General features: G+C 35.9%; 2 pseudogenes; one reads left to right on the plus strand and one right to left on the minus strand.

Annotated features, from left to right (window-relative positions):
• Nucleotides 1-16,177: 16,177 nt before the first annotated feature.
• Nucleotides 16,178-31,430, plus strand: LOC143671914 (maternal embryonic leucine zipper kinase pseudogene; annotated as a pseudogene).
• Nucleotides 31,431-60,333: 28,903 nt separating this feature from the next.
• Nucleotides 60,334-62,797, minus strand: LOC143671915 (serine/threonine-protein kinase tousled-like 1; annotated as a pseudogene).
• Between the last annotated feature and the right edge of the window lie 9,292 nt (nucleotides 62,798-72,089).

A 72,089-nucleotide genomic window follows, 5' to 3' on the forward strand; every position in this document is an offset into this window, starting at 1 on the left:
TCCTGTAGGTTCATACAGATAGATGTGATACCCTGAATCATCCCAGAATAATCTTGGCAGATGAATAAAACACATTTGCAAAATCTACTTGAAGGACTGTGGGGAAAGGTGGAAATATTAAACTTCCCCACCTGGAGAAGACCTGATAGTCTCACAAACATTGGGGACTGCAAAATGGATGGGCCAGGCCCTGGATCTTACAGCTTGCCTTTATGAAACATTCCTGCAAAGAAGAAGGTAAGCCTACTTGTGATTATACATGAATCAGCCCCAGAGAACCCCTTTGTTGCTCAGCTGTGGCCTCTCTCTCAAAGTCAACTCCACAGGTGAGCTAACTGCCCACCACTTTACCTAGGATATGACTCTGGAGGAGTGTAAATTTCCTGCACAATTTGAGACATGACTCTTGGGGATGAGCCTAGACATGACCTCATGGGAGTGAGAATAAAGGTCTTAAAAAATGTATATATATACACACACACACATGTATATATATGAATGTTAATTGATCCTAAATAGCCAATGTCATCTTGAAAAAAACAAATTTGGATGAGCCACACTTCTAATTTTAAAAATTATTGCAAAGTTATAGTAATGAAAAGAGCATGGTACTGACATAAGAACAGTCAGATAAACCAACCTCAAAAGACATCATGTTGAGTGAAATAAGTGAAACACAAAAAGACAAATATTTTATGATGTCACTGATAAGAAATAATTAGAATACAAAATTTCCAGAGTCAGAGAAACAATGCACATTACCAGAGTCCAATGTTAGGGTATAGAATGGGGTGTTGTAGCTTAATAAATACAGTTCCTGTTTTGGGAGATGGAAAATTTTGGTAATGGGTGGTTGTGATAGTAGGATAGCATTGTGAATATATTTAATATTGCTGAGTTATACATTTGAATTTGGTTAAAAAGAGGATCTTTTAGATTGTATATATTTTGCTAGAACAAATGTTAAACAAACATACTACAATATTACAATACTAACAGTGAAATTTAATGTAAACTATGAACTATATATATAGTCATGGGTAGGCACCAGGAATTGAACCCTGGTCTCAAGCATGGCAGGTGAAAATTCTACCACTGAGTCACCATTGCACCATCCTGGACTATCTTTAATAGTATAATTATAATAATGTTTCATCAATTGTAACAAAATATCACACTGATACAAAGAGTTTATAAAATGAAAACTTGCCAGTGTTAGTGGGGTGTATGGGAGCTGTGTACTTCCTGCATGATTTTCTTTTTATAAATTGACAAGTTCTTTAATAAAAATAAAGAAATTTAAAACATGTAAGTGGTCTAAACTCAAAAAATTGAAGAAAGTGATTCTACGAATGGTATAAAAAATGACAATAATAGAAGTAAATTATGCCCTCCAAAAGTGGCCCACTTTAAATATAGTAATATAATAATATAAATACTTAAAATAAAATAAATATAACAAATAAATTGTAATTTTATAAATAAATATAATAAATAAATATGATATAATAAATATAATAAATAAATTAATAAAAATAAAATTAATGTAATAATATGGGTCACTTAAAAGTAATTTGACTGAAAAAGTTATATGATGAAAATAATAATCAAAATAATTCTGGAAAAGTGTATATATATCAAGGAAAATTACCAGGGTTTAAATGGGGACATTAAATGATGATTAAAGGTCAGTTCATAAAGAAGACATAATGGCTATATATATATATATAAAACTGCATAACAACAGAACCTTTAAATATATAAAGCAAAACTTTCAGAACCAAAAGGGAAATGGGAAAATCCAAAGTTATACATCTGCATCTCCACACTTCCTTAGTAACCAATAAGGATGCAGAAAAAACTAAACAAAACCATTAATGAACTAGATCTTATTGATTTTTACAGAACATTCCACCCAAGTGTACTATTGTTTCAGTTTGAAGGTGTGGTAGTTAGATTCAGTTGTCAACTTGGCCAGGTGAAGGTACCAAGTTCTGTTGCTGTGGACATGAGCCAGCGGTACATGAACATCTGTTGCTCATTACATCTGCAGTTGACTAGGAGGTGTGCCTGCTGCAATGAATGATGTTTGATTTAATTGGCTGGTGCTTAAATGAGAGAGCTCAACATAGTACAGCCCAAGCAGCTCAGCATACCTCATGTCAGCACTCGCAACTCAGCCCAGGCCTTTGGAGATGCAGAAAGAAATCACCCCAGGGAAAGTTGTTGGAACCCAGAGGTCTGGAAAGAAGGCCAGCAGAGACCATCTTGTGCCTTCCCACATAAAAAAGAACCTCAGATGAAAGTTAGCTGCCTTTCCTTTGAAGAACTAGTGAAACAAATCCCCTTTTATTAAAAGCCAATCCATCTCTGATGTGTTGCATTGTGGCAGCTAGCAAACTAGAACAGAAGGTATTATGCACCACAGAAAATCCATGTTTTATTCCTGATCTAATCTTGTGTGACAGCCATTTCTTTTAGTCTTGGTTCAATACTGTAGGGCAGAAAATTTGATTAAGTTATCTCCACAGTGATGTGACACACCCAAATGTGGGTGTGACATTTTGATTAGGTGGGGATGTGACTCCACCCATTCCAGCTGGGTCTCGATTAGTTTACTGGAGTCTTTTAAAAGAGGAAATATTTTGGAGAAAGTGAAGAGTTGATGCAGATGCTTGGAGAACAGTTGATTCTGAGCTGACAGAGCTGATGTTGATGTTTGGAGATTGAGACAGAAACAGCCTGGGTGCTAAACAGGACTCAGTGAAATAGATAGAAACTGAACACTAGAAATTTCCAGGTCTGGCAGACGCTAAGCTAAGAGATGAAACCTGGAGTTTTGTCCCAGAGCAGCTAAGTGAATGGCCATAGATGCTTTAGTGAGGAACCACAGGAAACAGAGGCTGAGGGCAATGAAACTGGGAACAAAGACAAGCAGACATCAGCCACATGTCTTCCCAGATCATCCTTCCTTGAGCCATGGTATTTTTATCTGGATGCCTTAGTTTGGACATTTTTATAGGCTTAGAACTGTAAACTTGCAATTTATTACATTCACCTTTTAAAAACCTTTCCATTTCTGTAATATTGAATTCTGGAAGATTAATATACTAATGCAGATTTTGTACCAGAGAAGTGGGCTGCTGCTGTGGTTTTCAAATATCAAACATGTTGGAACAGTTTTTTAAATGGATAAGGGGAAGATACTGCAAGAGTTGTGAGGAGCTTAAAAATAAGTCTTTGAAGAGACTATTGTTAGAAATGTGGACTCTAAGGATACTTCTGATAAGACTTTATACAGAAATGACATTTGGATCATTACAAACTGGAAGGAAGGCATTCTATGTGGATGCAAGGCAAAATTTGAGAGTAATGAACTTGGATATTTAGCAGAAGAATTTTCCAAAGTAAATGTGGAAAATGCAGTCTAGCTGCCCCTTGCAGTTTATAGTAAAATATGAGAGGAAAGAGATAAATTGAGAACTGAACCCTGGGGTACAAAGAAAAAAGAAATTGATGGGCTTCCAGAGAGTGAGACTCCAGTGAATAGGGACCCACATGAAGATTTAACTAAACATGGAACGAGTCGGCTATTTCAGGAAATGCAAGGATTGGGAAATGGAGTTACCCAGAAAAGATTTGTAGAAAACCCTATAGTCTGATGGTTTTGATCCTTGTGTAGTACTTGGAAAATCAACAAGTCTGTTGTATGTTTATATTTGTACATAAAACAAATGTCTTGTTTTTCCCTTATCAAATGACATAGGTTGCATTATTTATGCTATAGTATTTAAGGTATAGGATATCAAGTTTGAGTGAATGGTATCTAAGACTTTCATGTTATTCTGGATTTAGTGCACTTCTGGTTGTATGCAAGACACTTGAGTATTATTAGGCAAAACATATTCCTATTATTGTGTTCTATTTAATAATTAAGCATATTTCAAGGTGATGTGTGTAGCTGCCAAGTTTACAAGTGGTAAACTGTGATGGTTAGGTTCTGGTGTCACTTGGCCAGGTGATGATCCCCAGTTGTCTGGTCAAGCAAGCACTGGCATAAACATTGCTGCAATGATATTTAATGGTTGGTTAATAAGCCATAAAGCTGGTTTAAGTCATCAGCCAGTTGATTGCAGCTGTGGCTAATTACATCTCTGATCAACAAAGGGCATGTCTCCCCAAAGCAAGGTAATCGAATCAATCAGGTTCTATTCAATCAGTTGGACACTTTTAAGGAAGAAGAAAAGTTTCATTGCTTCTTCAGCTAGTGAGCCTCTCTTGTGAATTTCAAGATACTTCATCAGACTTGCCAGCTTCACAGCCTGTACTATGGAATTTGAGCTCTTTTATTCCCATGGTTGTGTGAGACACCTTTATAAATCCCATATATACAGATATTTCCTGTTGATTCTGTTTCTCTAGAGAGCAATGACTACCACGTTTATACACAAGAAAATTATAAATCAATAACAGAAATAAAAATAGAAAATCTCAAAATAAATATGGTTAAGCAAAATATTTCTAAATAAGCATTGAGTCAATGAGAATTCCTGTAGTAAATTAGAAAATATATAGAAGAGCAGAGAATGAAAATACAACATACTAAAATTTGTGGAAGGCAGGTAAACAGTGCTGTGAGGGAAGTTTTAGCATTAAATGGATATGTTAGGAAAGAAGAAAGGTCTCAAAATAACAATCTAAGTTTCCACCTCAGAAAGCTAGAAAAATAAAATTAAAATAAGCCCAAGCAAGGAACAGTATATGATAAAATGTATAATAAAGACAAAAGCTGAAAGCACTGAAATTAGAAATAGGTAAACAATACAAATAATCAATGAAACTAGAGGTGGTCAACAAAACTCACAGATTTCTGGAAAGACTTATGAAAAACAGAGAGCTGGCACAACTTAACAATATTAGAAATGTGAGAGTACATATCATTATTGAACCACCAGAAAATAATGGAATAATATGAATGACATTTCACACATAAATACTACAACTTAAATGAGACCCATAAACTACAAAATGATATAGAGGGTAGGCCATGATGGCTCAGCAAGTAGAGTTCTCACCTGCCATGCTGGAGATCTGGGTTGGATTCCCAGTGCCTGCTCATGCAAAAAAAAGAAAAAAGAAAAAATGATATAAATAGCTGAATATTTCCTTATCTATTAAAGAAATTGATTCTTTATTTGGAAACATCCAAAAAGGAGCGCTCTAGGTCTGTATGTATTCACTGGCACTTTAAAGAAGAAATAACTGTATTTCTACACAATCTTTTCAAGAAAATTGGAGATCAGGGAACTAGTTCCAACTCACTTATGAGGTCAATGTTACTCTGACATCAAAATCAAAGACAATCTAAAACCCCCAACAAACTACTGATAAAATCTCTCATGATTGCTATTGAAAAAAAGAAAAAATTTGGAGAGGAGATGAAGAAATAGGAACCATCAAACATTATTGGTGAGAATGAGAAATGGTGTAACTGCTGTGAAAAACATTTAAGCATTTCCTCAAAAAGTTAAGAATAATATTAGAACATATGACCCAGCAATCTCACCTCTAGGTATATATACAGAATAATTGAAGCAGGGACTCAAACAGGTGTTTGCACACTGATGTTTGTAGTAGGATTATTCACATTTGCCAAAAGGTGGAAACAACTCGAGTGCTCACAAACAGATGAATAGATAAAGAAAGTGTGGTATATACATATAATGGAATGCTATTTGACCATAAGAAGAAGTGAATTTGTGATACATGATACAGTATGAATGAATCTTCACAACATTATGCCAATTTAAATAAGACAGACACACAAGAACAAATACTGTATGATCTGACTGATATAAAATAATTAGAATATGCACATTTGTAGAGCTAGAATCTTGAATACAGTTACCAGGGGCCAAGTGAGTGTGGAAATAGTAAGTTACTGGTGGTGCAACATTGTGAATATAATTAACACCACTGCATTGTACAACTGAAAATGGATAAAATGGACAAATTTTAGTTGTATATATGTCACCCCACTTAAAGCAGCTCCCTCATAAATGAAAGACTTGGAAAGAGATTTAACAGAACATGCAGGATTCATACACTGAAATCTTCAAAACACTGATGAAAGATATTGAAAAAGACACGACTAAGATACCATGTTCATGGAAGTATTGTGAGAATCAATACAGTTAAGATTTTCAATATTTCTGAATTGATCTATACATTTTAGACCATTTCAATCAAAATCTCTGTTGAGTTTCACATAGGTAAGTCAAATACTTTCTAAAATTTATATGTAAGTTATATTATTATAATACACAAAATAATTTTGTAAATTAATGATGTTGAATGATGCCCATGACCCAGTTTTTTATTTTATTTATTTATTTTTATTAGTCATTGCATTCAAATATTTTTCCAATTTAAAATTTGTGTTTTTAATTAATTAATTAATTATTTTTTGCTATGCAGGAAAACATGTAGTTTTTTTAACCGTTAAATCTATTCAGCCCTCCTTTTTTTTTCTTTTGTTAATGAGTTCTAGGTTTTGTGACCATTTACTTTCCCACTATGAGATTTATTTACTTTCTTTCAGAACACTTACAGTTTTATTTTGTATACTTAAATTTTCTATCACCTTTGTTTACTCTATTTGCAAAAAATATAATGTCAAGTTTTTCCAACCTCTGGTATGCAATCAGGTGCTTTTACAAGTGTTTCCAGAGTCCTCCTTTTTAGGGTTTTCATTCTCTTCTTCTAATCTGGTCTCACCCCTCTAAGCTTACTTTTTTTTATTAATTAAAAAAATTAACTAACACTACATTTAGAAATCATTCCATTCTACATATGCAATCAGTAATTCTTAACATCATCACATAGATGTATGATCATCATTTCTTAGTACATTTGCATCGATTTAGAAAAAGAAATAGCAAGACAACAGAAAAAGAAATAAAATGATAATATAGAGAAAAAATAAAAATAAAAAATACAAAAAATATATATTAAAAAACAAACAAACAAAAAAAACTATAGCTCAGATGCAGCTTCATTCAGTGTTTCAACATAATTACATTACAATTAGGTAGTATTGTGCTGTCCATTTTTGAGATTTTGTATCTAGTCCTGTTGCACAGTCTGTATCCCTTCAGCTCCAATTACCCATTATCTTACCCTGATTTTAACTCCTGATGGTCTCTGTTACCAATGACCTTGTACATTGTACCATGACCCAGTTTTAATGCTTAACGTATGGTAACAATCGTCACAACAGTGTGGTGTTTTTGAAGAAATAAACCCATCAATCCATAGAACTGAATATAGACTCCAGAACTAGACATAAACTAATGAGGCTGATTTATTATTGATGAAAGAACAAATGCAATTCAATGAACAAAGGCTAGTCTTTCTAAATAAATAGAAATGTCATGATTTTTGTTTAAACTCATTGTTTGGTATTTGTCAAAACAGCTCTGGAATATTATGACATTTCTTTGGTAGTAGCAAGTGGAGTGCTGCTGTTACAAACACCTACAAATATGAAAATGGCTTTGGAATTGGGGGTAAAGGCTGAAAGAATGGTGACAAGTCTAGATTGCTGTGAAGTGAGCTGCAGAGAGGCTCTAATCTCTGGAACCTGTGAGTGTTGTCTTATTTGGAAAAAATATTCATTGTGGATGTTGTTAAGTAAAGGTTCTTGAGAAGACAGGATCATCTTGAATTAACCAGGTGGGTTCCAAGTCTGATGATAAGTGACTGTATAAGAGACACACAAATGAGAAGGCACAGAGACAGTACAAAAAGAAGAGGTGATGTAAAGATGGAGGCAGAGATAAGAGAGATGCAGACACAAGCCAGGCACACAGTGTAGAAGGTGATATGAAGATGGAGGCAGATATTGGAGTGATATGATTATAAACCATGGAATGCCAAAGATTTCTGGAAGCATCATAAGCTAGGAAAGAGGCAAGTGAAAGCCAGGAAAGAAGCAGGTCCTTTCCAAAGCCCCTGGAGGGTTCATAACCCCACCGTATTTTTGACTTCTACTCTCTAGAACTATGAGAGAATATAGATCTGTTATTTTAAGCCACCATTTCATGGTCATTTGTTATGGCAACCACAGGAAACTAATGCAGGAGAGATCACCACATTACAGATTCACATAATAGAGATTTCAGCATTGCTTAGAGATATGGAAATAATTGGAATGGATTTTCCCTTGGTTTCCAGAGAATGTTCCTAAAAACTTAAAGATTCTGATGAGTGAAATATGGAAGTGCCTTAAAGAATAGCAACAATGATAGTATTATTTATTCTCTCACACAGAAATCAAGAGATAGGATAGCTCTGGGGGTTTTTGTTGTTGTTATTGTCAACATCAATTACTCAATGATGTCATCAGGGACTTAGTGGCTTCATCATTTCACTCTTTCATCAACTGCAGGTTAGCTTAGCTCACCTCATAATCATAAGATGGAAGTCACAAGTCTATCTGTCTTCACATACAGATCACAGCCAACAAAAGGATATGAACTTTTTAAAAATTTCCATGTAGCTGTCTTTTTAAGAGCAAAGAAACCTTTTTTCAGAAGCCCACCAACAGACTTCCCATCAGATTTCATTGTTTAAAACTGATTAATATAATAACTATGCAACCAATTTCTTTCAAAAAGATGAATCTAATAGGGTTGTTTCAAGCTAATTGGTATTTATTTGGTAGAATTGGCTCAAAATTAAGACTCCACCAACACAAAAGAAGGAGTAATTGAATATTCAAAAGGCAGCCAACTGAATCGGCTACTCTGTGTGAATGGATTATAAGAAGGAAGGGGGGGCGAGAGAGAGAGAGAGAGAGAAAGGAGACAGATAAAATACAGACAAATATACAAAAAAGGCAAAGAGAAAGAAAGTTAGGTACTAATAGTTAATGACAGAAATCAAGAGTGATCCTAAATAAGGGGTAAATACTATTTTTATTTTAAATTATTAAAAATTGCATAGTCTCACAATGTATATGCATCATAACAGACCTTAAACTTGGTCTATAAAACTGGTTCCAAAACTAGACTGGTTAGTAGTATCCCACATGGAGTGTGTTAAAGATTTCAGAGCCTGGCTGTAGATATTTTGGATTGAAATCTCCAGGAGTGCATCTCAGAGAACTGTATTTTGAGTTTCCCAAACTCTTGATCTAAGTTTGAGAATCGGTGGTATTGTCCATAATTCTAGCTCTTTTCAGGGTGAAAATGCCTGATTGGATGAGTATGCTGTTTCCCATCAGCATATTGAAACAAAACGTATGAAGAAAATTGAAAGGAAGAGAACAGATTACAATATAATCTTATTTGTAATTAAAAATAAACATTTACATGAATCTGCAATATTACATAGATATTTTAATCTTACTTGTATTCAAATATCCTTCTTAACAAGCTAGGATATGTTATTATTTAGTTGAAGTACTTGAAATATGAATTTTATCAATTGGTATGCGTTCTTGCTTTGTTTGGTTGCCCCACATGGGGGCAAAGAAAGGTTAACTAGCCACAGAAGGTCAACCTGGTCCATCATTAGGTGTTACAATCTGAAGATGACCTGGCCCCAAATACCTAGATATTTTTTATTTAATAAAAAATAAAATATAAAATGTTTTGATCTGTATTTTGAATTTCTGCAAATATTTTTATGCTTCAGCATCAAAAGCAAGTAAAACCCATATGTTTCAAAAGCTCATAAAGTCATCAATGTCACCATTAATACCACTGTTTCCAGGCTTCACAGGTTGAAGACATCATGATTATTCCTAATGTTTGCATTTTTCCAAACATCCTTTCTTGGAACTATTGTGCTCTAGATAACAGACAGTTACAGTTGAAGCAAGATGGAACTGAATCTTTCCTGTAGTTTACCAATATTGTCCATACCATGAAGAAATATTTTGGTATATGCTGTATTTCAAGAGCTATTAAAAACAACCTCTCTTAAAAGAAGACCTTACTCTGCTTGTATTTATAAAATTATTTTCAACTTTTAACTTGCTTTGAAATCACATCTTTGAGAAAGAGAAGGCTTTCCTCACATTTCACATATATCTTATTTAGAAAGCTGTGTTGGGTCTGGAGGTACTTGGACAAAGGAATTCCTTCCAAAAGGAAATTTGAAGAAGCAGGATTGAGGAAACATTTAGAAAATTTTATCATTTTAACTGGCCTGAAACTGGTATTTGAACAATCCTACATTATCAGTCTCGACCAAACATCAAATTAATATACACGACACACTACTATGGAAACTATGGACTACAATATTCAAAAAAAGTATATTATGTATTTGCAAATGTATTTATATGAAGCAAATATTCAATGAACACAAATTTGGCAATTTCATTCAGTTAGATAATGTTATAATATTGGCCAGGGCTCTTGATTACAAATAAATGAAACCCACCTCAAACTAGCTCCATTTTGAAAATGACAAGGGAACCAATCTGATTAACACAGAAAAGTTCATATGCCCTTTTGGACAAGAGATTATAGCTACAAAAATAAAATCAATAAGAAAAGGATATCACCCATTTTAGCCACAAGTTTAAAAAGTACAAATCCAAGTAAGATTTGTGTTGGAATGTTCTCAGTTCTTAGCAGTTAGAGATGGTGGATTAGCAAACACATGTCCACTATTCTCTCTGCCATATATTCCTTGAGTAGTTTTTGGCAGTTATTTTGGTAGGTATTTTATAATGTACAGAAGATATAAAGAACCCATTGTGTACCTTTCCCTCCAGAAATTCAATCTAGTAATGGAAAATTTATATAATTTGAATACTTCAATTTCATGCAGATGATTCAGGTATTCTGTCACATTTATTAATACAAAACAGTTCAAAAACATATTTTTATATATAGTCGAGAGGTATCTTTTCTTTAGTTGTTCATGTAGCTATAGAACACTGCCCATGACTACTGTTCTCAGACAATTGCACATGTGGGAGAAAGTGTGAAATTGTCACATTAGAACAGCACTGTAGGCTGAGCAATATAAGATTTCTCTCTGTTGAATGGTCTCAGAGACCCAGAACTCTATCATGTTTTAGGTTATTGCACTATGGAAAGTGAGACAAATTGTAGTAATGAAGTCTAGTTTAAACTGTAAACTTTCTATTGAGTGACATTTTTTCCCTTTTATGTACTTTTGTAGAGATATCATCACATACCATACAATATATTCAAAGTATACAAACAACAGTTCACAACATCATCACATACTTGTGTAATCATCACCATGTTCATTTTTAGAATATTTGCATTACTTCAGAAAATGAAATTAATAGAAAAAACATCTCATACTCTTACCTCACCCTATTATTGACCATTAGTATTTCATTGTGCACAATTTTAAGACTAATAGTGGTGACAGAGGGCATCTTGTTTCATTCCCAATCTTAGGGGGAGAGCTTTTACCTCTCACCATTGAGTACAAGTCTGGCTATGGGTTTTTCCTATATGCCTTTTATCATGTTGAGAAAGTTACATTTGACTCTTACCTTTTGAAGTGTTTTTATCAGAAAAGGATGTTGAATTTTGTTGAGTGCTTTTTCATTTTCCTTTCTTGTAGCATCTTTATCTGATTTTGGTATTAAAATGATGTTAACTTCATAAAATGAGTTAGGTAGTGCTCCTTTTCCCTCAATTTCTTGGAAAAGTTTGAGCAGGATTGGTGTTAGTTCTTTTTGGAATGTTTGATAAAATTCCCCTGTGAAACCATCTGGCCCTGGGCATTTCTTTGTAGGAAGATTTTTGATGACTGTTTGAATCTCTTTACTTGTGATTGGTTTGTTGAGATATTCAATTTCTCCTCAAGTCAGTGTAACTTGTTTGTGTATTTCCATGAATTTGTCCATTTCATCTAAGTTGTCTAGTTTGTTCGCATATAGTTGTTCATAGTACTTTTATGATTTCTTATATTTCTTCAGGATTGTAGTAATTAACCTCCTTCTCATTTCTGATTTTGTTTATTTGCATCCTCTCTCTCTTTTTTTGTCAGCCTTGCTAGTGACCCATGAATTTTATTGATTTTCTCTAAGAACCAACTTTTGTTTGATGCCTTTTATTGTTCTTTTGTTCTCCCATTCATTTAACTCTGCATTAATCTTTGTTATTTCTCTTCTTCTACTTGTTTGTGGTTATTTTGCTGTTCTTTCTCAAGTTTGCTCTTTTTTTTTTTAATGTGGGCATTTAGACTAATACATTTCCCTCTCAGCACAGCCCTTGCCACATCCCATAAGTGCCAATATGTTGTATTCTCATTTTCATTCATCACCAGATGGCCACTGATTTCTCCAGCAATTTTGCCTAAGAGTGTGATATTTATTCTCCATTTATTTGTGGAAATTATTGTTCTTTGGTGGTTACTGATTTCCAGCTTCACTCCATTGTGATTAAAGGAGGTGTTTTGAATAATTTCAAAGTTTTTAAATTTATAAAGACATGCTTTGTGCCTCAGCATATGACCTATCTTGGGGGCTGTTCCATGAGCATTAGAGAAGAATGCATATCCCGGTGTTATGAGCTGTAACAACCTATATACGTCTAATTCTTTTATCAAATTGTTTAAGTTCTCTATTTCCTTGTTGTTCCTCTGGTTGTTCTGTTTATAGAGCAGAGTGGTATACTGAAGTCTACTACTGCTTTTTTTTAAACATCTGTTAGTCCCTTCAGTTTTCCCAATGTCTGTTTCAGGTACTTTGCAACTCTTAGATTGGCACATAGACATTTATGACTTATTTCTTATTGGTTAATTGTTCCTTTTACTGATATATAGTGTCCTTCTTTGTCTCTTATTATGTCTTTACATTTAAAGTCTATTTTGTCTGATATTAGTATAGCCACTCTTGCTTTCTATTGATTACAGCTTGCATTTGACATCTTTTCCATCCTTTCACTTTCAATCTATTTGTATCCTTGTGTCTAAAATGAGACTCTCATAAGCAGCATATAGCTTGATGATATTTCTTGATCCATTCTGCAAATCTGTATCTTTTAATTAGTAAGTTTAGTCCATTGACAATCAAAGTTATTACCATAAGCACATTTCTTGAATCCACCATTTTATCCTTTGGATTTTATTTGTCATATCTGTACGTTCTTTTCCTTCTTTCTCTTTTTATTCTTAGGTTAGCCTTACTGGTGCTCTTCAATTCTGTGCCCTTGTCCAGACTGCCATCTCCTGTCTTTTTTTTTCAACTGTCAGAGCTGGTCTCTTGTTGACATATTCTCTGTCTTTGTTTTTCTGTGAAAATTTTAATCTCTGCCTCAGTTTTGAAGGACAATTCAGCTAGATACTGAATTCTTGGCTGTAAGTCTTTCTCTATCAGGATCTTAAACGTATCGTACCACTGCTTTCTCACCTCTATAGTGCCAAATGAGCAGGTCAAACTCAGTCTTATGTGCTTTGCCTTTTATGTAGTAGATTGTTTTGCTCTTGCCACCTTCAGGATTTTCTGCTTCTCTTCAACATTTGACAGACTGATTAGTATGTTTCTTGGGGTAGGCCTACTTGGATTTATTCTATTTGGAGTTCATTGGGCTTCTTTGATTTGCATATTCATGTCCTTTATAAAGGTTGGGAACTTTCCCCCTATTATATCATCCACTAGTCTTTCTACCCCTTTGCTCTTCTCTTTTCCTTTTGGGACACAGATGATTATTATATTTCCATGCTTTGTTTTATCCATCGTTTCCCTGAGATTCAATACAAAGTTTTCCATCTTTTTTTTGTCATTTGCTCTCTTGTATGTTCAAAATCGATTGTCCCACAATAAATAAAATAAAAATACTAAAAAAAATTCAGTTGTCCTTTCCATGTCCCTACTGCATATTATTGACAGCCCCTTCCAACATGAAAAAAAAAATGTTGGAACGACCATAGCCCAAATGTCCTCAAAGTGTGGGATAGAAAGATCAAAAGTCATGATGGAGTTATACAGAGAAGGTAGGGATTAACAAACAAATTTGATTACTGAATCCTTAAATTGATATTTATTTTAGTCTCCAGTATCTTAGAGTAGCTAGAGGTAAAAACTTAAAATTGTGATATTGTAAACGATACCAAACTCTGGAATCTGTTCTACAACTAGTTGTGCTGTGCTTCGAGAGTTATTGCTTTTTTGTATATATGTTATTTTTTCCACAACAAGAAATAAAAGTTAGACTGTGATGATAAAAAAATATTTATTTCTTCTAGCTTCCTATATTCTGGTGCAGTTAGAAGGAAAAATCTGAGATGATGTATGGTAGCTTATGACAAACTCTGGGCTCTCTCCTGTAACTACTTGTTGAAGAGTGCTTTGAAAACCATTGCTTTTTTCCTTCTTTGCTTTGTATATTTGCTATATTATACAACAAAAAAGTAAAAAATATCAGTTGTCCTGTCCTTTAGTTCTCTTATTCTTTCCTCTTCCTCTTTAAATCTATTGTCGTGTGTCTCTAGAATATGTATGTTTTGTTTTTTCTTTTTTAGCATGTGCTGGTTCTTGGACATGAACCCAGGTCTCCCACATCGTAGGTGAGAATCCTACCACTCAGTTACCCTTGCACTGCCTCTAACATATTTTTTATTTGGTCTACACTATCTCTAATTTCTGTGCTTTCTATTATTTTTCTATTTATTTTTTCAAATTTTTCCTTATGTTCTTCTAGTGTCTTCTTGACCACCTTTATGTCATTAACCATTCCACTGATTTTATTCAGTAATGTTATGTGAATATCTTTGATTAGTTCTTCCAAAGTCTATGTCTCCTCTGATGTTTTAATTTGGTCGTTAGCCTGGACTGGGTCTGTCTGCATCTTCATATGGTTAGTGGTCTTCAGTTGTCTTTATGGCATGTACATATCTTGATAGGGTTACTTTGGATATCGATTTCTTCACGTAGTCTAAAGCTTTGTATTTATAGGACAGATGTGGAGGGAAGATGTGTGGCATGGTGAGGGGCAATACAGTGCAGTGACAGATTGCAGTTCAGGTGTTTGTATGAGTCTGGGACCCTATGCTGATGCCTGTGAGCATGGGGTGTAGGTCACGGGGCTGTGGACATGTGGCATTAGTTCCATGGGGACAAAGTATAACTCAGGCAGGCCTTGGAGCACAGGAGCAGGGTGCAGCATGGGGGTCACAGAGGTAGGGCATGGCAGGAGGAGAGTGGGGGACTGAGTGGATGTTCTGGGGCTGGTATGTGGGCAGAATGCAGGTGGGTGCATGAAGTATATGGGTCATGGCTGTCAGAGTGTGGGGTACAGGACACAGAAGTTGGGGCACAGGGGTTTGGGGCACATGTGTGTCCTTGCACAAGGGGAGGGACCAGAGGTGCTTGGATGTGGATGTGTGAGAGTGTAGGGGCATGGCACAGGTCACAGAGTTTATGGAACAATTGCCAGAGGTTTGTGATGATGAGTGCGCAGGGCCCTGGCAGAAGTGTGTGGATGGGGTTGATGCAGGAAAGCCCACTTGTCCAGGATGGAGGCTTTGTGACATAGATGTGACTGAGAGCATCTGCTAGCTGTGAGAGAAGGGTGATTGTGCCATGGGTTGGTGAAAGGGTGTGCAGGTGTGTGGGGCAGTGGTTGGGGTGCAGGGGTCAAGAAGTCCATGCACAGATATGCAGGTTCCCAGCAGGGAGGATGTACCTTTGCTGGTGTGTTGGAACTTGGGGGCAGGGCCCTGGTGTGTGCGAGTCTTGGGAGCAGAACCCTGGTGTGCAAGTGCACAGAGCTCAGGGGCAACAGGGTGGGATTGTGCCTGCATGGGTTGTGAGCTGGTGTGGCCCGGATGAACAGGACAGCACTTACCAAGATCTGAGGGGGGTTGGAATGAGTGGGCACATGTGCATGTATGTGTCTGAGGGGCCTGATTCTTATGTGCATGTGTGGAGAGCTCAGGGTTTCTGGGTGAGGTTTAGCAACTGTATGGGTTGGGTGCCAGTGTGGCCCAGGTATGAAGTTGAATGCCTGCAGCCTTGATTCACAGATGACTACTTTCCAAGGGCAGGGAGCAGGAGGTGGTGGTCGAGGGGCTGACTGTGTGTACATGGGTCTCCAGAGGGGCAAGGCGAGACTGTGCATTTATGTAGGAGAGGTGAGTTGGGCTGGGACAAGCTTGTTGGCATTTATGGGGCAGGATGTGGGGCAAGAATGTGCCAGGAGGGGGTGATGGTGGGGGTGCTTGGAGCATGCTGTGGTGGCAGGTGATGGGATTCAGGTGTGTGCGGTGTGGGAAGTCATGGATCACAAGGCAGGGTGGCACACATGAGTGTTGCATGTTAAAGGAAGGCAGATTGGCTTACTTACTTCCTTGTCTCTACCTCCTTTTCAGTGCACTCCTGATAGTTCATGGCCTCTATCTTGAAATGGACATGTTAGGCTGTTTACACTAGCTGGCTGGTCTCTGGTTCTCTGCATCTCAATTCTTCTACTTTTTTCAACCAGGGTCTCACTGTGTGGTATAGAAGTCCCTCCCGGGTCACTCACCCTGGAATCACTCCCCTGGTGTTTTTTCTGTCCCTTCTCTAGTTGTTTTTTGGAGCAGAAGTGAGCTCAAAATATCTTTTTCTGCCATATTCCATGATTGTTGTTCTTGGAGAAACTGATACCTCTGGGTTTCAGAACTTATCTGGCTTAAGATCAATCTGGAGGCCTTAAGTTTCTGAGAAAATAAACTTACCATGAGAAACTTTTGTAGTGACATAGATAGATCTCTGGGCACTCCCTAGGGCTCTCAGAAATACTGTTGGTTGGGGCATGGCATGCTGCAGTGGTTTGAAATATCTGGAAAAACTTACATAAGAGTAACCACCGAAATGACCTCTCAACTCTACTTGAAATCACTTAAACACTAAAACTTTATTTTATTAAATTTATTTTTACCATTTTGGTCATTTTTAATCCCATGATGCCAGGGCCAGGCTTATAGCTAGGAGTCAGGTCCCATGTTGCCTAAGAGATTTGCATCCATAGAAGTCATGTCCCATATAAGGGGGAAGGCAGTGAGTTTGCTTGCTGAGTTGGCTTTAAGAGAGAGGCCACATCTGAGCAACAAAGGAGGTTCTCTCAGAGTGACACTTAAGCATAATTATAAGAAATATAGCTTCACCATTGTAGAAACAAATTTTATAAAGACAAACCTAAAGGTCATGGACTTGGCTTATTAAATTTGGAGATCTTAATGCCTGAGAGAATATCAGGAATTCCTCAGGTGGGGAAGTTTAATAGATCAGTATTGTCCTCAGTCCCTAAGGGGTCTTTGGAAATACTTTTTATTTTCTGCCCAAAATACTTTGGAATGTATCTGGGAATTATATTAACTTGTACATAATAATTAAATCTCACTCTGTGTTTTACATTCCACATAATTAGGTTGTTTAAGTAAACTGACTGCACAGATTTGATTAGTGTGCTACAGATAATTTAAATTTTGGACCTAATAAAAATTATCCCACAGAGACTTAAATTGACAATACAGACAATATCATCCTTTACCCTGTATTCTGATTTACTTCTGTCCTAACTGGTCCATTATATACTTATCTCTAATTGGAGTCTGATCTGTTTTTCAGCTTTTTAGACAGTTGTTGTAAGGAGTAATGCTGACTTTCAGAGCTGTAGCACTCTAATTCTGAGCCTCAGGTGTCCCACAGATACCCAATGTTCCAGATAACTACCAGTTTATACACAAAGTGTGCAGCACCTCAGAATTTCAAAATAACATTTAACACTCAAAAATAGATGTGACTGAAGTAAGAACTTACAATGTAAGAAGCTTTAAAGTGAGCCTTATTTAAACATTCTGTACTCCTTAATCATCAATATCTTAATACCTGCTAATTTCCTGTCCTCTGATAACCTATGTACTAGAATTCAATACACAGAGTGTATTCATTATATTTAGTTTATATTATCAAGATCACAGATTATTTGTCCATTCTTTGGACATTTTGCTCAACATAGTGTTCTCAAGCTCATTTTCCTAGTTGCATTCCACAAGATTTCATTCCTTCCTGCAATCACTCATTATTCCATCATTTTGTTTACACCACACTTCACCTTTCCAGTCGTGAGTCAATGTGTCCTTAGTACATTGCAAATCATGTAAAATGCCACCATAAACACCAGTGTGTGAGGCTTATTCATAATTTCCCTGTTTGAAGTTCTTCCACATCTTTCTTACCAATGAGGATGAAGGATCATGTGTCAACCCTATATTTAATCTCTTATGGATCCACCACACTGCCCTCCATTCATTGCACCAGTCTACTTCCCTAAAGTATAAACACATATTTATACAATTCACTGCCACAATCTATGTAAGGCACTTTCCCTTTCTTCCACAAAGAAAGAAGAGGAAAAAAGAAAAAAAAGAAACAACAATGATAATCCTGCACCTTTCAATTATATCCCTTTCATTATTGGCATCTGGTTTTGGTATATTGCCTTTGAAACAATTAATGAAAGAACACTATAATACTATTGTTAACCATAGGCCTTATTTTGCATTGTGGTTTTTCCATATGCCATCCTCTTTTTTAACACCACACAATAGTGACCTTTAGCTGTTCTCCCTAAGTAAATACTTTCTTATGTTTGTACATTTAATTGCCACATTGTCCATTTTAGGTTTTGCTATGTTACACAGTCTAGTTTTAACCTCTATCTTTCCCTCTCTTATCATATGTGCCCCTAGCCTTCCTCTTTAAACCACAGTGACCTTCAACTTTGTTCATTTTACTTACAATATTGTGCAACCATCACATAGTATTGTGCTATCCATTTCTGGATCTTTACAATCAACTCTGTTAAATGAGCTTTACTCCTTCAGTTTCAAGTGCACGGACTCTACCCTCTTTCTACTTTGTGAAAACTTGTGTTCTTATCTTTAACTCAGAATTTGTTCATTATATTTGGTTCATATTAGTGATATCGTGCAGTATTTGTCCTTTTGTTTCTAGTTTATTTCACTGAACACAATGTCCTCATGCTTCATACATACTGTTGCATGCTACAAGACTTTATTCTACCTTAATGATGCATAATATTATATCATATGCATATACCACACTTTGTGTATCTATTTATCCACTGAAAGACATTTGAGCTGTTTCCATTACTTGGCATTCATGAATAATATTGCTATAAACATCAGTGTGCAAATGTCTATTCATGTCCCTGTTTTCAGTTCCTCATAATATATATCTAGTAATTGCTGCATCATAAACCAATTCCATATTTTGTTTCCTGATGAATGGCAAAAGTCCCCTCCAGAATGGTTTAATAATTATACATCCCCACTGTCAGTGAATGAATGTGCCTATTACTCCACATTCTCTCCAGCACTTGTAATTTGCTGTTTGTTTAATAATGGGCATTCTAGTAGTTATATGATATATTATTGTGGTTTTAATTTGCATTTGCCTAATTGCACATGAATTTGTCATCTTTTCATGTGTTTTTGAGCCATTTGTATTACTTTTTTAGAAAAATGATTGTTTATGTTTTTGCCCATTTTTAATTGAGTGGTTTGTCTTTTTGTTGTTGAGTTATATGATCTCTTTAAATATTCTGGCTATTAAACCCCCACCTGATATATGGTTTCCAAATATTGCCTCCTATTGCATAGGCTGCCTTTTTACTTTTGTGACAAAAGGGTTTAATTTTGAGGAAACCCCATTCATCTATTTCTTCTTTCATTGCTTGTGTTTAGGGTGTAAGGTCTAGGAAACTACCTCCTACCACAGGATGTTTAAGATATTTACCTGTATTTTCTTCTAAAATTTTTTTGGACTTAGCTCTAATGTTTAGGTCTCTGGTGCATTTTTATTTAATTTTGGGGTAAGTTGTGAGATAGTACCCTCTTTCATTCTTTTGGATATGGATATCCAGTTCTCCAAGCACTATTTCTAGAAAAGGCTACTCTGTCCTAGTAGAGTTGACTTGACAGCCTTATAAAAGATCAATTGGCCATAAATGAGAGGGTACACTTCTGAACAGTTTATTTGATTCCACTTGTTGGTAGCTCTATCTTTATACCAGTATCACACTGGTTTGTCTTTTGTAGCTTTATAATATGCTTCAAAGTAAGGTCATGTGAAATCTCCTATTTCTCAAAATATTTTGAACTATTGGGGCTCCCTGAACTTCCAAATAAATTTGATAAGTGGTTTATCTATTTCTGCAAAGTAAAATATTGAGATTTTAATTAGTATTGCATTGAATCTATAAATCAATTTGGGTAGAATTGACATCTTATCTATATTTAGTCTTCCAATCCATGAACACCGAATGTCCGTCCATTTATTTAGGTCTTCCTTGATTCATTTTAGCAATTTTTGTAGTTTTCTGGTGTGTTAGTTTGCAAGCTGCTGGGATGCAATATACCAGAACTGGAGTGGCTTTTATAAAGGGGAATTTAATAAGTTACAAGTTTACAGTCAAAGCCTATGGAAATGTCCAAACTAAGGCATCCAGGATAAGATAGCCTAATTCAAAGAAGGTCGATGCATCTACACACCTCTGTCTCCTTGGAAGTCACTCTGTTCCCCTGTTCCTGGGCTCTACTGCTTTTAGCTTCTGTTCTGTGGAAGTCCCTAACTTTACTTATCCAGAACTTCCTTTCATCTCTTGGGTTCACTTGGCTTTCTTGATGTTCTGGCTTGCTTAACATCTCATGGCAGCAACTTCTGGGCTCCAAACATCTCCAAGCATCCATGTCTCTGTTCTCCATGTGCTTGTATCTGTGTCAGCTCTGCTATGAAGTTTCTGTCAGCTCTGAGGCTTCTGTCATTTCTTTAGGCTCTGTTGTTTCTGGCATTTCTCCAAAATATTCCCCCTTTAAAAGGCTCTGGTAATCTAATCAAGGCCCACCTGGAATGAGTGGAATCACATCCCCATCTAGTCAAAAGTAAATACCAATTGGGGTTCACATCTCCATGGATATAATCTAATCAAAATATTTCAACCTGCATTATTAAATAAGGATTAAAAGAAAGAGCTGCCGCCTTAAGAAGGAGTCAGGAACAAAGCATGTTTTTTCGGGGGTACATAATATTATATAACTAGCACATCTGGGTATAGGTCTTTTGTGTCCTTGGTTAAATTTGTCCCTAAATATTTTATACTTTTGGTAGCTGTCATAAATGATATTTTTCTTAATTTCCTCCTCAGATTGCACATTGCTGTAGTATAGAAACACAAGTGGTTTTTGCATGTTATTCTTCTATCCTGTTACTTTGATATAACTGTTTTTTACTTCTAATAGCTTCACGGTGATTTTTCATGATTTTCTACACATAGGATCATCTCATCTGGAAACAATGAATATTTTACTACTGTTTTTGCAATTTGGATGCCTTTTATTTCTTTTTGTTGCCTAATTGTTCTAGTAGAATTTCCAGCCCAATGTGGAATTACAATAGTGATAGTGGACATCACTGTATTTTTCTTGATTTTAGAGGGAAAACTTTTAGTCTTTCCCCATTATGATTTTAGTTATGGGTTTTACAAATATTCCCTTTATTATGTTGAGGAAGTTCCTTTGTATTCTTGTCTTTTGAAGCATTTACATCCAGAAAGGAAGCTAAATTATGTGCAATGTCATTTCTATATCAATCAAGAATATCATGTGGTTTATCTGCTTTGATTTATTAATAGGTTGTATTATATTAATTGATTTTCTTGCTTTGAACTACTTTTGCATACCTTGGAGAAAACCCACATGGCTGTGGTATATAATTCTTTCAATGTGCTACTGGATTGGATTTGCAAGCATTTTGTTGAGGATTTTTGCATCTAGATTCTATTAAGTGATTGGTCTGTAATTCTCTATTGTAGTATCTTTGCCTGGCTTTGGTATTATTGTGATTTTGGCTTCTAGAATAAATTGGGTAGCTTTCCATCCTATTCATTTTTTAAAACAGTTTGAACAGGACTAGTTCGAATTCTTTCTTATATATTTGGTAGAAATCACATGTGAAGACATCTGGTCCAAATGTATCTTTTTGGGAGAACTTTCTGATGACTGATTCAAATTCTTGCAATTGATTTGTTGAGGAAGACCTTCTTAAGTAAATGTTGGTTGTTCATGTTTTTCTGAAACTTATCCATTTCATCTCAGTTATCTAGTTTGATAGCATATAGTTGTGCATGTTATCATCTTATTATCTCCTTTACTTCTGTGGAGTCAGTGATTATGTTCCCCTCTGTTTTCTGATCTTATTTGCATCCTCTCTCTATTTTTCTCTGTCAGCTTTGTTAAGCATCCTACAAGAAACAGCCTTTGGTTTTATTTATTCTCTATTTTTTCATATTCTCAATTTCATGTTTTATGCTTTATTCTTTGTTATTTCTTTCCTCCTCTTTGCTTTGAATTTAGTTTCCTGTTCTTTCTATAGTTCCTCCAGGTGAGCAGTTAATTCTTCAATTTTTGCATTTCTTCTTTTTAAATATAGGCATTTGTGGCAATAAATTTCATCTCAGCATTGCCTTTGCTGCATCCCATAAGTTTTGATATGTTATGTTCTATTTTTCATTTGCCTTGTGATATTTACTGATTTATCTTGTAAATTCTCTCTTGACCCATTGGGTGTTTAAGAGTTTGTTATTTAGTCTCCATATATTTGTGAACTTTACAGGCTTTGTCCTGTTATCAATTTCCAACTTCATTCAATTGTAATCCAAGAAAGTGCTTTGTATAATTTCAACCTTTTTAAATTTATTGATACTTGATTTCTGCCCCTTGTGGCCTATCCTGGAGAATGATCTGTGAGCACTCATGAAATAAATGTTTTCTGCCATTGTTGGGTGTTTTACAAAGTCTAATCTATCTGATATTAATAAACCTACCCTATTATTTTCTCTCTTTTTTTGCATGAAATATATTTTTCCAGCCTTTCTCTTTCATCCTTTTTTCTTTTTGGTTCTTAAGTAAGTCTCCTGTGGTCAGCCTATAGATGGATCTTGTGTTTTTATATATTCTGCCAAACTTTGTCTTTTGATTGGGGAGTTTAATCCATTAACATTTCATGTTTCCACTGTAAAGATGGTACTTTATTTTAATATTTTGTCTTTTGGATTCTATCTTTCATATTTTATTTTTATTTTTCTGTCTCTTTTTACCTTCTTCTTTACCTTCACTTTTAAATTTCATTTTTACACTCTTCCTAAAACATTGTTCTCCTGTCTTTTCCTATCTCCTTATAGTGTTCCCTTTAATATTTCTTGTAGAGCAGATCTTTTGTTCACAAACTCTCTCAGTGTCTGTTTATCTGTAAATATTTTAAACTCCCCCTCATTTATGAGTGACAATTTTGCCAGATATAGAATTATTGTTTGGCAGTTTTTCTCCTTCAGTATATTAAATATATCATACCACTGCAGTTTTGCCTCCATAGTTTCCTCTGTGAGATTCACACTAAGTCTTATCAAGCTTCTCCTTTATGTGATGGTTTGTTTTTCTCTGGTTGCTTTCAGAATTTTCTTTGTCTTTTACATGTGTGAATTAGATTAGTAAATGTCCTGGAGTATGTTTTTTCGAACTTATTCTGTTTGAGATATGCTGTACTTCTTGGATCTGCAATTTTATGTCTTTCTTGAGAGTTTGGAAATTTTCAGTGATTATTTCTTCCATTATTTTTTCTGCACCTTTTCCCTACTCTACTCTTTCTGGGACACTCATAACACATACATTCTTGCAATTCATTTTGTCTTGAAATTCCCTAAGACACTGCTCATATTTTTCCATTCTTCTCTCTATCTGTTCTTCTGTGTATGATTTCAGATGTACTCCCCTCTAGATCATTAATCCTTTTTTTCTGCATCTTAAATCTGCTGTTGTTTGTCTCTATTGTCTCTTTCATCTCTTCTATTGTGCCTTTCATTCCCATAAATTCTGGCATTTGCTTGCGTCATATTCTATTTGTTTTTTTAAGTGCTCAAGTTCTTCTGTATGGACACACTGTATCTTCTTCATATCCTTCAACTATTTTTCCACATTTTCCTTCAACTCTTTTAATTTATTCAGAAGTTATATTTGAACAGCTTCAATTTGTTGTTTCAACTTCTGTATCTCAGTTGAGGTGTTACTTAGTTCTTTTGGTGGGGCCATGTCATTGGGCCTCCTGTTATGGTTTGGGAGATGCTGCTGGTATCTAGGGGTCTGGTTTTCTTACTTAGTTTATTCTGGAGTTCATTTTCTCTCAAGCCTAAGGATTTATATGTTCGTTGGCTTTCTTATCTATCTGTTTTTATCTCTATCTGGGCAGTTGTCAAGTTGGCTGTGTCTCTAGTTGCCTCCAAAATTCTCGTGACCACGGTGGCCTGCCTCAGATATGTTGGTAAGCTTGGCACCACCTACATTAATATATAATGATATTAGCTCCACTTTACTATTGAGGGTATAAAGGTCTGCTGGGTTCCAGTGTTGCTCTATTTTGCCAGCCCAAAAATTTTTTTTTTTTTAGAGCATGTGTTTAACAGTTGGGTCTTCTGTCTTTCACAGCCAAAACAAGAATATGTTCCCATGCAGGAAGTCTAGACCAAGTCATATAGTTCTGAGATATTTTGCTGAAGGTTCTCTGAAAAAGCACTTCAATTTCCTTGCATTTTTAGTTCATCCAAGCAGGTGGCACTATTTAATAACTTAATCATCCTCAAAAACTCTTTGCCTTGTAGCCCATGCTACATCTCACAAGTCAGGGCTGAGACTACAGGCATCCTGTGTCCCTGCTTTGCTGGCCACATTGTGGTTCAATGTGAGGCTGTGTCCCCACTTTATTTGTTGCAGAGTAGTCCCCCAGCTGACCCAGTCTTCAGCCAATCCCTAGGTAAGCATCAGTCCACCTGCTGTTCTTTCCCTCAGGGGTGGAGGAATGGCTTTCAGAGCCAGGGCTGGAATTACAGACTCTGTCTACATTTTTATCAGACTCATTTTTCCTCACCGACCTGGGCCTTTAAATTCCCTACTCTGTCACCCAGGTCTCCATACAGTGGGGGTCTGTCTCACTGCTGTTAGAGAATTTATTTCCTGTGTTCCTGATAGGGGGTATACCAGCTGCTGTTTCTATGTCATTTCCATGCTATTTACAAGATCATGTGAGGGTCACTGGAGAGGAACATTTGCCCCAATACAGAGGTCTTCCACCTGATATTATTTCTCTCTTCAATTTGGCATTTGCAGTCTATATATTCTCTGGTCTATATCTTCCTCCAGAGTTCTCAAAAACTTAGAATTGTTCATTATTTTAATTGAGTTTATTGGGAGAAATCTTCAGTAGCTTTTTATATCCTTGAGGGTGCATTTTGCACAATATATTTTATTTCCCATATAAAAATGATATAGATAGTATTTATTGAGCATTTTCTATCTGTCAAATGCTGTGGTAAACAATTCATGCATATTATTTCATTAATTCTACTTCATTTCATAAACTCTATTCAGTAAATTATCAACCCCATATGAGGAGAATTTGATTCAACTAATTAATAACATCCCTATCTATATGTTACAAAATGACAGAGCCAGGGCTATCCAATATTCAATATATCCTCTGACCCTAAGATAATTCATGCATAGATTCTGCTCTCAAAGTATTTCCAGTATAATTATGAAGAGAAAAAAAATGTTCATATGTAATATCATTTAAGGGAGAGTGTGAGGAATTTTAACAGGCAATGGTAAGAAGTTCCCAAAAAATATCTAATGATTACAGAGTACTTTAAGGAAACTTAAAATGGGAAAAGGAAAGCAATTTGTCAAATTGATTTTAAAAACTAGGTGCAATCCCACCTTATTGTTGTTCTTTCTGATTCTTTTGTTTTCTTGGATACAAAGGGATGACTTGAAATAGACAGGTGCAGCAAAAATATTTGGGGATTCCTTCTATTTATTGCAACTATATTTGGTGTTATTTGTTAATGGCATATCTGCTGGGCATTGTTCTGCATATAATACTGTCAAATAAAAAAGATATCAGGAGTTATAAAAAGAGACACTTTATTCAAAAAGATTATTGCAGTTGGGGAAAGACTATTGCAATAGGGAGACCAATCAGGCCATGACAAGTGCAAGTGTCTCAAAGTTAGGTAGAAGGGAGTTTTCTTTTATAGGGGGGAGTAAACTAGGCTAGAAGAAAGTGAACATGAGGAATGAATGAGATAAACAGGTGGACATGGTAGTGATCAGATATCAAAGAAAATGCTTTAAATGGAAGTTAGCTTATTCTCAGGAAAGGTCACTGAAGACAGGTTTTATACTCACTCAGACTGAGGGTGAACCAAGGATTCAGAGGTGTGGAGAGGGAGAGAAACTTAACCAAAGTTTGGTTAATAAACATTTGATAATCAGTGAGACAAAGATATCAGTGAACTCTTTTTGAGGCAAAAAAATTGGAATATGTATATTCTACATCTGGCCTTGTCATAGATATATATGCAGAGTATAAAGTCATCTAAGTTCTATAGGGAAAAGTGATTCTTTGCAGTAAGCCATTTTCTGGGATACAGAGGTTGGGAAGATTCATAACACTGTTTTCTGGGAGTACAGGACCTGGGAAAAATACAACGTTTTCAGAATAGAAGAATTCAACAAACTCATTGCATTGCTTATTTCAATTTATGTAAGATTGACAAAGTTATTTAACCTGTCTTTGCCTCAATTTTCTAATTTGTAAAGTGGAGCTAATATCATTATCTATTAAATTTGCTGCATGGATAAAGTGAGCTAATAAATGTGAAATGTACAGAACTAGTGTCTAAGACATAGAAAGAATCAATGTTATCATCTCTTATTTTATTCTATCATCACTGCCATCATCATCATCTTTAAGGAGCCCATTATCTTTGGGGAGACTGTAAAATATTCAGAGAACCACACACACAATAATTTACTGTAGGCTATATATAGGTAAGAAATTTAGAAGGCATAAACCTTGCTACAGTGCTAAAATATGGTTTAAAACTACATGTGATTCAGTGATTTAATTGACTCATATAATCATGATTTATTGAACATCTACTATTGCTAGCAGATACTAGGGAAAAAAATTATTATCCACCACATTTTCCCCTCTTGGAGTTCTAATACAGTGAAAAAGACTTATTAGATAGACAATGATAATTTATAGATGGGTAGATACACAAACAGATATAAAGGCACAGCATAAAAATTTGTGCATATATAATAAACATATTATGTATCATACAAATATACATAAATAATGTATATTTTCATATATGTGCATATACACTTGTGCATGCATACACACGTTCATGTATTAAAAATTGTCCTTGTCATGATATATCAACAGTTCAGGGAGCTAATTTTATTTTTAAGAAAGAATTATGGAAACTTTTCTGCCCCTTGAGCTTATTTTCTTAGGGTTCTGCTTCTTTTCCCAAAACACATTTTCCCATAACTCCAATTTAACCATCCTATTGAATAAATAATGTATTAGTTAGGGTCTTCTAGAGAAACAGAATCAACAGGGAACACTTGGAAATATAAAATTCCTACAAGTGTCTCACATAACCATGGGAATGCAGAGTGCAAAATTCACAGGACAGGCTTTGAAACTGATGATTCCAATGGAGGGTCTGGACAAACTTCACAGGAGAGGCTCACTGGCTGAAGCAGTGTAAATCCTCCTTAAAAGGCTTCCAGTGATTAGATTAAGCACCACTCGTTAGAAGAGACACTCCCCTTGACTGATTACAAATGGAATCAGCTGTGGATGCAGCTGACGTGATCATGACCTAATCCTATGAAATGTCCTCATTGCAACAGACAGGCCAGCACTTGCCCAACCAGGTAAACAGGTACCACAACTTAGCCAAGTTGACACCTGTCCCTGACAATGACAAATACTCACCTTGTTTTTAACTATTTCCTGCTGAATTTGGGCCACATCAAAATGCCCTCCACTAATCTCACCACTCTGAACCTCAGTTTCTTCATAAACAGATGCCTTTATTTTCTTTGGGATAGCACATCCTAGTATATCAATTATACTGCACAAATTCATAACAGGCATAAATAAAGTTGTAAGTTCATAACTGCTTACCTTTTAATTTGATCTATAATCAAATCTCTACCATGCCCAGCCCCAATTAACCCCATATATTGAAATATGGGTAAAGTAAATAATTTTTACAAAAGCAAAAATGAAAATTTTCTTTATTTAAAGTTCTTGTATGGAGAAAAATTGATATGTGCCCAATTAAGAACCCAAACTGGTCCAAATCAGATGTTCCAGAGAAGATTCCAAAGAATCTTTGAACAATTACCTAAAATTGGCAGAGCCATTTTCTTCAAATTCTAGAAAATGATTAAAGGCTTGCAGAAATTGGGCAATGCTGAATCAAGAAAAAGCAGCCTGAAAATGGTAGTCCAAGTTCCTGGTGCCCTTGTTAGCCCTTCCACCACCTCTTCCCCAATAGAGCAAGTCTGCCTGTTCCTGGCCTTGTTCCAGAAGGCACAGAGTAACACTTATGAATATACTGAGATGCTTGTATGGCTATGCCAATCTAGCCATTGAAACCTCAAATACTTGACTCAAGCTTGTCCTCCCAGAATTTGTCCTGAAGACATAGAAATATCTTGGAGACAGCTAAAATATTGTAAGAAAGAATTAAGTCAAAGAAGTCCAGTACAAAGTATCACCTGGATTAACTCATGCAAAAGGGCAACCATGTGGGGAAGAAAACCCATTTCAAAGGGAGTAGACAGTGCATTAGAATTTCTGTAAAATGGGAAGTGCAGAAAAAGAAGCAGATTTCTGGCTCCAAGACGTTCAGAAAAGACGGAGTGGACTCTACATTTCACATTTCCTTTGAGCTAACCTTGACAGAAGGATGAAGCTCTGAAAGAAACCAGCAGCAAAACAGAGCAAATTTGCAAAGACTGGTAAATGAGTGAGTTCTTTAACTTTTTTTTAGTTCCTGCTGCTCAAGAGTATCTATCATTTCTCTAGCTGGATGAAAATTTAAGGAATAGACTTCTCATTAACTAAAATCCATAGTTAACCTTAAAATATTCAAATGTACAGTGTGCCATAAAGATTGCAAGACAAACAAGGAAGCAGTAAAAAGTAATCAAACGAAATTAACAAGATAAAAATCCAGAAACCATCAATGAACAGGAAAACATTCGGACATACTAAATGGCCTCAATGTGTTCAAAGATATAAAGGAAAACACAGAGAAAGAACTAAAATATATGAGGAAAACTATGAATGAACAATAAGAGAATCACCTTGAGATTCTCAATAGGAAGCAATTAAGAAATACTGGAATTAAATACCACAATAACTGAAATGAAAAATCCCTAGAGGCTTTCAGCTGCAAATTAAAGTGTGTAGAAGAACAATCAGATATTTTGAAGACAAAACAATTGAAATTATTCAGGCTGAAGATCAAAAAGTAAAATAATTCTTTAAAAAGTGTACGAGGCTTACAGTAACAATATACATGTTATAAGACTGCCAGAAGAAGAACAATATGTCACAAAGAATATTCGAAGACATAAAGGGAGAAAACTTTTCAAATTTAATGAAAGAAATGAATATGCACATTCAAGAAACCCAACTAAGCCCCAACAGGACAAACTCAAAAAGAACCATGCCTAAACACGTAGTAATCGAATCGCCCAATGATAAGAGAGAATTCTGAAAGCTCAAAGGGTATCCTAATAAGGTTAAGTGCTGACTTATCATCAGAAATCATAGAGGCAAGGAGGCAGTGTTATGAAATATGTAAAGTGCTGAAGGATTTCTTTAAAAAAATAAGAAAGAGATTATGACAGTCCCAGATAAAAGCTGAGAGTTTGTCACCATTGGATCTGTCTTACGAGCAATGCTAAAGGGAATTGTTCAGAATGAAAGGAAAGGACACTAGACTGTGGATCAAAGTGACATAAAGAAATACAGACTCCAAGTAACATAACCACTGAGTAATCATAAATGTAAATGCTACTTTACTGCACTCTTTATATGTAATGACACTTTTTGCTTCTTCAAAAATGCAAAAGCAAAAATAATGATAAATCTTTTGTTTTAGACCTACAATATATGATGATTTAATTTGTAAGAAGTACAAAAAAAGGACTCCAGTTAAGAAGAGCCAACATAAAAGAGGAATACTCACTACACCAAATTGTTACATTACACCCTCAAAAGATAGAAACCAACTCCTAAAAGAAACCCCAGTTGAAATGCCAGTAGTTCAGCAGAAACAAACAAGTTAATGGCAGGTGTCATTAGCCCTGAGTGGTGGCGCCGCTCAGTGGAAGTAGCTCTCAAACAAGCACCTATAGAGGAAACTCCAAAAAGAAAAGGAACCAAAGTGTTTGGGAACCTTGAAAAGGAATTGGATAAAGTTATCATTGTGCTCATCAGGAGCAAAAGAAAGAGCTCTGTCAAAGATGGACCAAGAAAACTACAGCTTCACTATAATTTCATTACAACCAGATTAGTAAATCCAGATCAACTCTTGAATGAAATAATGTCTATTCTTCCAAAGAAGCATGTTGACTTTGTACAAAAAAGCTATACATTGAAGTGTCAAACGCAGTCAGATTTTGGCAGTGATGAGGCAGTTTGAGCTAGAAGTGTGCTAACTTCAAAAACCTGATGTGGTGGGTGTTCTGGTTTGCCAGCTGCTGGAATGCAATATACCAGAAGCAGAATGGCTTTTAAAAAGGGGAATTTAATGAGTTGCTAGTTTACAGATCTAAGGCCGAGAAGATGTTCCAATTAAAACAAGTCTATAGAAATGTCCAATCAAAGGCATCCGGGGAAAGATACCTTGGCTCAAGAAGGCCAATGAAGTTCAGGGTTTCTCTCTCATCTGGAAAGGCACATGGTGAACGCAGTCAGGGCTTCTCTCTCAGCTGGAAGGGCACATGGCAGACACGGCATCATCTGCTAGCTTACTCTCCTGGCTTCTGGTTTCATGAAGCTCCCCGGGAGGCATTTCCCTTCTTCATCTCCAAAGGTTGCTGGCTCATGGACTCTCTGTTTTGTGGTGCTGCAGCATTCTCTGCTCTGAGTCTCTCATTCTCCAAAATATTTCCTCTTTTATAGGACTCCAACAAACCAATCATGACCCACTCAAATGGGAGGAGACATGCCATCCCCTAATCCAGTTTAACAACCACTCTTGACTAAATCACATCCTCCAGGGACATGATCTGATTACAGTTTCAAATATACAGTATTGAATAGGATTATTCTACCTTTATGAAATGGGATTTATATTAAAACATGGCTTTTCTTAGGGGGCATACTTCCCTTTCAAACCAGCACAGTGGGTATCAGGAGGCAGTGGCTTAAGGGTGATGCCTGGGTTTACAAAAGATTAGTGGAAGATATCCTATCTAGCTGTAAAGTATAATTGATGAATGGTTTCCATCCTTCTGGATAAGTGTGAGTACATCTAACCTATGGAGACTGGTGAGCTTGGTTTGATTTTAAAATTCATTGTCAGAGCTACAAACTTATTCCAAAAGAGCTACCTTAAAGACCAATATCTTTTTGTTTTTAAACAAATTATTTTGTGGATGAATCTAAGGCAAACTGTATGTCATTATCTGTTATTGTCTTTTTTAATCATGTGGCTCTGTATAGTAATAACTGTTGACTTTCTTAGATTCACTTTCATATATGAACATAAGCTCTTAAATATGTCTCCTTTAAATGTGCAATTTCTTTCTAAAATAAAAGCATTTGTGAATATAAAAAAATAGGTTAGGGGCAGGGGAATATAGGAAAAGTGAATGCGTATGCTATGGAAGATAAGCTGGCATCAAATCAAATGTGAGTATTATGGATTTAGGATGTTAGATTTCATCCCCGTGGTAACCATGAAGAAAATTTAGAAAGAAATGAGAATGGACTCAAAATGGTACAATACCAAAAAAATAGATATAAAGTAAGCATTAAGAGAAGAATTGGGGCAGGCCACGGTGGCTCAGCAAGCAGAGTTTTTGCCTGTCATGCCGGAGACCTGGGTTCGATTCCCAGGGCCTGCCCATGCAAAAAAAATTAAGAAAAGAGAGAGAAGAATTGAGGGTCAAAAAGTTAGCCTTACAAAGACAGAATAGTGAAATGGCAGAAAAGTTTTGCATTACAAGTATTTACTTTAACAGTCAGTGAACTAAACACTTTAGCCAAGTGCAGAGATTGGCAAAATGAATAAGAAAGCATGACCCAACTATATGCTGCTTACAAGACATTCTACTTAAATTCAACTACATAAGTGGATTAAAACTGAAAATGGGAAAGTTATACCATGAAGATTGAAACCAAAGAGACTTGGGTGATCTATACAAGTATTGGATCAAACTCAATTTCCTTAAAGGAAAAACTGATATGATGGACAAATAAGGTCAATATAAAGGAGGCAATTCAACAGGAAGACATAATAATTATAAAAAAAAATGTAGCTAATAACACAGTCCAAAAAAAATGAAGCAAACATTGACAGATTTGAAGGGAGAAATGACAGCTCTACATAAATGGTTTGTAGACTTTAACACACTATGTTCAAAAATAGGTAGATTATTTAGACCAAAGCTCAATAATGAAATAGAGGTTTGAAAGATATCTAAACCAACCAGAGACAAATATATATAAAACACTTCACTAAGTAGCAGAATGCACATCCTTCTTGTGATATTTAGGTTCAGGTTTTAGCTAAACCAGTTAATAGTCCTTAGTTATTCTGCTGCTGTGGGGCTTAAATCATCAGCATGTGAATTTCATCTATGGCTGATTATACCTGCATTTGGCCACAGGCAGTGTAGTCCACAATGAGTGATTTGATTTAATCAGCTGGGGGATTAAAGGAGAAGTCAGAAGAGAAAGAAAGCATGCAGAACTGACAGATACCCAGACATTTAGAGATACAGAGAGGAAACGACCTGGGGAAAGCAGTTTGAAACCAGAAGCTTGGAGACAGGGCCAGTAGACATTGGTGTGTGCCTTCCTATGTTACAGATTAACCCAGAAGTAAAGCTAACTACCTTTCCTATGAAGAACTGTAAATTTGTAACTAAATAAATCACCTTTATAAAATCCAATGCATTTTGGGTGTATTGCATTCCAACAGCTTTAGCAAACTAAAACAAATTTTGGTACCAAAAGTGTGGTATTGCTGAATTTCTAAATATGGAACATGTTGGAGTGACTTTTTAAATGGATAAGGGTAGGGTTCTGGAAGAATTGTGAGGTGCTTGACAGAGAAAGCCTATATTGCTTTGAAGGGACTGTTGGTAGAAATATGTACTCTAGAGATACTTCCATTGAGGTCTTAGACTTAAATGACGCATGTGTCAATGCAAATTGGAAGGAAGGTGATGCTTGCTGAAAAGTGATGGAGTATTTGGCAAAATTGAATCCTGGTGCTGGATGAAAGGAAGAATTTCAATGAAGTGATCTTGGATACTTAGCTGAGGAGATTCCCAAGTTAAATTTTGAAAATGCAGCCTGTTTCTCCTTGTAGCTTATAGTAAAATGCAACAAGAAAGAGAAAAGCTGAGAATTGAAATCTTGGGTACAAAGAAACCAGTAATTGATGATCTGAAAAATTCTAGGCTTCCAGAAAGTGAGACCCCAGAGAATAGTACACCACATGAGCATCTACCCAAACATGGAATCAGTCAGCCATTACAGGAGAAGCCAGGATTGGAGATGGAGTTATCCAGAAAGAAATTGTGGAAAGGCCTATTGTCTGATGGTTTTGCTACCTTTATGCTGTATACCAAGTCAACAATTTTTTGTAAGTTTTGCATAAACAGAACTACTGTTGGTCTTGACTGAAAGGGTCAGAAAAGGGACACATTGAAGGAAAAATAACCTCAAAGACAGAACACTGAAAACTAAGGTCTGAACTCAAAAAAACTTGGACCATGAAAGAAAATCCACCAATGTATGTACTTGGTGTGAGTTTGCCCCAGAAGCAGAAGGCAGGCCTTCCTCCTCAATGTTTGGGAAAAGTTGTGGTACCCCTTGCCTTATCCAAGGTAGGGCACATTCTCCAGGTATTAGAGGGAGGGTGGCTGCTACCCCACTCTTCTGAAAGTGTTAAGCCTATGGCCCAGAGATGGCAGAGAATCCAGATGACACTCAGGTACTTGAGCAGGATGGGGACAAGTCAAAGCAGTCTCTCCAATGTTCTCCAATATCAGACCCTCATCCCAGTGTTTTGAGAGAACAATGATGCTGTACAGGCCCTTGGAAAGGATGGGGCTGCTGTTTTTTTAAAGCCCTGAGGATGTATGACATGGGCTTTGAAATCTAATGGAGGGCTGTGCGATGGTGGCTCAGTGGCAGAATTCTCGCTTGCCATGCCACAAACTTGGGTTCCATTCCTGTTGCTTACCCATGCAAAAAATCAAAAGAAAACAACGGATGTGAAATTTAATGGTGTTTGCCTTGTAGGTTTTCAGAATTACTTAGGGCTGATGGTTCCTCTTTTCCTTCCAATTTCTCTCTATGACAATAGGATCATTCACCCTGTGAGTGTTTCTTCTTAGTATGTTGGAAACAGCTAACTTGTTCTAAGTTCACAGATCCCAAGCCAGGGGAGAATTTTGCTTTAGTATAGACCATGCCTGTACATGTCTTTTATGATATTTTGTACTGGTTTTGACTTGTATTGCATTTGTATTGTTACTGAAATGATTTAAAGCTTCTGTGATCTTGTGGTGAAATGAATGTATTTTGTATGTGGAAAGATTTAGCGTGTTTTATGCAGGACAGATGAGCATTTTTAGGCAAAATATTGCGGTTATTATTTTTTATTTAGATATTATATATGGTTTAAGGTGATGTGTACAGTTGCCAACTTGATAAGGGGTGGGCACTGATAGGTTCACATGTCAACTTGGCCAGGTAATAGTGCCCAGTTGTTCTATTGCTGTGGACTCAAAATGTCGGCATATAAATTTCATCTATGGCTGATTATATCTGTGGTTGTCAAAGGGGAGTGCCTTCTGTAAAAAGTGACATTTAATTTAATCAGCAGGGGGTTTTAAAGGAGAAGTCAGAAGAGAGAGATGGTGCTCAGAACCAACAGAGAACCAGATGTTTGGAGATGTAAAGAGTGAATACCATAGGGAAAGCCATTTGAATCCAGAACCCAGGAGGAAAGACCAGCAGATGTTGCTGTGTGCCATCCCAAGTGACAGAGGAATCCAAATGAAAGCTAGCTGCCTTTCCTCCAAAGAACTGTAAATCTATAACTAAATAATTATCATTTCTAGAAGTCAATCCACATCTGGTGTATTGCATCTTGACAGCTTTAGGAAACTAAAACACTTCTCCAGTACAAATGTATCATTCACCAGAACAGATAATATATTAGTTTAAAATTTTTCTCAATAAATTAAAAATTATTGAAAACTTACAATGTAACTTCTCTTAATGCAATATATTGAAGCTAGAAATCAATATCAGATGGAAAACAGAAAATTCATAAATGTATGGAAATTAAAAAACATACCCCTTAGCAAGAAATGGGTCAAAGAAGAAATCATAGTGGAAAATTAGGAAATGTCTTAAGGTGAATAAAAACGAAAACAAAAAATTCCAAAACATGTGATACAGTAAAGTTGGTGCAGAGCAGGAGATTTATAGATCTAAATGTTTAAATTTAAAAAGATAACATATCAGGGCGGGCAATGGTGGTGCAGTGGAAGAGTTCTCATCTGCCATGCTGGAGATCTGGATTCGATCCCTAGTGTCTGCAGATGTCCCCCCAAAAGAAAAAGAGATAACATATCAGAGACATCCTCCCAACTGGAGGATCTAGAAAGGGATCAATCTAAATGCAAAGTGAGTGGAAAGAAGGAAATAACAAATAGTGAGTGGAAATAATTGAAATAGTCAATTAAAAAACAAGAGGAAATACAAAATGATGGTTCCTTGAAAAGATTAATGAAATCAAGAAATTTATAGCTAGACTGACGATGAGAAAATAAGAAGACTTAAATAATTAAAATCAGAAATGAAGGGCAGGGCATTACTACTGACATCACAGGAATAAAAGCAATCATAAAAGGATACTATGAATAACTGTATGCCAACAAATTCGATAACCTAGATGAAATGGAAAACTTCCTGGAAACACAAAAACTACCTAAACATAATCAAGAAGAAATAAATTATCTGAGCAAAGCAAAAATTCTAGAGATCAAATCAACAATCCAACATCTCCCCCCCACCCCCCCAAAAAAGCCCAGGAACAGATGGCTTGATAAGGGAATTTTAACGAACATTCTTAATAACAAACACAAATCCTGCACAAAATCTTCAAAAAATGACAGATATGGAACACTCCCCAATTCGTTCTATGAGCCAACATAGCCTTCATACCAAAGCCAGATAAAGGTACCACAAGAAAAGAAAATTACAGACTAATATCATTTATGAATATAGGTGCAAACACTTTAAAAAAAAACACTAGCCTACTGAATCCAGCATCACGTTGAAAGAACTATATACCAGGGTTAATGGGGATTGACCTAAGGTATACAACAGTGATTCACTGTAAGAATATCAGTTAATTAATAAATCATATTAACAGAATGAAGAAGAAAAAAAAGGTATGATCATCTCAGTTGATGCAGAAAAGGCATTTGACAAAATCCAGCACCACTCCTTGATTAAGAAACCCCCCTAGAAAACTTTTAATAGAAGGAAATTTCCTCAATGAGATAAAATACGTAATTGAAAAACCCTCCGGTAACCTCATACCCAACAGTTAGAGACTGATAGCTTCCCTCTAAAATTAGGAACAAGACAAGGATGCACAATGTCACCACTGTTTTTGAACATTGTACCAGAAGTTCTATCTATAAGAATTAGGCAAAAAAAAAAAAAAAAAGAATTGAAAAAGCATCCACAATGATAGGAAGAAGTAAAACCTTCCCTCTTTGCAGATGGCGTGTCCTAAACATTTGAGAATCCTGAAAAATCCATCACAAAGCTGCTGGAACTAATGAATGAATTCAACTCTCTGGCAGGATACAAAATCAAAACATGGAAATCTGTAGTGTTACTGTACATTATGTAATGAATAATATATGAAGGAAATCAAGAAAAAATCCATTTATAATAGTAACTAAAATAAAGAAGTATCTAGGGATAAATCTAACTTTGGAGATAAAGATTTGTCCACAAAAAACTAAAAAACTTAGCAAAAATGAATCAAACAAGACCTAAATAAATGGAAAGAAATTCCATGGTCATGGGTCAAAAGGTGAAATATTTTTAAGATGTCAATTCTACTCAAAGTGATCTATAGAATCAATGCAATTTCAATAAAAATTCCAGTAGTCTTCATTGTGAAAATGAAAAAGTCAGTCATGTAATTCAAATGGAGGGATAAAGGGCCTTCAGTATCTAAAGCAACTTTGAAAAATGATTAAGTTGGAAGTCTAGGACTACCTGATCATAAAATTTAGTACAGCTTAATAAAGAAAAAAACAATACAATTATAAAATGGGAAAAATCTTGAACAGATAATTCTAAAAAAAAAAAAAAGATATACATATGGCCAAAAAGCACATGAAACATGTTCAATATCAGTAGCTATAAGGGAAATACAAGTCAAAATCACATTGAGACATCATTTCACATCCATTAGAATACCTACTATTTAAGAAAAATAAACAATAAAAACTGTTGAAGGGTATGTGGAAAAATAGGAACTCTCATTCATTGCTGGTGGGAATGTAAAATGATGCAGCTACTGGGAAAGAATTTGGCAATTGCTCAGAAAGTTGAGTATAGAATTACCATTCGACCCAGCAATCCCACTTCTAGGTCTATACTCAACATAATTGAAAGTGGTGACTTGAACAGATATTTGCATCCTGATGCTTATTAATGTAGTGTTATTCACATATGCCAAAAGTTGGAAAAAACCTGTGTTCATCAACTGATGACTGGGTAAACCAGATGTGGTATATACATTTTATATGAAGTCCTGACACAGGTGACAACATGGGTGAGCATTAAAGATATCATGTTGAGTGAAATAAATCAGATACAAAGGGACAGATATTACATATCTCACTGTTATGACATACATAATTAGAATACCAAATTCATAGAGTCTGAAATTAGAGTGTAGGTTTCTAAGGGTCAGGGTCGGGTGGTAGATGAGGACTTAATGCTTAAATTGAAGAGTTTCTATTTTAGGTGATGGAAAATTTTGGTAATGGTTGGTGGTGATGGTAACACATCTTAATATAATTAACAGCACAGAATTATATATTTGAATTTGTTAAAAGGCTTATTTTAAGATTGTATCTATGTTACTAGGATAAAAACTTTAAAAAAAGTAAGATTTTACAACAGAACAAGGAATCTTAATGTAAAACTTGGGCTTTAATTAATAGTAAATTCTCATATTCTTCAAGTTTTGGCAAATGTACAGAACTAATATAAGATGTAAATAATAAGACAAGAATATGTAAACTGCATTTTCTGTATGACTGCTCTGTAAATCAACAACTCCTCTAATATGTCCTTAAGACATAAGGAAAAATGGAATATAGAATGTAAATTTTTATCAATATTAAATTTCTAGAAATTGTTAACGTCACTTAAGTTGCTTGCATAAACCAACATCCTTGTTTTTAGGAAATACATAGAAAGATTGTGTTCAAGGACTATCTGCTCTCAAATGTTCAGAAAACCCATGATAGATATATTACACAGATAGAGTAGTTAGATGACAGACAGACAGATAGATAGATAGATAGATAGATAGGTAGGTACAAATAGATAAGGAGACAGATAGATGATGGATTGATACATAGATGGATAAAATAGGATGATGTGAGGGGTACACGGGTATTTCAGTGGTTAGTATGCCTGCCTTTCATGCGGGAGACCCGGGTTCGATTCCCAGACCATGCACTCAAAAAAGAAAAAGTAGGATGTTGTGCAAATGTTGTGATATGTTAAAATTGGTCAATCTGGGTAACTGGTTGATTCTGGTATATTGGAGTTCTCTGTATAGTATTTGTATGATTTTTACAACTCTCCCATAAGTTTGGAGTTTTTTCAAAATAAAAAAAGTATAAAAAATATAAATGATGTTGACACTTTGGAAGACAATATGACAGTTCTTAGAAAGCTAAACATAAGCTTACCATAATATTCAGTAATTATGCTCTTAGGTACATATTCAATTGATTTGAATACATTTGACTATAGAAAAAAATACATGTGAATGTTCATCTCAACTTTCATAATCACCCCAAACTGCAAGTGATTATGTTATCCTTCAATAGGTGATTGGATAAACATCTGTGATAATTCCAATGGATCCAGGCAATGGAATACATATTCAGCAATAAAAATGGAATGAGTTACAAGCCATGTAAAAATTATGGGTGAATCTCAAATATATTTTGGTAAGTTAAAGAAACCCATCTGAAAGGGCTACATACAGTACAAATCCAGTTATATGGAATTCTGTAGAATGACAAAAGTGTAGAGATGGTAAATAAATCAGTGATTGCAAATGGTTTAGAAAGGGGGGTTGAATAGGTGAAATACAGGGGATATTTTGGAGCAGTGGAATAATCTCTATGATATTGTAATTGTGAATAAATAGCACAATGTATTTTTCAAAATCCACAGAAGTTCACAACTCACAAAGTGAACCTCAATGTATGCAAATAAAAATAATTTAGGAAGATGTGGAATCCCAGGATGGAATTCATAGTATCACAAAAAAATCTAACTGTAATTCAAATGTATGAAATTACATCTCTGTATCAATGGGGAGGGGATTGCTGACCTAAGCAAACTTGGAAATGCAGGGAAACTGTAAGGCTAAAGGTACAAGTAACTATACATAAACACCTTACTTTAATTAGTAAGATATTTTTACAGGCATATAGGTTAACAATTCTGAAACCAATATACATGTACACTGGAATTTAAGTAAATGATTAGGTGATGGATTGTGGGATCCCTGCTTCTCACTGTTGGAGTGGGTGGTTACAGACAAAGAGGGGAAAGTGAAGATGACCCATATGGTACTGGATTAGAATCAGGGACATCGATATGAACAGTATGTTTAGCTTATTATAGATATACATGGAAACTTAGAGAAATACTTATATATATACATAGTTGGGTTAGTATACATACTTATATTTCTTTACTCTTTAAGTTGAAAGGAGTTAGAATTAATGACTCTCCAGTGACAACAAGCACATGCAGTGCCCAGTTCTTGTAATACCATTCTTCAATAAAAGGAACCATGGCTCCATGGATAAATGGCTGGCTCAAGGGAAGATATAAGGAATACACAAGATGTACTGAGACATTTTATATACAAAGAAGTACTCAAAAAAGCCACATAAATTGGGTACATAAATAAGACATAGGAGCCAAGTGAAAGCAATCCCAATGGCCAAAATGGAGCAGTTTAAGCAATAAAATAAATAAGTTGGTATTGGATTATAACCCAATGTGTAAAGTAAATACCAATGCACTAAAAATATAAATAAATGAGTGATAATGTATCATCCATGCCAAAAACTTCCTGATAATCTATATAGACTTTCTTCACTTAAAGAGATGAAGCATAAATCCTCAGCCCTTAAATGTAGCACATACTGACTTCATTCCAAATGATACAGCATGGAAGGGTCAAACTAACATTTACCTCACAACAGAAAAATATGAAAAAAATATGAAAAGCACAATATCAGTCAAGTGATCAAGGTTAGTGATATTAATAACATAATGACAGTGGCATTTTGCCTATGTAAAATTTTTACCCTCAAATATCATAACTCCTATTTGAGAATAACACTAGGCAAATACCAATTAGGGATATTCTATAAAATGCTTGACCAGTATTCCACAAAATTTTCAAGGTCATCAAAAACAAGGAAAGCCTGAGCTAAGAGGATCCTAAGGAGACATGACTACTAAATGTATTGTGATATCATGGATGTAATCCTAGAACAGAAAACAGACATCAAGTAAAAATGAAGGCAATCTCAACAAAGTATGGATGGTAGTTAATATATCAGGTTTAGATCATTAGTAGTGACAAATTTACCAATCGAATGCAAGATATTCATAATAAGGGAAATTGGCATGGGCTACATGGGGACTCTTTGTATTATATTCACACTTTTCTATAAATCTAAAACGATTTCAAAGTAAAATGTATATTAAATAGTAGTGTTCAAAGTGGGTATTCATGTCTTGTTACTGACTGTAATGTTAATGCTTAAGCTACTTACTACAGTTTATATATGCTTTTGGTTTCAAATCAATAGAATTTATCATGCTTAGGGCATTTCTTGTATTTCTGTGAATTATTTTTCTAATTCTTTGTTTTAGGAATGGATGTTAAATTCTTCACATACATTTTCCACAGCCATAGCAGTTTTAATGATAATTTGTGAAGCAGGTAAAGGGTAAGCATATTGCAATTCTATTTCTTATTTAATTTTTCTTTTACAGTCATGTCCCCATCCCTTCTTCAATCTTCCCTTTCTCCTAGTAACCTCCAGTCTGCTTTCTGTCTGTAAATTTTCTATTTTTAGTTATCTCTTATAAGTGATATTATGCAAATTTTGCCCTTATAGGTCTTAATTATTTCACTGAATATAAGATTTTCAAGGTTCTTCTAAGTTGCAGCATGTCTCAACTTCATTTGCCCATTTTTTCTTATACCTGAATAATGTTCCATTGTGTGTATGTACCACATTTCAGATACCCATTGATTCGTTGATAGTCTTGAGTTGTTCAAGGTTTTGTTTATTGTGGATGGTGCTGCCATAAACACTAGTAACTAAGTATCTGCTTGCAATCCTGTTTTCACCCTCTTTAGTATACACCTAGAAGCAGGGCCAGGTCTTATGGTAGTTCTACATTTACATTTTTGAGAAATTGTCATATTGCTTTTCAAAGTGCTTGTACCATTTTATATTCCCACCAACAATCCATTAGAATTCCAATTTCTATGTATCATCTCCAAAGCATGTTATTTCCAATTTTTAAAAGAATGTGCATCCTTGTGGGTGTGAAGTGGTATCTCATTGTTTTTATTAGAAGCATTTAGCATGTTTATTTTAGTAAACACAACAATTTATTTAACCAAAAACAACAATTAACAATTAAATAGGCAGTAAATACTTACTATATTCAAGTAACATACCAGTTAACAGCTAAACAGGTATACTTAACTTCATTAGATACAATTAATTGTTGTATGATATATTTTCTAGAAGTATATTCAACAGAGAAACTCGGGGTAGGGTTTTAAATCCTGTGCAGGCAAACGCAGGTAATGGCCTCAAACTCATGCAGAATGGTACCCAGAATACAGAAAGGTGAATAGTTCAGAGCAAGGGGATCATTCTAGAAATGGGACCCACCATATTAACTTCTTGATCTGCTTTTTGCTTGATGACTCACTCACGCAATCAGATGTCTGGAACTGGAACTGGAAATGGTTTCTCTCATGGAATAATTTTTTTTTCATTTTTCAATTCCTGGATTTAATGAAAATTGAACAATTGACCAAATGTGTTTCCAACGTAGTATTTTATGAAGTCCTTTAACTGGAATTTTTGGAGGGGCTCAAAAACCATCAACACTGTCCTGCGTTTACTGTAGTGAAATCAAATTATTTAAGATGTTTTATCACAACTAAGCACAGGGTAGAACATAGAATATGGTATATAATTTATTTTTTCTAGCAAATTAAGCAATCTGTATGTGCTTTTGTAAAGTAAAATATCATATAATCATGCAAAGTATACAACCAATCACTGTAATAATAATAATATATATTATATATAATTATTATATAATTATATATAATAATATAGCCCTGTATTCATCAAAACAATCAATTTTAGAACATATTCATTACTCCAAACAAAATTTTAAAAAAACCCCAAAACATCCCATACACCTTAAATCTCCCATTTATTTATTTATTTGTTGCCCTTATTTACTTAATTATCTGCCCACACACTGGATAAAAGTAGTGTCAGTCACAAGGTTTCACAAAATCATAGTCATACCATAAAAACTATATAGTTATTCAAACATCGAGAATCAAGGCTACTGTATTGCAATTCAGCAGTTTCAGGTATTTCCTTTTAGCTGTTTTAATACACTAAAAACTAAAAATGACTATTTATACAAGGCATAAGAATAGCCTCTAAAATTATGTCTCAAATCTATTTGAAATCCCTCAGCTATTGAAATTTTATTTTGCTTAATATCTCTACCCAATTTTGGTAAAGAAGACATTCTCAATTTTATGTTTCCAGGGCCAGGCTTATCCTGGGAGTCATGACCTACATTGCCAGGAAGATTTACACCCCTAGGAGCCATGTCTTATGTAGGGGGTGGGTAGCAAGTTTATTTGCAGAATTGGCTTAGAGAAAGACCACAGCTGAACCACAAAAGAGGTACTCTGGGATGAGATTTAGGCATAATTATAAGTAAGTTTAGATTCACCTTTGCAGAAATAAGTTTTGTAAGGGCAAGCTCAAATATTGAGGCCTTAACTTATTAAATTCAGAATTACTAATGCTTGAGGGAATATCAGGAATTCCCCAGTTGGGAAGTTTAATATTTAAGCAATTTTCCCAGCCCCTCAAGGGGACTCTTCAGATACTTTTTTTTTCCAATTTTCCAGCCAAAATACTGTAATTTGTATTGCTGTATTACATTAACCTGTATAGAACAACAAAATCTCTTTCCTTCATCTAGGTTCCATGTATGATGCTGTTAAAATAAACTGATTATATAGGCTAAATTAGTGTGCTACATAAAATATAAATTTTGTAAAAAATAAATATATCTTCCTTTGGTCTCACACTGAAGTTGAGGTTTTAAAATTTAGTCAATATCATCCTTTACCCTATATTCTGATTTATCTTTTGTTGTAACCAAGTCCATTCATTTACATATCTAATTAAAGTCTGATCTCTTTTTCAGCTTCTTTAACAGTTCTGTATGGAGTAAGGCTGACTTTCAGAGCTATAGAACTCTAACTCAGAACACTAACTACAGAAACCCAAAGTTTTAGGGAACTACGAGGTCGAGCACAAAGAGCTCAGCATCTCAGAATTTATATATAACAGGTAACATTCAGGAACAGATGTGACTGCTGTTAGAACTTACAATCCAAGAACCTTTACAATGAGCCTTATAGATCATTCTCTCCTCCTTAGATATTTATTGCCAAATCTCTGCCCACATTCTATCTGGTAACCCACACTTTCAAATTAAATTCTCCGGGATTGTGCATTATCTTTAGTCAATATTGGTGAGGCCTTACAAAATTTGTCACTTGGTTTCTGATTTATTTCACTCAACATAATGTCCTCAAGATTCATTCATCTAGTTGCATCCCCCTCAACTTCATTCCTTCTTGCAGCCACTCAGTATTCCATTGTATGTATACACCATTGTTTGCCCTTATGTTCATCAGTCAATGTACCCTTAGGTCACCTCCATCCATTGCAAATCATGAATAATCATGCCAAAAACAACATTGTACAACTACCCGTTCATATCCTTGCTTTCAGTTCTTCAAAGCATATACCTAAAAATGGGGTTGGAAGATCATATGGCAACCCCATACTTAGCATCCTGTGGGAACACCATATGCCATCCAGGGGAGAAGCACCAATCTAATTCCCTACCAACAGGGAGTAGGCATATCTTTCTCATCACATGTTCTCCAGCACTTATATCTTTCTGATAATTTTTCAAACAGCCTTATTCACACAACATCCTAAGTAAATGATCAGTGATTCTGGGAATAATCATACAGTTAAGCATATCCACCAAAATCTATATGAAAATATTTCCATTACTAAATTAAAGAGGAATGAACCATACAAAACACTTTCTCAGATAATAATGGAATGAAATTTGAAATCAATAACAGAAATAGGGCCAGAAAATTCACAAATCTATGGAGGCTAAGCAGCATACTCTTAAACAGCCAGTGGATCAAAGAAGAAATTACAAGAAAGATCAGTAAATATCTTGAGGTAAATTGAAAAGAATGCCTAACATATCAAAGTTTATGATATGCAGCAAAGGCATTGCTGAAAGGGTAATTTATTGCCATAAATTTTTATATTAAAAAAGAAGAAAGAATAAATATCAAGAAATTAACTGTTCACTTGGAAGAAGAACTAGAGAAAAAAGAGCAAATTAACTCCAAAGGAAACAAAAGGAAAAAAACAACAAAGATTAGAGCAGAAATAAATGAAATTGAGATTAAAAAAATTGAGAAAATCAAAAAAACAAAAGTTGGTTCTTTGAGAAAAACAATGACATTGATTGACCCTTAGCTAGGCTGCTAAAAAAAGAGAGGATGAAAATAAATAAAACAAGAAATGGAAGGGGAGACATAACCACTGACACTGCAGACATAAAGGAGTTAATGAGAAGATGATATGAGCAACTATATGCTAATAAACTAGACAATGTAGATAAAATGGACAGCTTCCTAGAAAGGCAAGAACAAACAACATTGACTCAAGAAGAAACAGATGACCTCAAAGAGCCAATCACAAATAAAGACATTGGATCACTCCTCAAGAAGCTCCAATGAAAGAAAAGCCCAGGACCAAATGACTTCACATGTGAATTCTACCAAGCATTCAAGAAATAATTAATATCAATCCTCCTCATATTCTTCAAAAAAATTGAAGAGGGAACACTACCTAACTCATTGTATGAAACCACTATCACCTGAATACTAAAGCCAGACAAAAATATTGTAAGAAAATAAAATAAAAGTCCAATCTCTTTAATGAATATAGATGCAGAAATCCTCAACAAAATACTTGCAAATCAAATCCAGCAACACAATAAAAGAATTATACACCCTGATCAAGTGGTATTTATTCCAGATATGCAAGACTGGTTCAACATAACAAAATCAATTAATGCAATACACTATATCAACAAATCAAAGTGGAACAAAAAACATGATCATCTTGATTGATGCAGGAAAGGCATTTGAAAAATTCTGCTTTCCCCAGTGGGCTGAAGTCTGACTTCAGACCCTACCATGCAGGTGCCTGAATACCTCTACCTTTAATGAGTTTGCCTTCAGGTCCTATATGAACCTAACATTTTGGTGTTGAAACTTGGGAAGGCTTCATTGAGATAACATGATCAGTGGGGAGTCTCCACTTGTCCATTGCCAATCAAACAAAGAACACTAGACACGGGTTCCATAGCTAGGTGAGTCTTGGGACCTCTCTGGAGGCTTGTTCAGTGGAGAACTGTCTCCTAGCCATTCCATATATACAAAAGGCAACCGTCCCCCAGCCATTCCATTTCTGAAGGGTAACGGTCCTCTTCCTGTATTAAAATCCTAATGCTATGTCTGTGATCTTCTCCACTAGCAGGGAACTGTCCCCTAGACTTGACCTCCCAGCTCTGAGGATGCCTGGACCTGGGGTTGATTACCCATTTTCCTTGGATTGAGTATGAGGGACATGGGGACACCTGTCCCACCTCCTCAACCCCCCATCCAAGTTTCCTAGACTTGCTTATTCCTAAGGGGAATCTTGGTCCCTCTCCAAAGGATCCAGCTGCCTGTCCACACCTGTCTTTCTCTTCTCTCCACTCCCCAGGTCTCTGAGACACTCCCTCCATCTGCCATGGCAGTTCTCATTCTGTTCCCCCCAAGGACACCCCATTAGAGTGTCTCCTCTGTAATATTAAAACTCTCTATCCAGGGTGTGATTATCAAATAAAAAATTCATGCTTTTACTCAACATCAATTTGGCCACAATATACATTAAACAATAATAGGCAAAGGCCTGAATATGGTACTTTTGGTGTTTAAGTCATCCAAGAGCTCGAGGACTTCATACAGTACGATGGCAAATGGTCGAGGTTCCTTACATTCAGGCTTTCTTTTTCCTCTGTAACTTTCCTTCCCTCTGCCAATCCTGTACCATTTATCAAATTTTGCTCCTTCATGAATGCCCTCTTCTCACCTCCTCTTCCCTCAAGAAATCAGAAAAATCCTCTGCTGAAAATTCCTCTACAAGATCCTCTACTGACTTTGACCTTGCTGATCAAGAACCACCCCCTTCCCCCTTATGCTCCTTCAGCACCTTCTGAACCTCCTTTGTTCTTGCACAGGGGCACCCCTCTCTCTATTTGCCAAACTTGTTTCATTTATGAAATCCTTCTCTTCAATCCCCCCAACTCTTCCTTTGATTTTGCCAAAGACCTTCTCTTTAACTCCTCTCATTCCCTCCCTATGTAGCTCCTGCTGACCAAGCTGCAGCTGTGGCCAAAACACAACCAGAAGATAACACTTCCCCTTCTCCTCCTCCCCCCATCTCCATATTCCACCGCAGAATCTCAGTCCTGCTCTGACCCTTCTCCTCCTCTCTTCCTTACACAGCCCCTCCTAGCTGAGCCCAAACTGCTGCCATGTTCCCTTTTCCCTTTATAATCTTTCTCAAGTTCAACATTTAAGTTCACACTCTACTAATCCCAAATTATTTATTTAAAAATTTCAGTACCTTACTGTGTCCTATAGCCTCTTCCAGAGACACCTAAATGTTTAATGCTTGTTTGTTAGTGTGTTTGGTTTAATTATTAATTGGTGTGTTACTTAAATATAATAAGTGTTAAATATGTTTCAATTTGTTAGTTAATATGTTTCTGCATCTGTATTAGTCAAATGTTCCTAATTGGTTACTGTGACATTTGAATCTGTTGTGTATCCCAGAAAAGCCATGTTCTTTAATCCTCATTCGATATTGCTGTGCGGTATCTTTTTTATTGTTTCCACGGAGATGTGACCCATCCAATTGTGGGTGGCAACTTTTGATTTCATGGTTTCCATGGAGATATGTCTCCATTTATTCAAGGTCGGTTTGCTTACTGAAGCCCTTTAAGAGGGAACCATTTTAGAAAAATCTTTAGTGTTACCTAAACCAACAGAGCCATTGAAGATTCCTGGAGAGAAAAGCTAGCAGATGTTGCCACATGTATTTCCACCTGAGAGAGAAACACTGAGCAGCATTGGCCTTTGTGAGCCAAGGTATCTTTCCCTGAATGCCTTAATTTGGACACTCTTGTAGCCTTGCCTTAATTTGGACATTTTCATGGCCTTAGAACTGTAAATTTGCAACTTAATAAATTTCCTCCCTCTTTAATCTGTTCCATTTCTATTATATTGCATTCCAGAAGCTTGCAAACTAGAACAAGTTTTGGTACCAGAGAAATGGTGTGATGCTGCAGTTTGCAAATACCAAACATGTTGGAATGTCATCTTCAATGGATAAGGGAAGGTTCTGAAAGAGTTGAAAGGATGTTAATAGAGAAGGCCTAGAATCATTATACAAGGTAAAGAATATAATTGTCTTTATTTTAAAGTTTTAATTTTGTGTGAGATATAAAGAAAAATATTTATGTTGTCCAAAATTTAAGTTTTCTGTAGCACACTATTTAATTCAATTTCTCTATTTATTTCATTTAAACAACCTAATTTAACATTATTTCATAGAAAATCTAGAATAAGGAATAAAATCTTAATATTCTATACATATTGATGCTATGCAATGAAGCATTTAAGAGTATTTTGGACAGAAAATGAAAAAGTGTTTGCAAAATCTCATGAGGGACTGAGAAAAATAGAGCTATTAAACTTCCCCACTGGAGGACTTCCTGACATTTTCTTAACTTAGAGGGGTTCTCAATTTAATAAACCAACACCTCAATTTTGAGGGTCACCCTCATGAAAATTATTTCTATAATAGCAAATGGAACCTACTTATGGTTAGTGCCTAAGAGTTGTCTCCAGAAATTCTCTGCTTTTGCTCAACTGTGGTCTCTCTCTAAGCCAAATTCTAAACTTTGCTCCCAATGTGGGACATAATCTCCAGAGATGTAAGCCTGGCCCTAGTATTATGGTACATAACTGGCCATGGCACCATGGAACATAAATTTCTCTGGCACAGTGAGACATAATTTCCAAGGATTAACCTGGCCCTGGCATCATGGATTAACTGACCAACAGTGGGAAAATAAATAAAATTTCAAGGGCTAAGAGATTTCAAATTGAGTTAAGAGGTCATTCTGGAGATTACTCTTATACAAGTTTCAGCCAGATATTGCAAACAGCCACAATACAACAACCCCAACCAACAGAGTTCCTGGAAATCCTCCAAAATATCCTGTTCTCTATAAAATTTTACTTATTAAGTTTGGTTTTCAGAGACTTAAAACCTGCAGATTGTTCCAATTTAAGGAAAGCTCTAAAATGCTGAGATGCCAAACTCTCCAAGAACAGCAGTCAGTTTCATCACATCATCCTTTAGTCCCTTGATGGCAACAGCCCGTTTCAGCTTTGAAGCAGTTAAATACTTGTCATTCAGAAATCCTTCCTCATTTTTAGGTCCTGTTCTTAAAAGTCTTAACTGGTTTTATTCACAGATCTTTCCAAACAATAACAAATCAGGCTGTCAGCAGCATGTTACTCCTCCATCAGGAATGTCACTATCAGCCCTGTAATGAAATGGGGGAACAGCTCTATACCTCCCACCAGCTGGAAGCAGATACAGAAAACAGGCTTTCACTTTTCTGCTTCCCAAGAAAACTAAAAGGAAAACGCTGGAATGTTAGGTAGAACCCTTTTGCCCTTGAAGTAACTGACCCTTAACAAGAATTCCAGGAAGCATCCCCCACTCATAACTTCCAGGAAGCCCCTTGAAAAACCAAACCTACCCAAGCCCACATGGTAGTTACATGAATGTCCTTGCACCCCCTTCTGGCAGCTGCATTCCTGTAATAGCTTTCCTTATCCATTCTCTGTCCCTTGGCAGTTACAGCCCTCAGCAGTGACAAGCTTGCAATGGCTCCCCACTTAGCCTGCCGATCCTCGGCCCGCTAATAACTCTTTATCTCTTAATATCTGCAGACCCTACATCATGTGAGCTCTGGCATATTTTATTCCATCTACAATCCACTAGATTACTCAAAACCATGTAGAAAACATTATTCTGTTGCACAAACTGCAGTACAGCCTCTCCCCAAAAAGTATCCCACCCTTTACATCAGCACCAGGGAGGAAGGAAACCAAAACCCTCACATCAACCCCTAACAGCAAGAAGCAGCCATAATGAACAACTTCACCCCCTTTCCTTGCACTCCCTCCCTGGCCTGATGCAAATAGTCCCTCCCTACCCATGTTTTCATTTTTTATGTATCTACAAAAGGCTGAAATGTTAGGCAAGATCCCTTCTCCGATGATGGGACCAGCCTTTAACAAATATACCCACATAGCTGTTCCATAATGGCTAGCCCTTAATGGGTATTCCCACACAGAAGTTCCATAATTGATCCTACACCTCTTCTCTGGCAGCAGCAGCTGCATCAACACTCTGGCAGTTACAGCCCTGCATGACTGCAGTGGCATTTAACTTTTCAACCCATCCAGAAGCTCAGGTATAAAGATCCTCTAATTGCTCACTTCAGTGGGCTGAAGTCTGAGTTCAGGCTCCCACCATGCTGCTACCTGAATAAATACCTTGACCTGTGATCAGTTTGCCTCTGAGCCTTATGTGAACCTAACAGTATCCAGAATATATAAAGAGATTCATCAACTCAACAACAAAAAGAAAAATGACCCAATTAATAAATGGGCAAATGACATGAACAGACATTTCTCAGAGGAGGAAATACAAATGGATAAAAGACACATGTAAAGATGCTCAACCTCATTGGCTATTAAGGAAATACAAGTCAAAACCACAGTGACATATCATCTGACACCCACTAGATTGGTCATTAACTTAAAAACAGAAAATAACAAGTGCTGGAGAGGATGTGGAGAAAGAGGCATGATTATCCAATGCTGGGGGCGGGGGGGAATGTAAAATGTTAAAACCACTCTGGAAGGCAGTTTGGTGGTTCCTCAGGATGTTAAGTATAGCATTGCCATATGATCCAGCACTCTCATTACTAGGTATATATTCATAGGGATTGAAGGCAAGGATACAAATGGACATTTGCACAGCAAAGTTTATAGCAGCATTATTTATGATTGTCAAGAGATAGAAAGAGCCCAAATGTTCAACAAAAGCTGAATGGCCAAACAAGCTGCAGTGTAGACATGATGGGATATTATGCACAGCTGAAAGACAGAATAAATTCATGGAGCATGTTGAGGACATAATGCTTAAGTGGAATTAGCCAGCAACAAAAGGACAAATACTGTATGGTCTCACTAATATGAACTAACATTAATGAGTGCCTTTGGAGAGTTGAAGTCAAGAACACAGGTTATCAGGAGTTAGAAATAGGGTAGAGGTTGTGCATTTGGCACGAAAGAATACAGATTGTGCAGTAGGACTGATTGTAAAATTCAGAAATGGATAGCACAATACTGTCTGATTGTTCTACAATAAAATATGTAAGTGTACTTATAATAAAATAGTATGTGAATGAAGTTGAATGTGAGCATGATTGAGGGAGAAGGACTCAGGGCATGTATGAAACCAGAAGGAAAGAGAGAGGATAAAGACAGTTGGCAAAACTTAAGAAGGCCTAAAGTGGACAAAGAAGGTGATTAAATATACAAACATAAAAAAATTTTCATGAGGGAGAAAATATTAATGTCAACATTAAAAGGTGTTGAAAATGGATGGTATATGGAAAAAATTAAATTGATGCAAACTAGGGTCTATAGTCAACAGTAACATTGTAATATGCTTCTACTGAATGTAACAAAGATATCATGCCAAAATTAAATGTCAAACGTTGGGGACATGGGAAAGGGTTAAGGATTTTATGTGAAAGTAAAGGAAATGTCTTCCTGTACATTATTTTGGAGAAGGCATGCATGTTTACTTAGGTTGGATTGTATGATGTGCAAATAAAACTGTATAAAAATGAACACAGAAACAAGTGCTAGGGAAAATGTGGAGAAAGAGATACACTTATTCACTGTTGGTAGGGAAACTGACAGGGACAGTCCCTTGGAGGGCAGCATGGTAAATCCACAGGAGACCAAGGGTGGGGTGCCATATGTTCTTGCAACCCTGTTGCTCAGTATATACTTGGAGGAACACAGTGCGTGGATATAAATGGACATTTGTGCACTGGTGTTTATGTCAGCAGTGTTCCAGATTCCCAATGGATGGAGGTGACCTAAGGGAAAAACGACTGAGAAAAGGAAGGAGGAACCGCAGTGTATACATACAATAGACTACTGAGCTGCTGCAAGAAGGAATGAAGTTGTGAGGCATGCAACTAGTTGAATGAAACTTAAGGACTGTATGTTGAATGAAATATCAGAAACAAAAAGGCAAATATTATTGTGTCCCACATATGGATAAACTATAATATAAAAACTCAGTGAATTGAATTTAAGAGCATGGGTTACCAGGTTGGGGGCTATTGTAAAGGGTCCTAGATTGTAAGCTCTTACAGCAGTCACATATATTAAAAAAATTTAACTAATATTCCTAAATTCTGAGATACTGAGTTGTTTGTATATAACCTAGCCACTCCCAGAAACTTCAGGTATTTATGTGACACCTGAGATTCAGAGTAAGAACTCTGATGCTATAAAAGTTAGCACTGCCCCATACAAGAACTGCTTAAAAAGTTGAAATGTGATCAGATTTTGACTAGAGATATGAATGAAGCTGATCTAGATAAGATTAATGTAGATCAGAAAACGGCAAAAGATGAGATTGTCCATATTTTAGAACTTTAACTTCTGCGTGAGACTGAAATGAGAGATATTTATTTGGTGCAAAATTTATACTTTGGGTAGTGCATAACCTAATTTAACTTATATGGTCAGTTTAGTTGAACACATAAGTACATGGAATCTTGAGAAGGACATGAGATCTTTTTGGTTTGTCCAAGTCAGTGTGATGACCCAATAATTCCAAGAGTAATTTTGGCAGTGAATAAAGAAGTATTTGCAAAGTGCCCTTGGGGAACTGGGAAGAAAGGAAGAAATATTCAACTTCTTTATCGGGAGAAGCCCTGATATTTTTGCAAGTAGTAGAGACAACAAAATCAATAGGTGGAACCTTCAATCTTGGGACTCATTCCTATATAATTATTCCTGCAAAGAATAGATGCATGAGTAAAAAATTATGGATAAAAAATAAATAAAGCTGGGTGGGCAATGGTGTCTCACTGGCAGAGTTCTCACCTGCCAGGCCAGAGACCCAGGTTCAGTTCCTGGTGCCTGCCCATGTAAAAAATAGAAAGAAAAAAAAGAGGAAAAATAAATAAAGCAAAGCCTATCCTTATAATTATGCCTAAGAGTCACCCCAAAATAATCTCTTTACTTGCTCAGATGTGTTATTTCTCTCTCTCTAAGCCAACTTGGCAGGTGAACTCACTGCCTTTCCCACTATGTGGGATGTGACTCCTAGGGTGTAAATCTCCCTGGCAATGTGGGACAGAACTCTTTGGATGAGTCAGGACCTGGCATCATGGGATTTAGAAAGCCTTCTTGACCAAAAGGGCAAAGAAAGAAATGTGAAAAACTAAACTTTCAGTGGCTAAGAAATTTCAAACCAATTCGAGAGTTTATCCTGTGGATTGTTCTTATGCAATATGTAAATATCCATTTTTAGATTACGATGTATAAGAGTGACTGCAGGGCAGTACTTGAAACTGTTGAGCTGTGTTCCAGTAGCCTTGATTCTTGAATATGCTTGCATAGTGATGTGGATTTTACAATGTGACTGTGTGATTGTGAAAACCTTGTTTCTGATGCTCCTTTTATCCAGGATATGGACACATGAGTAAAACTCATTGGCTTACTGATGGGTTGCTGTTCAAACTTATGCAGTGTATTAAAAGCCATATTTATATAAGAGCAAGCATCTTGTCAACACACTGGCTGCAATGGTGGAAGAGAAAAGTCAGTTTCTTGATAAGATCAGTTCGCTCACATTGTTTGGCACAGACTGGGCCATCTTCAGATTTCAGCTTAGAGAAGGATACATTAAAAATACCCAGTCTGGTAGGTACCTGGACATGGCCCAAGTAGTACCAGAGCTGTGGCCATCAACTCTGTGGGTCCTGTGGGAGTGAAGTATTTGTCCTTCCTGTGGAGGTGGGAAATGGTCCCCCTTCCTCATTTCTGAAGGAAAGTTTTTCCAGATATAAAAGTCTTCATTGGCAGTTTTTCTCTTTCAATATCTTAAATATATAATACTTTATGTATTTAAAGAGATGGTCTTTTCACCTCCATGGTTTATGCAGAGAAATCTGCACATGGTCTTGTTGAGCTTCCCTTTTATGTGATGGATTGCTTATCTCTTGCTGCTTTCAGAATTCTCTCTTTCATCTTTGACATTTGACAATCTGATAGTAAGTGTTTTGGAGTAGGTCTACTTATGTTTATTCTTTTTATAGTATGCTGTGCTTCTTGGATCTGTAATTTTATGTCTTTCTTAAGTGATGGGATAATTTACAGTGATTATATCCTCCATTATTCTTTCTGCCCCTTTTCCCTTCTCTTCTCCTTCTGGAACACCCATAAAGCAGATATTATTTTGCTTCATGTTTTCACTCAATTCCTTGAGACTCTGTTCATATTTTTCCATTATGTTCCTTTTTGTTCTTTTGTGTGTAAGATTTCAGATTTCCTATTCTGTAGTTCACTAATTCTTTCTTCTGTCTATTCAAATCTGTTGTTGTACACCTCCACTGTGTTTTTCATCTCTTCTATTCAGCCTTTCACTTTCATAAGTTTTGACACTTATTTTTTCAAGCTTAGAATTCTTCATTGTCACCCAATATCTTCTTTATAGCCTTCATCTCTTTTGCCATATTTTACTTTAACTTGTTGATTTGATTTAGAAGATTTGTTTAAATATCTTTTATTAGTTATTTCTACACCTGTATCTCATTTCAAGTGTTAGTTTATCCCTTTGACAGGGCTATATCTTTGTGCTACCTAGTATGAATATTGATTTTTTGCTGGTGTCCAGGAATCAAATTTCCTTGACTAGTTTATTCTGCAAGTCATTGTCTCTCTTTTAGCTAACATTTTCTTGTTGGCTGCCTTTGTCTGTGTCTGTTTTTTGACATTCAGTTCACCTTATTCTAGACCTCTAGCATAGCTTCTCTTTAACTTATCAGAATTTATCATCTCTTGTTTTTCCTATTCTTGCCATGCCTATATGGAGCCATTTTTGTGAGGAGTGTTTGCCCAGGTATGATTGACTCTAATCAGATTTTTCCAGATCAGACAGGCCTAAGTTTTGGTAAGTGGGCACAATTAGTATTAAGTTTCCCTGAACATGAGATCTGGCAGGTAGACTTTCCTGTGAAACCTCTTAACTTTTGCTTTGCCTATCCTGCCCAGTAGGTGATACCTGTCAGCGTGCATCTTCCTACCAGCATAAAGTGTTACTGTGCTTTTAATTCTCATCAGATCCAGCCCCTGCCAGGAGCGTGGTTGAGACATAGTCTAAGGCAGAAGGTGGGCTTAAGCTCTTTCTGTTGTCCATAATTCTGGGGTCTGAATTCTTTGAATGTGAGCCTCACATTGGCTCTAGAAATTCTAAATTTCTAGATTTAGAATTCTGTTTCACTGATCTGTTTACCTATCTTTGTGCCAGTACCACATTATTTTGATTACTGTGGTTGTGTAATATGACTGGAAATTGAGAAGTGAATCCCCAATCATGTTATTTTACAAGATTGTTTTGACTTCTTTGGACCTCTTGCAGATTCAAATATATTTGACAAATATTTTTTTCCTATTTGTGCAAAAAATTGATAGAATTTTAATAGGGATTCATTGAATTTGAAAATTCCTTTAGTTGATATTGACTTATTTTTAGATGCTATGGTAAATGGAATTGTTTTCTTAATTTCCTCTTTGGATTGTTTATTGATAGACTATAGGATCACACTTGATTTGCACGTTGATCTTCTACCGTGACGCACTTTCTGAATTTGTGTATTTGTTCTTATAGTTTTCTTGCTGATTCTTAAGAGTTTTTATAAATAAGATCATGGCATCTGCAAATAGAAATAGTTTTGCTTCTTCCTTTACAATTAGTATGACTTTTTTTCTTGCCTAATAGTTCTGGCAATACCTTCTCATACAATACTGAATAGCAGTGGTGAAACCAGGCTTCCTTATCTCTTTCCACATCTTATGGGTAAATCCTTAAGTCATTAACCATTGAGAATGATATCTGCTATTCCTTTTTTTCTGAAGGAATCTTTTAGCTACTATGCCTGAAATGGATTAGTATCTATTACTTCATAACATACTGTTCTAGTTTGTTAGCTACTGGAATGCAATATACCAGAAACAGAACAGCTTTTAACAAGGGGAATTTAATGAGTTGCTAGTTTACAGTTCTAAGGCCAAGAAAATGTCCCAGTTAAAACAAGTCTATAGAAATGCCCAATCAAAGGCATCCAGGGAAAGATACCTTGGCTCAAGAAGGCCGATGAAGTTCAGGGTCTCTCTCTCTCATCCAAGAAGGCACATGGTGAACACAGTCATGGTTTCTCTCTCAGCTGGAAGGGCACATGGTGAGCAAGGCATCATCTGCTAGCTTCTTCTCCTGGCTTCCAGTTTCATGAAGCTCCCTGGGAGATGTTTTCCTTCTTCATCCCCAAAAGTCGCTGGCTGGTGGACTCTTTGCTTCTTGTGGCTTCTTGTTCTGCTCTGCTCTCTCTGAATCTCTCATTCTCCAAAATATTTCCTCTTTTATAAGACTCCAATAAACCAATCAAGACCTACCCAAATGGGTGGAGACATGTCATCCCTTAATCCAGTTTAACAACCACTCTTGACTAAATCACATCATCCAGGGAGATGATCTGATTACAGTTTCAAACATATAGTATTGAAAAGAGATTATTCTACTTATATGAAATGATATTTTGATTAAAACATGGCTTTTCTAGGGGGCATACTTCCTTTCAAACCAGTACACATATTTAGAAGTCCCTCATTTTTGGAGGAACCTTTTCATATTGCTAAAATGAAGATGATGATAAACTGTCTGTGAAGTGATAATTTTTAAATGCTTTTATATGTCTGATTTTTAATTTTGAGATGACATGCACCAGCACAAAGCAGACTGAATAGTTCAAATGTGGTACATTGACACAATGGACTATTATTCAAACACTTTTAATTTTTTTATTCATCATTGATAGATTTCTGGGTTGTCTCCTCTTTATGGCTATTATAAATAATGCTGCAATGAACATTTTTGTACATGTTTTTGCATGGAAATATATTTGTAATTCTCTTGGACAGTTATCTAGCAGTGGAATTTTTGGTCTTATGCTAACTGTATGTTTTCTTCAGAGGACTGCTGTATATCTGCCAAATCAGCTGTACTAATTTATATTCCCACCAGCAATGGTCAAGTGTCTCAATTTCTCCACATCCTTGCCAACACTTCTTGCCCCTGTTTTTTATTATAGTTATTCTGAGTGTTAAGTGGTGTCTCATTACAACTTTGACTTGCATTTCTTTGATGACTAATGATTTGGAGCATTTTTTCATGTGTTTTTTCACTATTTGTATATTTTCTTTAGGAAAATGCCTTTTAAATTCTGGTCCTCATTTTAAAATTAGATTATTTAGATTTCTATTGTTGAGTTGTAAAATTTTTGGGGGGGGGAGGATATAACACATGCTTTAATTTTGAGGACAAACCTGAGAAGACTATAAACAATCAAAACCTCAAAAGAGATTAGAACCAATAATTGCCAGTGATTTTGAAATGATTTAATGATAGAAACCAATTCCCATTGGGAAGGTAATAGTAAGTTATTCAGCTAGATTTAATGAGCTATCTTGTCCAAGCTGGGCATTGGCATGTTATCCACGATCTATAGCATTTGCTTGGAAAACTTTAGAAGGAAAGAGATAGGGTCTACTAAATTGATTCATATCTTAAACATTTTTGATTGTATATCATTACCTAAACCCAGGTTAAGAAAGAAGTTTCATTTTATGACTTGTATTCCCCACTTTCCTCATTTTGATATGGCCACTCATATTTATTTAGAAATACTATTGTGAACAAGTCATCTACAATTGTACCACTTGTTCAATCTCATAGCAAGTTTATATGTCCACTTAATACTTCAATAAATCATTTAGTAAAACTTGGCATTTTCTTTTAATTCAGGGTTTTAAATAAGTTACTATGTGAAAATAGTATTTTATGATTCAGAAAGATGAAAATTTAAGCAAAAATCTTAAAAATCTGTGGGCAGCAATTGAAGCACTCATTCAATACTAATATTTTATTACCATGCCAATATTTTTCATAGGATTTCTGCCTTGATCTACAGAGGAACAGTAGCCTTTAAGCCACTCCTAATAGTGCCAAGTGTTACTTACTCAGGATTAGCCTTGATAATGGTTTCAAGGTTTACTTTAACAGTTTGAAATACTTTATACTTGTTTTGAAGTATCCTCAAAGAATTTATTCAGATGATTCTTAAGTGAAAGGAGCTAAGTTAGTCAATAAACTAAATCTTAAAGTCTCCCATTATATGTAATTTTCATAGTTTATATTTTAACTGCCATTGTTTATTACCTTTTGGCTACATTCTCTACAATTTCAGCAGCATCTTAAAGAGACAACATGTCTATGCATGCTGAAAAATTAAAATGGCTTGCAACATCAGAAATAAGAGCAAAAGTTAAATGTACAATATTAATGAGAATCTGTGGTAAGGATAACCTCTTTTTCTGTAACATGGACAACTTACATATAAGTATCAGCACCATGAATATGACAATAAAGAAATAATCTGCAAAGGGAAATACAGCATCATGGGAAATAATGGTTTCTATCATACAAAGCAGTTAGAAATTGTTTCACATTTTAACAAATCTGTACAAGCTACAAGAAATTTGTTTATAAGACCGTTCTCTTACCTTGCTGATGAAAACCTTCTAGAAATTTAGAATAACAATGGACAATTTATAAATCTAGTATCTATGTGCTCTGCAGCCCTAGAACCTAAGAAACTGATTTATGTCCAACATGGATCATTTATATATGTCTTGATAATTAATGAATACCTGCTTTAAATATCACTCTATGATGTACAGTCAAGTCATACCTTTAAGGTTATTAGATTTTTTAACAAAGAAACAATGCAATTTATCAGCAATTAATGAGCCTCCAAGACTTAAAAAAATACAATATCCAATTCAAAATGCCATATTTTTAAACATTTTTACAAGAATAAGCTGCTGAAACTCAGTAATTAAAATATGAACTCTGTCCAAAATTTACAATAGAGCTAGAAAGGAATTTTATCATTATCCTGTATAAAACTGGGCTGCATTTTGTTATATACTGTCACTTGTTTTTATGAACAAGCCCTCGTAACAAGAAAAATATCTTTTAAGCATTCTAGCAGGTTGAAAAACACCACAAATACTACAATTTAGTGAATTTAACTTATTTCAAAACAAGCAGTTCATTTTGTCAAAATTGTATGGGTACCTGGGAATTACAGCTCTCCCTTTAATACAACCAATGTGGGAGGATGGAAATGGACATTATTTAGAGGTACAGCTTAGTAAAATCCAGAAATGACAAAGTCTAGCGTCATCCAACGTTTCTAACTCTCATGTTCTATTATATAAAACACAACCATCATTGTCATTCAGTTCTTATTTTGGTTTCAGCAGATTAACTGCTGAATGCTGAAGCATGTATCTAGGCACTTATGTGTTTGAATTATCTCATATTTTCCCCTTGTATTTTTAAATAATGAAATCTATCCCTCATATTAGAACTCTCCAGTAACAACCGAATGTACTTAAGTATTATAAATATTATCTACACTGTTTCCACAAACAACAATGATTTTTCATCTTTCTCAACAAAGTACTCCTGTTTATGTGCAATAGGCTCATCCTTCACTGCTCAAGATTATAGTCATAAATGTACATTTATTCCATCGTTCATGATTGTCACACAAATGACACTATGAAGAAATTCAGTTTACAAACAGTTCTCAAGCATGTCCTGTGTAAAAAACAAAAAAACACTCAAATGTTCTCAAATTCAAATGTGCATATAGAAACAATGTAGTGATATCATGCCAATCTTGGAGGAAAGTCAGTAAGAAATTATGCTAGAAGAATGGGGTGTAGGGGATGCTGCCAGTCCAGCCATGGGTAAGTTTCCAAAGAATTCAATTTTCTCCTCTGAGGGAGAAGATATGGGTTGATTTGCTAGTTGGTGCGCATCAAATTAATCTTCTCTGTGGTATACCAAACACGGTCTTATGAAGGCCTTGGCTTCACTGCTTACAACTGTCTTTAAAGGGAACTGAACATCTGTGACTTTTAATATTGTATTTTCTTGAAGGATGTCTTGTCGAGGTTGATTGTGACCAAATGGCTTTCTACCATAAAGACACTGAAAGAAGATGACTCCAACTGAGTACACATCAACCTTGTTGGAAAATATTGGTAGCTCTTTTCCAACTACAAAACACTTAGCAGGTAGATGCCACTAAATGCCTGCTCCTTCTGAAGTTAGATCCATTCCATCTAAACCATGGCTATCATCATCCATAATCTTGGACAGACCAGAATCAGTGATTTTGATTTCTCCACATGCTGTTCCATCTACCAGAAAGATATTCCCTGGCTTAAGGTCATAATGTATAATAGGGCATTTGATCTCGTTGAAATATCTTAGTGCATTCACAATCTGCATTACAATAGATCTAGCTTTTTACTCTGACATTAATTTATGTTACTTTAGATAGAATCCAAGCCACTGTCTTAACAGTATTCAAACACTGTACAAAATGTGTCTGTATACAAGGAGAAATAATCATAGAGTTTATTCTGGGGTGATCTATTTCTTTGTGTATTCTTTTCTCTCTGCAGGCATGTTTGTGGTAGTTTTCTTTCTTCTCATCTCTCCAGCTTTTATTAAGCTAATGCATCTTCACAGCAGGATATCTTTGTTCATAAAGGCCTGGTACACTTCATTGAAGCCACCTCTATCAAGCAGATGAAATAATAGATATCTTTCATTTGATGTTGGTGATCTTTGAACTGTGAATTATATTCATTGTTTATTCTTTTGAGTTTCTAAATGGGAAGATTTCTGACTCTTCCCAAACGTTCAAGTTCTGTCTGGATTTCTGCCTCCTTTTTGAGATGTCCTAGTCTAAGTTTGAAAACTTCTTCCTGTTCATGATATTCTGCCAAAGTAAACAGTTCTGGTAAGTTTGGACTAACAAAGGATCATTTTCTGCTCCTTTGATTGCTTTCTTTTTTCTTTGTTTTCATTCAGAATTGGAAGAGGGATCTTGAGAATTGTTAGCTGTGGGAGATGTGTGTTTGGCTAGAAGTTTCCTCTGTCTTTCAATATCTTTCCCTTGCTGATTCACCCATTCCTTTTACTTCACAAGATTCTGAAATGCAAAATCATCTGCCCATTGTTCAATAAATGAAGCACCATGTCTAACTGTTGTAAAGTGCCCAAGGCATAATCTATCTTGCATAATCTTCTCTCTGCTTGACAGTTTCTTTTGTGTTCTTTTTTCAATAAGAATTTATTGCTTATTGATATGCACTTCTTTAGTTGTTCTTAGTTTTCAAGTAATTTTGTTGTTCATCTATTTGCCATCTCAAATCAGTTATCCTTGAGCAAATCATCAATACAACTGTGTTAGTTAGATTCAGTTGTCAACTTGGCCAGGTGAGCATACCCAATCTTGTTGCCAACGGTACGTGAACCTCATCTGTTGCCAATTACATCTGCAGTCAGCTAGGAGGCGTGTCTGCTGCAATGAGTGATGTTTGACTTAATTGGCTGGTGCTTAAATGAGAGATTGCAATGTAGCACTGCTAAGCAGCTTGGCATTCCTCATCTCAGCACTAGCAGCTCAGCCCGGGCCTTTGGAGATGCAGAAAGAAGACACCCCGGGGAAAGTTGTTGGAACCCAGGGGCCTGGAGAGAAGACCAGCAGAGACCATCTTGTGCCTTCCATGTAAGAAAGAACCTCAGTGGAAAGTTAGCTGCCTTTCCTCTGAAGAACCAACAAAATAAATCCCCTTTTATTGGAAGCCAATCCGTCTCTGGTGTGTTGCATTCCGGCACCTAGCAAACTAGAACAACAACCTTCCCTCTTTTTCAGGTCTTGGTTTTCATTACATTCTAATGCTGCTAACTTCAGCATTGTGAGATCAGTCTGAGTAATTTTAAAGAATAATTGTTCTGGTTGTATAATAGGGTGGTCCCCAAAAGCTAATGCAGTAAGAGAAGGGCTATTTCATCTAACACATGAGAAGGGAATGGAAAGTGAATGTGAACTTTGAGGAGAATGGATTAAAGGAGGGATGTCTCTTACTGGACTTGAGCCATTCCCACCTTGGTATTTAAAATAGTCACTTATTTTGTGATGATCTCCCAATATGTTTTCCCTGACTACTTTTATTTTGGTTTTCTGCTTTTCTCTTTCTTCCCCAGAAGATTCTGATTTTTCCTTCTTTGTTGTCTCTCATTCTTTGTCACTTAAAGATTCCAAGCTTCCAAAATTATTATAAGAGCTTTCATTATTCAGGTTTTAGCTACAATACTGCAACTGCCAATGCTCCCGGTGGGTGCCACCACTTGCACTTGCTGTAAATCTAGCTTCCAATAATCCTGGGCTTCTTGGATCCAGACTACGAAGCTCATCCTTTGCACTTTCCATGGGGCTCCCAGATGGCAGCTTAAGATTCAGCAGGAACCTGACTGCTACCAAGGAACCGGGGATTGGAAATGTGGAGCACTGCGACCAAGATGGCGGCCCATCCAAATTCTACTAGTTCTTTGAACCCTTACCAAGCTACTTCTTCGGAACCCGTCTCTCCCTGCTGTAACTGCATCGGTGGCAATGGCATCGACACCCACCTCAGTCATGGTGGGGGCCGCTCAGCGGACTTGCCAGAGAGTGAGAGCAGGGAGGGGAAAGTCAAGGGGATGGGGGACGAAATCGAGAAGGGGGAAGGAGGGGTGGTAAGAGGTAAGCGGAGGAGAAGGGACTGGGAGAGGGAAAGGGTGAGAAGACAGCAAAAAAGGCAGGTGTGCCAAGGAAGAGGTGGAGGGAAAGACCGCAGGGGCATTGAGGGGACACTGCCAGAGAACCGGGTCGGGGCTGAAGTGCGGGCAACGCTGACTGAGGGTACTTTCGCGGGCAGAGCCTGCCGGCACCTCAGCAGTGTGTAGGCTTCCGTCATCCCCGGAGTGGCAGAGGGTGGTGGGTGGGGGCTGAGGGGCGATGTGATAACTTCTGCATCAGTTACAGGTGGTGGCATCACCCCCTGCCAGTGCAAATACTATCGCGAGGCTCCTGCATTTCCCAAGAGTTCTTTATATACTGGATTCTGGACCTTTATTAGGTATATGATTTGCAGTTTCTATTTTTACAATTCTCTAGGTTGTCTTTTCCTTTTGTTTCCAAGAGGGGTTCCTCTATTCTAATAGTATATTGATTATTGAAATATTTGCTTGGAATTCTAGAGCAATATCGCCCTTTTTAGAATGAAATAGTGTTATATTTAAACATTTCAGTTTAAGTACAGATGCATCATAACTCCCTTTAAGCCGACAATGTCTATACTATTTTTCTCTGCTGCATACTAGGAGAAGGAGAAAAGATAGATATCTGCTAATCCTGCTCTAGAACTTCCAGAAATCATGGTGTCTCAGTTGTTTCATATGGAGCAGGAAAAGTTTTAGAGTGAAGTAAATAGGGTGGTGAAATTTCTTTCTCTACAAATCAAAATGCACATGGCTATATATTAAGGGATGATACCTCATTCATGTCTGTATTCCCAGAAATGCAGTCCACACGAAGTAAATATTTGCTGAACTAAACAAGTCAATCCAATTCTGGATGTCCTGGCCTACCACATTTTCTGATACTTAGTAGGGGTTCAAAAATGTTGTCTGAATTTAAATATTTATAAAATATCTGAAATCTGGAGGGTTAAGAGAGAAAGTGATATAACCTTCCTCTCTTTTTCAAATAAACCATTTCCTTTTCCTTTAACACCTTCTCTGACACTTTCTTTATTCAAATCAAAGAGGGATAAAATGACAAATAAATAAATAGGAGAGAACACAAGGTGACAGCATAGGGAGTTCTCGGATTTAGTTTGTCCTCCAGGACTGCTGGTAAATAGCCAGTAAATGTTGGAAACAACTGTTGTGAGGCTCTGGAGACCAGATACACATCATTCACTAGCCAGAAATGAGTGGAACAATTAGATGATAAATCATGGTGAAGAGCTGTGGACAAATCTTTCCACACTATGGACAGCAGTGCCCATCATCCACTGGCATGGCAAGCTGACTCAGGAGTCACACCCTGGTAGGAAACAGAATCCCTCTCTCCTAGGATCAGTTGGAGGGAGACTCAGCCAGACACAGACTGCAGCTTTTGATTAATGATATTGGACTGCTAGACACCAGTTCTGAGTACAGATAAATTTTCAGTGAACCCAAAATAGAAAGAAATGTGTAGGATTATTTTCAGCCCCTCTCTCAACAGGGGAAGAAACAGGACAGATAGAGAGATATAGAAGCTTCTGGAGGAGGTGGTGCTCAGTCTGCTGAAGGATGGCTCTGCTCCAAGAAAAGGGGGAGAAAGGGCTGGGCACTGACTCCAGTTCTTGATTCATCAATCCAGTGTTCTGGACTTCAGCTTTGAAAACAGCTACATTTTTTTAAAGCATCCCATTAAAGAAAGCAGCTGGTAATCTCTGTTTCAGTCCTTCCCCAGGCATGGGCAGAGGTAAGTAACCCTCAGGCAGTGGATCTCAGTTTGTTGAAGGGCAGCTCTTGCCCAAGATAAATGGAAGGTCATGGATCAATGTGAATAGCACTTGTCATTTAGAGAATTTGAATACCAGGGACGGAGATCTGAGCCAGAGTTCCAGACTAAAAAAAAAAAAAGGAGCAGTTCTCAACCTTTATAACAATCATGCACCAGCAGGAAATTGAGTCGAGTTGCTTGAGAGTTACTGTAACTTTTCTGGCTGATGGGAAACAGGGTGCTAAAGGGCATCTCATCTTAAGGAAAAGGGGGATAAGGTCCAGCATAGGCAGTGGCTGTTATTTAGAGAATTCAGACCTGAGGGAATAGGAAAACAGCAAGTTTCAACCAACTTACTCCACAACCTCTGTCTCAAACATACCCCCAGTAGAGGTGGAGCCAGTCGAGAATTAAATGCACAATACCACCCTAGGCCTGTAGGGAGCAGTGGGCTGAAGAGAGCCTTCTGTTGCTCAGGGCAGGAAAAGCACAAACTCAGGAGTAAAGATTGGTGTCTGTTGAGTCTCCTCCTTAGGAAACCTTGATATTGACTACACTACCCTCTTTGTGATTCCTGAGCCTGTCTTGTTTGGCAAAACAATGGTGGGGGTTGGTCCTCTCAAGGGAACACTCTACACAGAATCAGCCATCCAGGCAAAAATAGCTGGATATGAAGAAAGAAGTGTTAAAAACATGTAAAGGTAAGGTGCATGGGTTGTTCAGTGGTAGAATGTTTGCCTTCAATGTTGGAGGCCTGAGTTCAATTCCCAGACCAGGCACCCCCAAAAAGTATATGGACAGAGGTAAATTAAAACAACTAGAGCAGGTCAACATTAACTGAAGAGGAAGACGGACAAAAAAACCTTTTTTTCTGGAGTGAAACAACTGCACAAATTAATCAATCTCAAAAATCATTCCCTATATATAGGGCAAAAATCAGATAAACAGAGCTGAGACAATTATGATCAGTTAAACTGAAGCTACCCTAGAGGTCTAGAATAAGTTAAAGCAGGTGTTGAAGAAGTGCTACAGCACAAAGATAATCAATAAGAAAAACCTAGGAAGAAGAGAGGAAGTGACTTTCAGAATAAACTAATCAAGAAAACAACATGCCAAGGAACTAGTAAAAACACAAGTCACACTAAGAAACATGAAAATATGCCCTAATCAAGGGAATAAAATAAACATCATGTGAGATATAGGAGTTGAAACAACTAATTAAGGATATTCAAACAATTCTGTTAAATCAATTTAATGAGCTGAAGAAAAATGTGGCAAAAGAGATGAAGGATATAAAGGCACTGGCTGAGAATAAAAAATAACTTGAAAGTGTACCAAAAAATTACAGAACTTATGGAAATGAAAGACACAATAGAGGAGATAAATATACAAAAGAGACACAGGATGGCAGAATTGAACAGGTATAAGAAAGGATCAGCAAACTAGAGGAAAAGACACCTGAAATCTTACACACAAAAGAACAGATAGGGAAAAAAAGAGAAGGATCTCAGGGAATTGAATGACGTCAGCACATTAATATTCACATCATGAGTGTCCCAGAAATAGAAGAGAAGTGAAAAGGGGCAGAAAGAATAATTGAGGAAATAATAGCCAAAAATGTCCAACTCTTCTGAAAGACATCAATTTACAGGTCCAAGATATGCAATGTAAACCGAACAGAATAGATGTGAATATACCTACAACAAGACACTTACTAATGCCAAAGACAAAGAAAGAATTCTGAAAGCATCAAGAGAAGAATAGTTACATCACATACAAAGGAAGCTCTATCAGACTAAGTGTGGAATTTTCATCATAAAACATGGAGGCAAGAAGACAAGGGTATGATATATTTAAAGTACTGAACAAGAAAAACTGCCAACCACATATTCTATATCCAGCAAAACTGCCTTTCAACAATGAGTGAAAGTGTAATGCATTTGCAGATAAATAGAGATGGAGAGTTCATTAACAAGAGACCTGCTCTATAAGCAATACTAAAGGGTTACTATGGGCTGATAGGAAATTCAAGACAGAAAGTTTTGGAGGAGACTATTTAAATGAAGATTATTAGTAAGAGAAACTAAAAGGGTAAAAATAGAAAGAAAAACTTAGCTATGAAATTTAAAATCAAACGACAAAATGGTTGAAGGAAGTACTGCCTTTACAATAATAACATTGAATATTAATGCCTTCAACTACCCAATAAAAAGACATAGACTTCTGGAATGGATACTTTAACACGAGCCATCTATATACTGTTTACAAGAGACTCACATTAAACACAAACACACAAATAAGTTGAAAGTGAAATGTTAGAAATACCTATACCATGCAAAAGGCAACCAGAAAAAAGCAGGGGCAGCTATATTAATATTGAAAAAAATAGAATTTAAATATAGAACTGTCAAGAGAGACAAAAGAAGACAGTATATATTAATAAAAATGACAATCCACAAAGAGGAAATTACAGTCATAAGTATTTATGGAGTTAGTCAGGATGCCCCAAAATACATGAAGCAATCACTGGCAACACTGAAAGGAGACATAGACATCTTTGCACTAATAGTTGAAGACTTCAACACACCACACTTTTTTCAATGGATAGATCATTCAACACACCACACTCATCAATGGATAGAACATCTAGACAGATCAATAAGGAAACAGAGACCTTGAATAGCATGATAAATGAACTAGACTTAACAGACATTTACAAAACATTGCACCCCACAACAGCAGCATAAGCATTCATCTCAAATGCTCATGGATCATTCTCTAGGATAGATCACATGTGTCACAAAGCAGGTTTCAAAAGTTAAAAAATGTTGAAATTATAAAAGGCACAGTCTCCGAATGGAATGAAGCTGGATATCAATAACAGGTGGAGCACTGGAAAATTCATAAATTTGTGGAGGCTAAGCAACACGCTCTTAAACAGCAACTGAGTCAAAGAAGAAATTATGGAGAAATCAGCAAATATATACAGGCAAATGAAAATGGGAATACAACAAATCAAAGCTTTTGAGATGTACAAAGGCATTGCTGAGAGGGAAATGTATTGCCCTAAACACCTATATTTAAAAAGAAGAAAGAGAGAAAATTGAAGACTTAACTGAACCCCTGGGATAACTTGAATAAGAACAATGAAGTAACCCCAAAGTAAGTAGAAGGAAAGAAACAACAAAAATAAGAACAGAAATTACTGAAATTGAGTTTAAAAAGAACGACAAGGAGAATCAACAAAATCAGAAGTGATTTGCTTGATAAAATCAATAAAATTGATGGATGCTTAGCTAGACTGACAAAGAAAAAAAAAGATGGGAATTAAGATTAGAAATGGTAGTATGTCATTATTTCTGACCCCAAGGAAATAAAAGAGATCATAAAAGGATACTATGAGCAATAAAATAGAAAACGTAGATTAAATAGACAACTTCCTAGAAGCACATGAACAACCTACTCTGATTCTATAAGAAATAGTAGACCTCAACACACCAATTGCAAGAGGTTGAATCAGTCATCAAAAACCTCCCAACTAAGAAAAGCCCAGGACCAGATTGCTTCACAGGTCAATTCTACCATGCATTCCAAGAATTAGTATCAATTCTTTTCAAACTCATCTAAAATATTGAAGAGGAAGGAATGCCAAAAAATGCATTCTATGAAGACAACCTCACCCTAATACGAAATCCTGGCAAAGATACTACAAGAACAAAGAATTATAGACCAATGTCTTTAATGAATATAGATGCAAATATACCCCACAAAATACTAGCAATTCAAATCCAGCAGCACATTAAAAGATGTATACAGCATGATCTAGTGGATCTTGTCCCAGGAATGCTAGGGTGGTATAACTCAAGAAAATCAATTAACGTAAAACACCACATCAATAAATCAAAGAGGAAGACCTAGTGATAATCTTGGTTGACATAGAAAAGGAAAAATCTTGATAAAAACAATTCAAAAGAGGGGAATAAAAGAAAACTCCCTCAACATGATAAAGGACATATATAAGAAACCCACAGTTAAGATTGTACTCAATGGGGAAATAATGAAAGCCTTCTCTCTAAGGTCTGGATCAAGGCAATTATGCCCATGTTCATCATTCTTATTCATCAATTTGGTGTAAGTTCTCACTAGAGTAAAGGCAAAAAAAAAAATGCATCCAAATTGGAAAGGAAAAAATAAAACTTTCACTGTTTGCAAATGTCATGATCCTATGCACAGAAAGTCCTGAAAAATACAGCACAAAGATACTAGAGATAATAGGCAAATTGGCAGGATACATGATCAATGTATAAAAATTACTAGTGTTTCTATACACAAATAATGATCAATCTGAGGGTGAAATCAAGGAATAATTTCCATTTACAATAACAATTCAAAGGACCAGATATCTAGAAATATCTTTAGCTGGGGATGTAAAGGACCTATGCACAAAAAATTACAAAGTACTCCACAAAGAAATCAAGAAAGACCTATATAGAAGGTATGACAAACCTTGTTTATGAATTGGAAGACTAAATATTATTAAGATGTCAATTCTTCCCAAAATGATTTATAGATTCAACACAACAGCAAACAACATCATAACAGTCCACTATGCAGAAATAGAGAAACCAATCATCAAATTTATTTGGGCAGGCTAGGTGCCTCAAATAGCCAGAACATCTTGAGAAAGATAAACAACGTTGGATGTCTAATACTTCCTGAGTTTAAAGAATACTACAAAGCTACCCTGGTAAAGACAACCCATTATTAGAATAAGGATAGATATACTGACTAATGGAATCACATTGAGAGTTCAGAAATAGACCTGCTAATCTATGGCCAGTTGATTTTTGACATGGTGTCCAAGCCCCTCAACTGGGATAGAACAGCCTCTTCAACAAATGGTGCTGGGAGAACTGGATATCCATAACTAAAAGAATGAAAGAGGACCCATATCTCAACCGTATATAAAAACTAACTCAAAATGGATCAAACCCCTGATATTAGAGCTAAGAACATAAAACTCATTAGAAAAGGTATGGAAATATCTTGACGACATTGTGGTAGTAGGTGATTTCCTAGACCTTACACTCAAATCAAAACAATGAAAGAATATATAGATAGATAGGATCTCCTCAAAATTGAATAATTTGGGCCATTGAAAGACCTTGTCAAGAAATTAAAATGTAGCCCATGCAATGGGAGAAAATATTCGGAAAGCACATATCCAGTAAAAGATTAATACCCAGAATATATAAAGAAATTCCATAGTTCAAGAAGAAAAACAAAAATAACCCAATAAATATGGGCAGAAGATAAAGATAAACCCTTTTCAAAAAGTAAATACAAATGACTAAAAAGCATATAAAAAGATGCTTGACTTCATATGCTATTTGGGAAATGCAAATCAAAATCACATTAGATTCCATTCCATGCCTACTAGAATGAACATTATACAAGAAAACAGAAAAATACAAGTTCTGGTGAGAATATGGATAAAAAGGGACACTTATTCACTGTTTGTGGGAATGTACAATGGTGCAGCCACTCCAGAAGGCAGCTTGTTGGTTTTTCAGTAACCTAAGTATACAATTGCCATATAACTAGCCATCCTACAATGAGATAGGTATGCAGAAGAACTTAAACCAAGGGCACAAATGGACATTTGCACATCAATTTTTATAACAGCTTCATTCACGATTGCCAGTAGATAGAGCCCAAATATCCATCAACTGAGGAGTGGAAAAACAACCTGTGATATAACCATACAATGGAATATTATGCTGCTAAAGAAAGAACAAAGTATTGAAGCATACAACAATGTGGATGAACATTGACATTATACAGAACAAAATAAGCCAGAAGCAAAAGGATAAATACTGTACGGTCTCTCTAATATGGACTGAGTATAATGAGAAAACTATAGAATTAAATTAGTGAGCATATGTTTTCAGGAGATAGAAAGAGGGAAGAGATTGGACAATAGTGCTTAAAGAATAGAGAGTATTTAATAAGCTTAATTGTAAATGTTTGGAAGGGATAGCACAACACTGTGTGATGGTAGAGCAATACTGTAAGTGTAAGTAACAAAGCTGAGTGTGAATATGGATAAAAGAGAAAGGCTGTCATGTATGTCATTGGAAGCAAAGCTAGAGGATAAAAACGGACTTTATAAAGCAGCAAAACCTAGAGTGGATGATGACGGTGGTTAATTGTGCAAATATAAGAAATAAGCTCCTATGTGAACTAGAACAAATGTACATATCTATTAGAAGGTGTTAATAATAAGATGGTACATGGGGAAAATACACTTAGTGCAAACTAAAATCTATAGTTAACAGTAACATTGTAATATTCTTTCATTAACTGTAACAAAGACACTATACCAAAGCTAAATGTCAATAATAAGGATGTATAAGGGAATGGGATTTTTTTGAAGAAATGAGAATGTTCTTATATTGACTGTGGTATTGAATGCATAGTTGTGTGATTATACCAAGAGGCATTGATTATACACTTAAGAAGGATTGCATGGTGTGTGAATAGAACAGTTTTTAAAAAGATATGAAAAAAATACATATTCATAATTACTTAATATGTTGAGATTACATGCTTCATGTGGACCCAGATCTATTCTACAACGGCAATAATAAAACTAAATATATATTAATTGCTCATCTCTTCAGAAATAGTGTAAATTCTCTGATACCTGGCATTTTTCTCTCTATTGACCAGCATTTCTGCATACCCACAGTAAGATTGGAATTGATGTTCATTATGATGAGCATGAAGTTTCTTATGAATTACTAAATCATTGAAGAGATATCTTCTGAATCATGACTATATATGATAATTCTGTATTAGTAAGAATATTTGATTAACAAAGTCTTCCCATTCCTCAAGCATGCCTGATTATGCAGGGATTCATATTCATCACTAAGTAAATATTGAGTACCTCTAAATGTGGTAACATCTACGAAAATTATAATATTGCATTTTGGACCAAAAATAATTTTACCTTACTCAAAGGGAAATTTGTTTTATATCCTGGTAAAATTTTATGATACTTGAATAATTATGTTGTAAATAGTGGCTCCAAAGAATTATTAGCAAGATGATAAAATGAGAATAAAATATGTTTCTAACTTAATTATGGATTTGGGCAATGTGATGAAATTTTTCAAATAAT

The sequence above is a fragment of the Tamandua tetradactyla genome, chromosome X (genome assembly GCF_023851605.1).
Source record: "Tamandua tetradactyla isolate mTamTet1 chromosome X, mTamTet1.pri, whole genome shotgun sequence".
NCBI lineage: Eukaryota > Metazoa > Chordata > Mammalia > Pilosa > Myrmecophagidae > Tamandua > Tamandua tetradactyla.